The sequence below is a fragment of the Heterodontus francisci genome, unplaced genomic scaffold (genome assembly GCF_036365525.1).
Source record: "Heterodontus francisci isolate sHetFra1 unplaced genomic scaffold, sHetFra1.hap1 HAP1_SCAFFOLD_894, whole genome shotgun sequence".
Lineage (NCBI taxonomy): Eukaryota > Metazoa > Chordata > Chondrichthyes > Heterodontiformes > Heterodontidae > Heterodontus > Heterodontus francisci.
In genome coordinates this window covers 27,971-88,918 of record NW_027140446.1, presented here as the reverse complement: position 1 = coordinate 88,918, position 60,948 = coordinate 27,971, and the positions used below count along the sequence as shown (strand labels likewise).

The following is a 60,948-nucleotide window of genomic DNA, read 5'->3' as shown; positions in this document are numbered from 1 at the left end:
TGTATAGAGATCATATCCACTGTAGATCTGCTGGCATGGAAACTGTACTGCACCTCCGGGTACACTCGGTCTGCAAGTAACTGGAGTCTTTTAAGTATGATCCTAGCAAAGGCCCTCCCCGTAACACTAAGGTGATGTCCAACTCACAGGAGTACAGCTCAGAGCAGTGTTAAACTCAGAGGGACAACTGTTTCCTTCCATCAGTGAGTAATTCACCATCGGCTGAATTCAGGACAGTATCCTTGTTGATGGCGGGTCCAAGTGCTCTCTTAAACCCGTGGTACATCGCTTGTAGATTTCCTGTGTCACACGCAAATTTGATTTCTTGACATAAATTATCCAGCGTTTGCGCAGTACCTGCCTCTCCTTTCCCCGCCTCTCCTGGCTACTTACAGGTCGTGCAGAGTCTTAGCTGTCGGCTTTCTGACGTGCAGCGTGTAGGCTTTGTTTTTTTGGTATCAATGACAGATTCATCTCAGCTGGGCAGGTCTGAAACCAGCCCATGTTTCGGGTTCTGCCTGTCACAAATGCAGCTTCTGCTGCGTGATAGATGATGGAGCTCAGTGAGCTGCAAACTTCATCAATGTTGGTATCGGGACTTCCCCTGATAGATGATGGAGCTCAGTGACCTGCAAGCTTCATCAATGTTGGTATCAGGACTTCCCCTGATAGATGATGGAGCTCAGTGACCTGCAAACTTCATCAATGTTGGTATCGGGACTTCCCCTGATACATGATCGAGCTCAGTGACCTGCAAGCTTCATCAATGTTGGTATCGGGACTTCCCCTGATAGATGATGGAGCTCAGTGACCTGCAAACTTCATCAATGTTGGTATCGGGACTTCCCCTGATAGATGATGGAGCTCAGTGACCTGCAAGCTTCATCAATGTTGGTATTGGGACTTCCCCTGATAGATGATGGAGCTCAGTGACCTGCAAGCTTCATCAATGTTGGTATCGGGACTTCCCCTGATAGAGGATCGAGCTCAGTGACCTGCAAACTTCATCAATGTTGGTATCGGGACTTCCCCTGATAGATGATGGAGCTCAGTGACCTGCAAACTTCATCAATGTTGGTATCGGGACTTCCCCTGATAGATGATCGAGCTCAGTGACCTGCAAACTTCATCAATGTTAGTATCGGGATTTCCCCTGATAGATGATGGAGCTCAGTGACCTGCAAAATTCATCAATGTTGGTATCGGGACTTCCCCTGATAGATGATCGAGCTCAGTGACCTGCAAACTTCATCAATGTTGGTATCGGGACTTCCCCTGATAGATGATGGAGCTCAGTGACCTGCAAACTTCATCAATGTTGGTATCGGGACTTCCCCTGATAGATGATCGAGCTCAGTGACCTGCAAACTTCATCAATGTTGGTATCGGGACTTCCCCTGATAGATGATCGAGCTCAGTGAGCTGCAAACTTCATCAATGTTGGTATCGGGACTTCCCCTGATACATGATGGAGCTCAGTGACCTGCAAGCTTCATCAATGTTGGTATCGGGACTTCCCCTGATAGATGATGGAGCTCAGTGACCTGCAAGCTTCATCAATGTTGGTATCAGGACTTCCCCTGATAGATGATGGAGCTCAGTGACCTGCAAACTTCATCAATGTTGGTATCGGGACTTCCCCTGATAGATGATGGAGCTCAGTGAGCTGCAAACTTCATCAATGTTGGTATCGGGACTTCCCCTGATACATGATGGAGCTCAGTGACCTGCAAGCTTCATCAATGTTGGTATCGGGACTTCCCCTGATAGATGATGGAGCTCAGTGACCTGCAAGCTTCATCAATGTTGGTATCAGGACTTCCCCTGATAGATGATGGAGCTCAGTGACCTGCAAACTTCATCAATGTTGGTATCGGGACTTCCCCTGATACATGATCGAGCTCAGTGACCTGCAAGCTTCATCAATGTTGGTATCGGGACTTCCCCTGATAGATGATGGAGCTCAGTGACCTGCAAACTTCATCAATGTTGGTATCGGGACTTCCCCTGATAGATGATGGAGCTCAGTGACCTGCAAGCTTCATCAATGTTGGTATCGGGACTTCCCCTGATACATGATGGAGCTCAGTGACCTGCAAACTTCATCAATGTTGGTATCGGGACTTCCCCTGATACATGATGGAGCTCAGTGACCTGCAAGCTTCATCAATGTTGGTATCGGGACTTCCCCTGATAGAGGATCGAGCTCAGTGACCTGCAAACTTCATCAATGTTGGTATCGGGACTTCCCCTGATAGATGATGGAGCTCAGTGACCTGCAAAATTCATCAATGTTGGTATCGGGACTTCCCCTGATAGATGATCGAGCTCAGTGACCTGCAAACTTCATCAATGTTGGTATCGGGACTTCCCCTGATAGATGATGGAGCTCAGTGACCTGCAAACTTCATCAATGTTGGTATCGGGACTTCCCCTGATAGATGATGGAGCTCAGTGACCTGCAAACTTCATCAATGTTGGTATCGGGACTTCCCCTGATAGATGATCGAGCTCAGTGACCTGCAAACTTCATCAATGTTGGTATCGGGACTTCCCCTGATAGATGATGGAGCTCAGTGAGCTGCAAACTTCATCAATGTTGGTATCGGGACTTCCCCTGATACATGATGGAGCTCAGTGACCTGCAAGCTTCATCAATGTTGGTATCGGGACTTCCCCTGATAGATGATGGAGCTCAGTGACCTGCAAGCTTCATCAATGTTGGTATCGGGACTTCCCCTGATAGATGATGGAGCTCAGTGAGCTGCAAACTTCATCAATGTTGGTATCGGGACTTCCCCTGATACATGATGGAGCTCAGTGACCTGCAAGCTTCATCAGTGTTGGTATCGGGACTTCCCCTGATAGATGATCGAGCTCAGTGACCTGCAAACTTCATCAATGTTGGTATCGGGACTTCCCCTGATAGATGATCGAGCTCAGTGAGCTGCAAAATTCATCAATGTTGGTATCGGGACTTCCCCTGATAGATGATGGAGCTCAGTGACCTGCAAGCTTCATCAATGTTGGTATCGGGACTTCCCCTGATAGATGATGGAGCTCAGTGACCTGCAAACTTCATCAATGTTGGTATCGGGACTTCCCCTGATACATGATGGAGCTCAGTGACCTGCAAGCTTCATCAATGTTGGTATCGGGACTTCCCCTGATAGATGATCGAGCTCAGTGACCTGCAAACTTCATCAATGTTGGTATCGGGACTTCCCCTGATAGATGATCGAGCTCAGTGAGCTGCAAAATTCATCAATGTTGGTATCGGGACTTCCCCTGATAGATGATCGAGCTCAGTGACCTGCAAAATTCATCAATGTTGGTATTGGGACTTCCCCTGATACATGATCGAGCTCAGTGACCTGCAAGCTTCATCAATGTTGGTATTGGGACTTCCCCTGATATATGATGGAGCTCAGTGACCTGCAAGCTTCATCAATGTTGGTATTGGGACTTCCCCTGATACATGATGGAGCTCAGTGACCTGCAAACTTCATCAATGTTGGTATCGGGACTTCCCCTGATACATGATCGAGCTCAGTGATCTGCAAGCTTCATCAATGTTGGTATCGGGACTTCCCCTGATAGATGATCGAGCTCAGTGACCTGCAAACTTCATCAATGTTGGTCTCGGGACTTCCCCTGAAGACGTTAATGGGTAGCAGGTGATCCAGTGACTGTGTGAGAGCTGTTATTCAGCAGCATTGCTTCTACAAGGGATGGAGATGAGTCAGTGAAATAATTGAAAGTCTTGCTTTTCTATAGCACCTTCTTCACCCTCACCCAATGAAGTATTTTTGAAGTGCGGTCACGGTTGTAATGTTGGAAATGCAGCTCCCAATTTGTGTGCAGCAAGATCCCATAAAAAGCTGTGAGATAATGACCTCATGACCTCCTTTTGTGATGTTGACTGAGGGATAAATATTGACGGAGACACAGCGGAGAAATCACAGTCTCATCGTTCAGAGAACACCTTGGGATCATCCAGATAGACCAAGGCAGGATGGAGCTTCAGTTAATATCTGAGTAGAGTGACTGGACTTCAGACAGTGCAGCACTCCCCCAGTACTGACGCTCTGACAGTGCAGCACTCCCCCAGTACTGACGCTCTGACAGTGCAGCACTCCCCCAGTACTGACCCTCTGACAGTGCAGCACTCCCTCAGTACTGACCCTCTGACAGTGCAGCACTCCCTCAGTACTGACCCACTGTCAGAGCAGCACTCCCTCAGTACTGACCCTCTGACAGTGCAGCACTCCCTCAGTACTGACCCTCCGACAGTGCAGCACTCCCTCAATACTGACCCTCTGACAGTGCAGCACTCCCTCAGTACTGACCCTCTGACAGTGCAGCACTCCCTCAGTATTGACCCTCTGACAGTGCAGCACTCCCTCAGTACTGACCCTCTGACAGTGCAGAACTCCCTCAGTACTGACCCACTGTCAGAGCAGCACTCCCTCAGTACTGACCCTCTGACAGTGCAGCACTCCCTCAGTACTGACCCTCCGACAGTGCAGCACTCCCTCAATACTGACCCTCTGACAGTGCAGCACTCCCTCAGTACTGACCCTCTCACAGTGCAGCACTCCCTCAGTATTGACCCTCTGACAGTGCAGCACTCCCTCAGTACTGACCCTCTGACAGTGCAGCACTCCCTCAGTACTGACCCACTGTCAGTGCAGCACTCCTTCAGTACTGACCCTCTGACAGTGCGGCACTCCCTCAGTACTGACCCACTGTCAGAGCAGCACTCCCTCAGTACTGACCCTCTGACAGTGCAGCACTCCCTCAGTACTGACCCTCTGACAGTGCAGCTCTCCCTCAGTACTGACCCTCTGACAGTGCAGCACTCCCTCAGTACTGACCCTCTGACAGTGCAGCACTCCCTCAGTACTGACCCTCTGACAGTGCAGCACTCCCTCAGTATTGACCCTCTGACAGTGCAGCACTCCCTCAGTACTGACCCTCTGACAGTGCGGCACTCCCTCAGTACTGACCCACTGTCAGAGCAGCACTCCGTCAGTACTGACCCTCCGACAGTGCAGCACTCCCTCAGTACTGACCCTCTGACAGTGCAGCACTCCCTCAGTACTGACCCACTGTCAGAGCAGCACTCCCTCAGTACTGACCCTCCGACAGTGCAGCACTCCTTCAGTACTGACCCTCCGACAGTGCAGCACTCCCTCAGTACTGACCCTCCGACAGTGCAGCACTCCCTCAGTACTGACCCTCCGACAGTGCAGCACTCCTTCAGTACTGACCCTCCGACAGTGCAGCACTCCCTCAGTACTGACCCTCCGACAGTGCAGCACTCCCTCAGTACTGACCCACTGTCAGAGCAGCACTCCCTCAGTACTGACCCTCCGACAGTGCAGCACTCCCTCAATACTGACCCGCTGACAGTGCAGCACTCCCTCAGTATTGACCCTCTGACAGTGCAGCACTCCCTCAGTACTGACCCTCTGACAGTGCAGCACTCCCTCAGTACTGACCCTCTGACAGTGCAGCACTCCCTCAGTATTGACCCTCTGACAGTGCAGCACTCCCTCAGTACTGACCCTCTGACAGTGCGGCACTCCCTCAGTACTGACCCACTGTCAGAGCAGCACTCCCTCAGTACTGACCCTCTGACAGTGCAGCACTCCCTCAGTACTGACCCTCTGACAGTGCAGCTCTCCCTCAGTACTGACCCTCTGACAGTGCAGCACTCCCTCAGTACTGACCCTCTGACAGTGCAGCACTCCCTCAGTACTGACCCTCTGACAGTGCAGCACTCCCTCAGTATTGACCCTCTGACAGTGCAGCACTCCCTCAGTACTGACCCTCTGACAGTGCGGCACTCCCTCAGTACTGACCCACTGTCAGAGCAGCACTCCCTCAGTACTGACCCTCCGACAGTGCAGCACTCCCTCAGTACTGACCCTCTGACAGTGCAGCACTCCCTCAGTACTGACCCACTGTCAGAGCAGCACTCCCTCAGTACTGACCCTCCGACAGTGCAGCACTCACTCAGTACTGACCCTCCGACAGTGCAGCACTCCCTCAGTACTGACCCTCCGACAGTGCAGCACTCCTTCAGTACTGACCCTCCGACAGTGCAGCACTCCCTCAGTACTGACCCTCCGACAGTGCAGCACTCCCTCAGTACTGACCCTCCGACAGTGCAGCACTCCTTCAGTACTGACGCTCCAACAGTGCAGCACTCCCTCAGTACTGACCCTCCGACAGTGCAGCACTCCCTCAGTACTGACCCACTGTCAGAGCAGCACTCCCTCAGTACTGACCCTCCGACAGTGCAGCACTCCCTCAATACTGACCCGCTGACAGTGCAGCACTCCCTCAGTATTGACCCTCTGACAGTGCAGCACTCCCTCAGTACTGACCCTCTGACAGTGCAGCACTCCCTCAGTACTGACCCTCTGACAGTGCAGCACTCCCTCAGTATTGACCCTCCGACAGTGCAGCACTCCCTCATTACTGACCCTCTGACAGTGCGGCACTCCCTCAGTACTGACCCACTGTCAGAGCAGCACTCCCTCAGTACTGACCCTCCGACAGTGCAGCACTCCCTCAGTACTGACCCTCTGACAGTGCAGCACTCCCTCAGTACTGACCCACTGTCAGAGCAGCACTCCCTCAGTACTGACCCTCCGACAGTGCAGCACTCCCTCAGTACTGACCCTCCGACAGTGCAGCACTCCCTCAGTACTGACCCTCCGACAGTGCAGCACTCCTTCAGTACTGACCCTCCGACAGTGCAGCACTCCCTCAGTACTGACCCTCCGACAGTGCAGCACTCCCTCAGTACTCACCCTCCGACAGTGCAGCACTCCTTCAGTACTGACCCTCCGACAGTGCAGCACTCCCTCAGTACTGACCCTCCGACAGTGCAGCACTCCCACAGTACTGACCCACTGTCAGAGCAGCACTCCCTCAGTACTGACCCTCCGACAGTGCAGCACTCCCTCAATACTGACCCGCTGACAGTGCAGCACTCCCTCAGTACTGACCCACTGTCAGTGCAGCACTCCTTCAGTACTGACCCTCTGACAGTGCGGCACGCCCTCAGTACTGACCCACTGTCAGAGCAGCACTCCCTCAGTACTGACCCTCTGACAGTGCAGCACTCCCTCAGTACTGACCCTCTGACAGTGCAGCACTCCCTCAGTACTGACCCTCTGACAGTGCGGGACTTCCTCAGTACTGACCCTCTGACAGTGCAGCACTCCCTCAGTACTGACCCACTGTCAGAGCAGCACTCCCTCAGTACTGACCCTCCGACAGTGCAGCTCTCCCTCAGTACTGACCCTCTGACAGTGCAGCACTCCCTCAGTACTGACCCACTGTCAGAGCAGCACTCCCTCAGTACTGACCCTCCGACAGTGCAGCACTCCCTCAGTACTGACCCTCCGAAAGTGCAGCACTCCCTCAGTACTGACCCTCCGACAGTGCAGCACTCCTTCAGTACTGACCCTCCGACAGTGCAGCACTCCCTCAGTACTGACCCTCCGACAGTGCAGCACTCCCTCAGTACTGACCCTCTGACAGTGCAGCACTCCCTCAGTACTGACCCTCTGACAGTGCAGCACTCCCTCAGTACTGACCCACTGTCAGAGCAGCACTCCCTCAGTACTGACCCTCCGACAGTGCAGCTCTCCCTCAGTACTGACCCTCTGACAGTGCAGCACTCCCTCAGTACTGACCCACTGTCAGAGCAGCACTCCCTCAGTACTGACCCTCCGACAGTGCAGCACTCCCTCAGTACTGACCCACTGTCAGAGCAGCACTCCCTCAGTACTGACCCTCCGACAGTGCAGCACTCCCTCAATACTGACCCGCTGACAGTGCAGCACTCCCTCAGTATTGACCCTCTGACAGTGCAGCACTCCCTCAGTACTGACCCTCTGACAGTGCAGCACTCCCTCAGTACTGACCCTCTGACAGTGCAGCACTCCCTCAGTATTGACCCTCCGACAGTGCAGCACTCCCTCATTACTGACCCTCTGACAGTGCGGCACTCCCTCAGTACTGACCCACTGTCAGAGCAGCACTCCCTCAGTACTGACCCTCCGACAGTGCAGCACTCCCTCAGTACTGACCCTCTGACAGTGCAGCACTCCCTCAGTACTGACCCACTGTCAGAGCAGCACTCCCTCAGTACTGACCCTCCGACAGTGCAGCACTCCCTCAGTACTGACCCTCCGACAGTGCAGCACTCCCTCAGTACTGACCCTCCGACAGTGCAGCACTCCTTCAGTACTGACCCTCCGACAGTGCAGCACTCCCTCAGTACTGACCCTTTCCGACAGTGCAGCACTCCCTCAGTACTCACCCTCCGACAGTGCAGCACTCCTTCAGTACTGACCCTCCGACAGTGCAGCACTCCCTCAGTACTGACCCTCCGACAGTGCAGCACTCCCTCAGTACTGACCCACTGTCAGAGCAGCACTCCCTCAGTACTGACCCTCCGACAGTGCAGCACTCCCTCAATACTGACCCGCTGACAGTGCAGCACTCCCTCAGTACTGACCCTCTGACAGTGCAGCACTCCCTCAGTATTGACCCTCTGACAGTGCAGCACTCCCTCAGTACTGACCCTCTGACAGTGCAGCACTCCCTCAGTACTGACCCACTGTCAGTGCAGCACCTCTTCAGTACTGACCCTCTGACAGTGCGGCACGCCCTCAGTACTGACCCACTGTCAGAGCAGCACTCCCTCAGTACTGACCCTCTGACAGTGCAGCACTCCCTCAGTACTGACCCTCTGACAGTGCAGCACTCCCTCAGTACTGACCCTCTGACAGTGCGGGACTTCCTCAGTACTGACCCTCTGACAGTGCAGCACTCCCTCAGTACTGACCCACTGTCAGAGCAGCACTCCCTCAGTACTGACCCTCCGACAGTGCAGCTCTCCCTCAGTACTGACCCTCTGACAGTGCAGCACTCCCTCAGTACTGACCCACTGTCAGAGCAGCACTCCCTCAGTACTGACCCTCCGACAGTGCAGCACTCCCTCAGTACTGACCCTCCGAAAGTGCAGCACTCCCTCAGTACTGACCCTCCGACAGTGCAGCACTCCTTCAGTACTGACCCTCCGACAGTGCAGCACTCCCTCAGTACTGACCCTCCGACAGTGCAGCACTCCCTCAGTACTGACCCTCCGACAGTGCAGCACTCCCTCAGTACTGACCCTCTGACAGTGCAGCACTCCCTCAGTACTGACCCACTGTCAGAGCAGCACTGCCTCAGTACTGACCCTCCGACAGTGCAGCTCTCCCTCAGTACTGACCCTCTGACAGTGCAGCACTCCCTCAGTACTGACCCACTGTCAGAGCAGCACTCCCTCAGTACTGACCCTCCGACAGTGCAGCACTCCCTCAGTACTGACCCTCCGACAGTGCAGCACTCCTTCAGTACTGACCCTCCGACAGTGCAGCGCTCCCTCAGTACTGACCCTCTGACTGTGTGGCACTCCCTCAGTACTGACCCTCCGACAGTGCAGCACTCCCTCAGTACTGACCCTCCGACAGTGCAGCACTCCTTCAGTACTGACCCTCCGACAGTGCAGCACTCCCTCAGTACTGACCCTCTGACAGTGCAGCACTCCTTCAGTACTGACCCTCTGACAGTGCCGCACTCCCTCAGTACTGACCCTCTGACAGTGCAGCACTCCTTCAGTACTGACCCTCTGACAGTGCCGCACTCCCTCAGTACTGACCCTCTGACAGTGCCGCACTCCCTCAGTACTGACCCTCCGACAGTGCAGCACTCCCTCAGTACTGACCCTCCGACAGTGCAGCACTCCCTCAGTACTGACCCTCTGACAGTGCAGCACTCCTTCAGTACTGACCCTCTGACAGTGCCGCACTCCCTCAGTACTGACCCTCTGACAGTGCAGCACTCCTTCAGTACTGACCCTCCGACAGTGCAGCACTCCCTCAGTACTGACCCTCCGACAGTGCAGCACTCCCTCAGTACTGACCCTCCGACAGTGCAGCACTCCTTCAGTACTGACCCTCCGACAGTGCAGCACTCCCTCAGTACTGACCCTCCGACAGTGCAGCACTCCCTCAGTACTGACCCTCCGACAGTGCAGCACTCCTTCAGTACTGACCCTCCGACAGTGCAGCACTCCCTCAGTACTGACCCTCCGACAGTGCAGCACTCCCTCAGTACTGACCCACTGTCAGAGCAGCACTCCCTCAGTACTGACCCTCCGACAGTGCAGCACTCCCTCAATACTGACCCGCTGACAGTGCAGCACTCCCTCAGTACTGACCCTCTCACAGTGCAGCACTCCCTCAGTATTGACCCTCTGACAGTGCAGCACTCCCTTAGTACTGACCCTCTGACAGTGCAGCACTCCCTCAGTACTGACCCACTGTCAGTGCAGCACTCCTTCAGTACTGACCCTCTGACAGTGCGGCACTCCCTCAGTACTGACCCACTGTCAGAGCAGCACTCCCTCAGTACTGACCCTCTGACAGTGCAGCACTCCCTCAGTACTGACCCTCTGACAGTGCGGCACTCCCTCAGTACTGACCCTCTGACAGTGCGGCACTTCCTCAGTACTGACCCTCTGACAGTGCAGCACTCCCTCAGTACTGACCCTCTGACAGTGCAGCACTCCCTCAGTACTGACCCACTGTCAGAGCAGCACTCCCTCAGTACTGACCCTCCGACAGTGCAGCTCTCCCTCAGTACTGACCCTCTGACAGTGCAGCACTCCCTCAGTACTGACCCACTGTCAGAGCAGCACTCCCTCAGTACTGACCCTCCGACAGTGCAGCACTCCCTCAGTACTGACCCTCCGACAGTGCAGCACTCCTTCAGTACTGACCCTCCGACAGTGCAGCGCTCCCTCAGTACTGACCCTCTGACAGTGTGGCACTCCCTCAGTACTGACCCTCCGACAGTGCAGCACTCCCTCAGTACTGACCCTCCGACAGTGCAGCACTCCTTCAGTACTGACCCTCCGACAGTGCAGCACTCCCTCAGTACTGACCCTCTGACAGTGCAGCACTCCTTCAGTACTGACCCTCTGACAGTGCCGCACTCCCTCAGTACTGACCCTCTGACAGTGCAGCACTCCTTCAGTACTGACCCTCTGACAGTGCCGCACTCCCTCAGTACTGACCCTCTGACAGTGCCGCACTCCCTCAGTACTGACCCTCCGACAGTGCAGCACTCCCTCAGTACTGACCCTCCGACAGTGCAGCACTCCCTCAGTACTGACCCTCTGACAGTGCAGCACTCCTTCAGTACTGACCCTCTGACAGTGCCGCACTCCCTCAGTACTGACCCTCTGACAGTGCAGCACTCCTTCAGTACTGACCCTCCGACAGTGCAGCACTCCCTCAGTACTGACCCTCCGACAGTGCAGCACTCCCTCAGTACTGACCCTCCGACAGTGCAGCACTCCTTCAGTACTGACCCTCCGACAGTGCAGCACTCCCTCAGTACTGACCCTCCGACAGTGCAGCACTCCCTCAGTACTGACCCTCCGACAGTGCAGCACTCCTTCAGTACTGACCCTCCGACAGTGCAGCACTCCCTCAGTACTGACCCTCCGACAGTGCAGCACTCCCTCAGTACTGACCCACTGTCAGAGCAGCACTCCCTCAGTACTGACCCTCCGACAGTGCAGCACTCCCTCAATACTGACCCGCTGAGAGTGCAGCACTCCCTCAGTACTGACCCTCTCACAGTGCAGCACTCCCTCAGTATTGACCCTCTGACAGTGCAGCACTCCCTTAGTACTGACCCTCTGACAGTGCAGCACTCCCTCAGTACTGACCCACTGTCAGTGCAGCACTCCTTCAGTACTGACCCTCTGACAGTGCAGCACTCCCTCAGTACTGACCCACTGTCAGTGCAGCACTCCTTCAGTACTGACCCTCTGACAGTGCCGCACTCCCTCAGTGCTGACCCTCTGACAGTGCAGCACTCCTTCAGTACTGACCCTCTGACAGTGCCGCACTCCCTCAGTACTGACCCTCTGACAGTGCAGCACTCCTTCAGTACTGACCCTCTGACAGTGCAGCACTCCTTCAGTACTGACCCTCTGACAGTGCCGCACTCCCTCAGTACTGACCCTCTGACAGTGCAGCACTCCCTCAGTACTGACCCTGCATCTTACGGATTGGCATTCGTAGCCGACAAAGGTGAACCAAGAGAAGACACCCCACCTAAATGGGTTGTTTACTGCATGTCCATCATCTATCATAGATGGAAAGATGCTAACCAATCCTACATCTCGCTCCCAAACACAGAAAAACATGCCGTGTCCACAAAGGAGCAACAAATATTTATTTATTTATTTTTATTCATTCATGGGATGTGGGTGTCACTGGCCAGGCCAGCATTTATTGCCCATCCCTAATTGCCCTTGAGAAGGTGGTGGTGAGCTGCCTTCTTGAACCGCTGCAGTCCATGTGGGGTAGGTATACCCACAGTGCTGTTAGGAAGGGAGTTCCAGGATTTTGACCCAGTGACAGTGAAGGAACGGCGATATAGATCCAAGTCAGGATGGTGTGTGACTTGGAGGGGAACTTGCAGGTGGTGGTGTTGCCATGTATTTGCTGCCCTTGTTCTTCTAGTTGGTAGAGGTCGCGGGTTTGGAAGGTGCTGTCGAAGGAGCCTTGGTGAGTTACAATCTGCAGTTGATTAAGGAGCAGGCTGACTTGTGTTTAAATTACCACAGCAAACCCATAAATATCCCCAATTACCACCAAGAAATGGTTTTGTCACCCTGCCAGGTGATTTGCGTTGACATGTAGGCGGTGCGGAGACTGAGAGAGAAACTGTTCAGCATTTATTTACTGCTCCTTCACAGACGGTGCCCTCTGCTGGGAAGATTCACCCTCTCATCATTCCCTGAGACATTGGTGCCTCGCACATCGTCGTTGACAAATACTGGGAAAATCCAGGAGGTCGGGAAAATTCCAACAGTGAGCTTGAGGCAGAATACCGGACACCATCCTGTGTGAGACCCTCCCCGTTACTGATACTCACTGACCCGGGGTCTCCAATACCGTACACCGCTCTGTGTGAGACCCTCCCCGTTACTGATACTCACTGACCCGGGGTCTCCAATACCGTACACCATCCTGTGTGAGACCCTCCCCGTTACTGATACTCACTGACCCGGGGTCTCCAATACCGTACACCGCTCTGTGTGAGACCCTCCCCGTTACCGACACTCACTGACCCGGGGTCTCCAATACCGTACACCGCTCTGTGTGAGACCCTCCCCGTTACTGATACTCGCTGACCCGGGGTCTCCAATACCGTACACCGCTCTGTGTGAGACCCTCCCCGTTACTGATACTCACTGACCCGGGGTCTCCAATACCGTACACCGCTCTGTGTGAGACCCTCCCCGTTACCGATACTCACTGACCCGGGGTCTCCAAAACCGCACACCGCTCTGTGTGAGACCCTCCCCGTTACTGATACTCACTGACCCGGGGTCTCCAATACCGTACACCGCTCTGTGTGAGACCCTCCCCGTTACTGACACTCACTGACCCGGGGTCTCCAATACCGTACACCGCTCTGTGTGAGACCCTCCCCGTTACTGATACTCACTGACCCGGGGTCTCCAATACCGTACACCGCTCTGTGTGAGACCCTCCCCGTTACTGATACTCGCTGACCCGGGGTCTCCAATACCGTACACCACTCTGTGTGAGACCCTCCCCGTTACTGACTCACTCACCCGGGGTCTCCAATACCGTACACCACTCTGTGTGAGACCCTCCCCGTTACTGACTCACTCACCCGGGGTCTCCAATACCGTACACCGCTCTGTGTGAGACCCTCCCCGTTACTGACACTCACTGACCCAGGGTCTCCAATACCGTACACCGCTCTGTGTGAGACCCTCCCCGTTACTGATACTCACTGACCCGGGGTCTCCAATACCGTACACCACTCTGTGTGAGACCCTCCCCGTTACCGACACTCACTGACCCGGGGTCTCCAATACCGTACACCACTCTGTGTGAGACCCTCCCCGTTACTGATACTCGCTGACCCGGGGTCTCCAATACCGTACACCGCTCTGTGTGAGACCCTCCCCGTTACTGATACTCACTGACCCGGGGTCTCCAAAACCGTACACCGCTCTGTGTGAGACCCTCCCCGTTACTGATACTCACTGACCCGGGGTCTCCAATACCGTACACCGCTCTGTGTGAGACCCTCCCCGTTACTGATACTCACTGACCCGGGGTCTCCAAAACCGCACACCGCTCTGTGTGAGACCCTCCCCGTTACTGATACTCACTGACCCGGGGTCTCCAATACCGTACACCACTCTGTGTGAGACCCTCCCCGTTACTGATACTCACTGACCCGGGGTCTCCAATACCGTACACCGCTCTGTGTGAGACCCTCCCCGTTACTGATACTCACTGACCCGGGGTCTCCAATACCGTACACCGCTCTGTGTGAGACCCTCCCCGTTACTGATACTCACTGACCCGGGGTCTCCAATACCGTACACCGCTCTGTGTGAGACCCTCCCCGTTACTGACTCACTCACCCGGGGTCTCCAATACCGTACACCGCTCTGTGTGAGACCCTCCCCGTTACTGACACTCACTGACCCGGGGTCTCCAATACCGTACACCGCTCTGTGTGAGACCCTCCCCGTTACCGACACTCACTGACCCGGGGTCTCCAATACCGTACACCGCTCTGTGTGAGACCCTCCCCGTTACTGATACTCACTGACCCGGGGTCTCCAATACCGTACACCACTCTGTGTGAGACCCTCCCCGTTACTGATACTCACTGACCCGGGGTCTCCAATACCGTACACCACTCTGTGTGAGACCCTCCCCGTTACTGATACTCACTCACCCGGGGTCTCCAATACCGTACACCGCTCTGTGTGAGACCCTCCCCGTTACTGACACTCACTGACCCGGGGTCTCCAATACCGTACACCACTCTGTGTGAGACCCTCCCCGTTACCGATACTCACTGACCCGGGGTCTCCAATACCGTACACCGCTCTGTGTGAGACCCTCCCCGTTACTGATACTCACTGACCCGGGGTCTCCAATACCATACACCACTCTGTGTGAGACCCTCCCCGTTACTGATACTCACTGACCCGGGGTCTCCAATACCGTACACCGCTCTGTGTGAGACCCTCCCCGTTACTGACACTCACTGACCCGGGGTCTCCAATACCGTACACCGCTCTGTGTGAGACCCTCCCCGTTACCGACACTCACTGACCCGGGGTCTCCAATACCGTACACCACTCTGTGTGAGACCCTCCCCGTTACTGATACTCACTGACCCGGGGTCTCCAATACCGTACACCACTCTGTGTGAGACCCTCCCCGTTACTGATACTCACTGACCCGGGGTCTCCAATACCGTACACCGCTCTGTGTGAGACCCTCCCCGTTACTGATACTCGCTGACCCGGGGTCTCCAATACCGTACACCGCTCTGTGTGAGACCCTCCCCGTTACTGATACTCACTGACCCGGGGTCTCCAATACCGCACACCGCTCTGTGTGAGACCCTCCCCGTTACTGATACTCGCTGACCCGGGGTCTCCAATACCGCACACCGCTCTGTGTGAGACCCTCCCCGTTACTGATACTCACTGACCCGGGGTCTCCAATACCGTACACCGCTCTGTGTGAGACCCTCCCCGTTACTGACACTCACTGACCCGGGGTCTCCAATACCGTACACCGCTCTGTGTGAGACCCTCCCCGTTACTGATACTCACTGACCCGGGGTCTCCAATACCGTACACCGCTCTGTGTGAGACCCTCCCCGTTACTGATACTCACTGACCCGGGGTCTCCAATACCGTACACCGCTCTGTGTGAGACCCTCCCCGTTACTGATACTCGCTGACCCGGGGTCTCCAATACCGTACACCACTCTGTGTGAGACCCTCCCCGTTACTGATACTCGCTGACCCGGGGTCTCCAATACCGTACACCACTCTGTGTGAGACCCTCCCCGTTACTGATACTCGCTGACCCGGGGTCTCCAATACCGTACACCGCTCTGTGTGAGACCCTCCCCGTTACTGACACTCACTGACCCGGGGTCTCCAATACCGTACACCACTCTGTGTGAGACCCTCCCCGTTACTGATACTCACTGACCCGGGGTCTCCAATACCGTACACCGCTCTGTGTGAGACCCTCCCCGTTACCGACACTCACTGACCCGGGGTCTCCAAAACCGTACACCGCTCTGTGTGAGACCCTCCCCGTTACCGACACTCACTGACCCGGGGTCTCCAATACCGCACACCACTCTGTGTGAGACCCTCCCCGTTACTGACACTCACTGACCCGGGGTCTCCAATACCGTACACCACTCTGTGTGAGACCCTCCCCGTTACTGATACTCGCTGACCCGGGGTCTCCAATACCGTACACCACTCTGTGTGAGACCCTCCCCGTTACTGATACTCACTGACCCGGGGTCTCCAATTCCGTACACCGCTCTGTGTGAGACCCTCCCCGTTACTGACACTCACTGACCCGGGGTCTCCAATACCGTACACCACTCTGTGTGAGACCCTCCCCGTTACTGACACTCACTGACCCGGGGTCTCCAATACCGTACACCACTCTGTGTGAGACCCTCCCCGTTACTGATACTCACTGACCCGGGGTCTCCAATACCGTACACCACTCTGTGTGAGACCCTCCCCGTTACTGATACTCACTGACCCGGGGTCTCCAATACCGTACACCGCTCTGTGTGAGACCCTCCCCGTTACTGATACTCACTGACCCAGGGTCTCCAATACCGTACACCACTCTGTGTGAGACCCTCCCCGTTACCGACACTCACTGACCCGGGGGTTCCAATACTCTACACCGCTCTGTGTGAGACCCTCCCCATTAGCGACACTCACTGACCCGGGGGTTCCAATACCGTACACTGCTCTGTGTGAGACCCTCCCCATTACCGATACTCACCCCCAAACTCAGCTACTCTAAATATACAGATGAACTGGAGTGCTGCACTGTCTGAGAGTCAGTACTGAGGGAGTGCTGCACTGTCGGAGAGTCAGTACTGAGGGAGTGCTGCACTGTCGGAGGGTCAGTACTGAGGGAGTGCTGCACTGTCGGAGGGTCAGTACTGAGGGAGTGCTGCACTGTCGGAGGGTCAGTACTGAGGGAGTGCTGCACTGTCAGAGGGTCAGTACTGAGGGAGTGCTGCACTGTTGGAGGGTCAGTACTGAGGGAGTGCTGCACTGTCAAAGGGTCAATACTGAGGGAGTGCTGCACTGTCGGAGGGTCAGTACTGAGGGAGTGCTGCACTGTCAGAGGGTCAGTACTGAGGGAGTGCTGCACTGTCGGAGGGTCAGTACTGAGGGGGTGCTGCACTGTCAGAGAGTCAGTACTGAGGGAGTGCCGCACTGTCACAGGGTCAGTACTGAGGGAGTGCTGCACTGTCAGAGGGTCAGTACTGAGGGAGTGCTGCACTGTCGGAGGGTCAGTACTGAGGGGGTGCTGCACTGTCAGAGAGTCAGTACTGAGGGAGTGCCGCCCTGTCACAGGGTCAATACTGAGGGAGTGCCGCACTGTCACAGGGTCAATACTGAGGGAGTGCCGCACTGTCACAGGGTCAATACTGAGGGAGTGCCGCACTGTCACAGGGTCAATACTGAGGGAGTGCCGCACTGTCACAGGGTCAATACTGAGTGAGTGCTGCACTGTGTTCAAATTGGCTGCTGTGTTTTTTTACATTACAACAGTGACTACACCTCAAATAGTTCTTCATTGGTTGCAAAAACAAGAAATGCTGGAATCACTCAGCAGGTCTGGCAGCATCTGTGGAAAGAGAAGCAGAGTTAACGTTTCGGGTCAGTGACCCTTCTTCAGAACTGACCAATATTAAAAATGTCACAGATTATAAACAAGTGAGGTGGGGGTTGGGCAAGAGATAACAAAGGAGAAGGTGTAGATTGGACCAGGCCACATAGCTGACCAAAAGGTCACGGAGCAAATGCAAACAATATGTTAATGGTGTGTTGAAAGACAAAGCATTAGTACAGATAGGGTATTAATACACTGAATATTGAACAGCAGCAAGTGCAAACCTGAAGAAAAACAACCTGAAAAAAACAGTGGGTAAGCAAACTGAACAAACTAAGATGAAATGAAATAAATGCAAAAAAAGATTGTAAAAAATGTAAAAAGGAATGTAAAAAAAAGGAAGAAAAAATGAAAGTAAAATGGGGGCCCGTCATGCTCTGAAATGATTGAACTCAATGTTCAGTCCGGCAGGCTGTAGTGTGCCTAATCGGTAAATGAGATGCTGTTCCTCGAGCTTGCGTTGATGTTCACTGGAACACTGCAGCATTGGTTGTATCCACTTACCTTAGGAGTGAAAGGCGCCATATAAATGCAACTGTTCCCCTTCGATGAATCTCTGATGGACTCCAGCAAGCGTCGGCAGTTGATGACAAAAGTAAATCCATTGACGTGCTGGTTAAACAGGAGATTTTTAAAAACATGGTGTAATCTTTGGTGCTGATGTCCCGAAGCAAGCTGGAATGTGCAGGAGGAGACTGCACTAGTGCATTGTATAATAGGGCTGGGGATTGCTGCTGCTTTTGCTGTTGTTGTAAGGAAGAGGGAGTTTGACTGCCTCAACAAGGTAACAAAAGGATTGGGTTTGGTCCGTGGCAGGACTACGGGGAAAGGGCTGTTTAGAAAAGCCATCACTGATTAGGATGGGCTGAAGATTCTTGGAAGATTATGTGGGAACCCAGGATATCCAGAGGGGTAACCAAGTTCTCCACCCTCTGGAGAAGGTGAAGTAACACATGGAGATACACTGCTGGTCGGAGATGGTTATCCTGTGCTGTGGGCAGTGTACGGAGAGGGCAGAGGCCGTAACCTTATCTCCATCGCTGGTTCAAACAACATCGAAGCCCCTGACTGCGAAACCCAAGCTGAAAGTGAGAGACAGAGGCGGAACGAGTTTGACGTTTACTGTGTATTACAGCCCGGGGGGCACTAAGCAGCTCAGCTGGACATCCCACAGCTCCCAGGATCTGCCCCTTACCACCAACTACCACTCCCCCCACCGCCCCCCCCCAGTCCGCAGGCACAGCACGATCCAAAACCACAGCCATCCATTTTTGGGAAAAAGGGCAGCACTCCTGCCTGCTTTCCTGGCAGGTCACACAAATGGACAGATAGCCTGCTCACCCACCTTCACTCTCAGTTCCTCGCCCCCGTCAGCAGGGAATGCAGAGAGGGGCAGTTTACTTCAGGGCATTAGAGAAAGGAGTAGGAGTAGGCCATTCGGCCCTTGAGCCTGCTCCGCTGTTCAATGCAATCACAGCTAATTGTCCACCTCAACTGCAGGTCCCCACCAACTCCCCAAATCACTTAATTCCCTCATTATCCGAAAATCTATCAATCTCAGTCTGAATGTATTCAACGAGGGAGAATCCACAGCCCTCTGGGGTAGAGAATTCCAAAGATTCACAACCCTCCGAGTGAAGTAATTACTGTAGACCAGGTGTGGTCTCACCAAAGCCCTGTAAAATCACAGCAAGACATCTTTACTCCTGTACTCCAATCCCCTTGCAATAAAGGCCAACATATCACTTGCCTTCCTAATTTCTTGCTGTACCAGCGTGTTAACTTCCTCTGATTCATGCACGAGGAGGCCCGGCTCAACATGAGACAAAGAGGAGACCAATGCCACGATGTGATTGGCTGTGATTTCAGTGTGAACCGTTATGTACACTGTGACCCAGCAGACCGACTCCCGCTTCTTCCTTCCAAAATCAGCAAGCTTTCGGGAATCTGGGTGCAGAAAAAACACGGAGACGCTGCAACACTTAGTGCAAATGTAGACATCCATCAATACAGCTCCTCCTCTTTACTGGCACAAGTCCTGGAGTTTACACACACATGTTCTCCAAATCCAGTGTTGTGATGATTGATTTCCACTCTATGCACACTCCCCCCGCTCAGCATACTATTACAGAGCAGACTCAGCTATCATTCTAACTCGCCTGTCTTTCTAATCATATATCTGCTGACGTTACTCATACTGCACAAGAATTACTTCTTCAGCAGGGTAACAGCCTCAGAGAGAAACTATCTGCAAATGTTAGAGATTTTAAACAGTCACAGGAACCCCTCGTCCCACTCAATTAGTTCTTGTTTCAAACATAGCACAATCATTTCAGATTGTAACCTCCAGCACCATTTTCTTTCAGCTGGCAGTTTGTGCAGGGAACAGGAGGACTGTCCCGGCAGACCCATTGTGTCAGCCTGCTCCTGCCCAACTGAACTTATTTCTTCCTATCTTGACTCTATCATTTCTCCGCTGGTCCAGTCTCTTCCCACCTACATCCGTGACTCTTCTGGCGCCCTACATCATTTTGACAATTTCCAGTTTCCTGGTCCCAACCGCCTCCTCTTCACTATGGACGTCCAATCTCTCTACAGCTCCATCCCCCACCAGGATGGTTTGAGGGCTCTCCACTTCTTCCTTGAGCAGAGGCCCAACCAGTCCCCATCCACCAACACCCTCCTCTGCCTGGCTGAACTTGATCTCACATTGAACAACTTCTCCTTCAACTCCACTCACTTCCTTCCAGTAAAAGGTGTCGTTATGGTTACCCGTATGGGTCCTGGTTATGCCTGCCTTTTTGTGGGATATGTCGAACATTCCTTGTTCCCCCTCCCCCAACTCTTTTTCCGGTACATTGATGACTGTATCGGTGCCGTTTCCTGCTCCCGTCCCGAACTGGAAAACTTTATCAACTTTGCTTCAATAACCAGGGGCATAGATTTAAGATAAGGAGCAGGAGCTTTAGAGGGGATTTGAGGAAACGTTTTTTCACCCAGAGGGTGGTTGGAATCTGGAACACACTGCCTGAAGGGTTGGTAGAAGCAGGAACCCTCACAACATTTAAGAAGTATTTAGATGACCACTTGAAACGCCATAGCATTCAAGGCCAGGGGCCAAGTGCTGGAAAATGGGATGAGAATACTTAGGTGCTTGATGGCCAGCACAGACACGATGGGCTGAAGGGCCTGTTTCTGTGCTGTATGACTCTAGGACTCTATCTCACACCTTCCCCTTTTGTTCTCTTTCCCACCAAACCACCTCCTCCTCTTCACTTGCTTAAAATGTAATTCTTTTCTAACCTTTGCCAGTTCTGATGAAGGGTCACAGACCTGAAATGTTAACTCTACTTCTCTCTCCACAGATGCTGCCAGACCTGCTGAGGATTTCCAGCACTTTATGTTTTTATTTCAGATTGCCAGCATCTGCAATACTTTGCTTTAATTGTATTGTTTAAATGTAAGTTTGTTGTTGTTTAAATATAAGTTGTTGTTGTTTAAATATAAGCTGTTGTTGTGTAAATATAAGTTGTTGTTTAAATCTAAGTTTTTGTGCAAAAATAAGCTGTTTAAATATAAGTTGATGATGTTTAAATATAAGCTGCTGTGTAAACATAAATGTGTAAATTTAATTTTTTTAAATATAAGTTGTTGTTGTGTAAAAATAAGTTGTTGTTAAAATATAAGTTTTTGTGTAAAAATAAGCTGTTTAAATATAAGTTGTTGTTGTTTAAATATAAGTTGTTGTGTAAATATAAGTTGTTGTTTAAATATAAGTTTTTGTGCAAAATTAAGCTGTTTAAATATATGTTGTTTAAATATAAGTTGTGTAAAAATAAGCTGTTTAAATATAAGTTGTTGTTTAAATATAAGTTGTGCAAAAATAAGCTGTTTAAATATAAGTTGTTGTTGTTTAAATATAAGTTGTTGTTGTGTAAATATAAGTTGTTGCTTAAATCTAAGTTTTTGTGCAAAAATAAGCTGTTTAAATATAAGTCGATGATGTTTAAATATAAGCTGCTGTGTCAACATAAATGTGTAAATTTAAGTTTTTTAAATATAACTTGTTGTTGTGTAAAAATAAGTTGTTGTTGTGTAAATATAAGTTGTTGTTGTGCAAATATAAGTTGTTGTTTAAATATGTTTTTGTGTAAAAATAAGCTGTTTAAATATAAGTTGTTGTTGTGTAAATATAAGCTGCTGTGTAAACATAAATGTGTAAATGTAAGTTTTTAAAATATAAGTTGTTGTTGTGTAAATATAAGCTGTTGTTAACAGTCTGCACTATGACCCGCCCCTCCCCTTGTCCAATCAGCCACCAGCGATGCAGGCCACTCACCTGAGAGATAGTCAGCAGCTGCTTCGGATTGACATGCGCTTGATCCAATCGACGGTTGGTAGCCGCCCCCACGGCGGGGGGGGCGGGCCCTTGTCCAATCAGCCCGCTCCCCCAACGCATTCCGATATCGCTGATTGACGGTGTCAATTGATTGACACGCACCGGGTCCAATAGATGGTTTTGTACCCGCCCATTTTGACTGACAGAGTCGTCCAGTCGAATCAAGCATTTCTTGCATCACAGCCTCATCACCTGACGGTTCGTCAGTCTCAGAGCGTGATTGACAGGGACGTGCTCCATTCGCCACCGGGTATCCGACACACCCCCCGAGCAGGCTGTTCCAATCAAGTCCAGCAGTCGTTATGATTGACAGGTCACATGGACGAATCACCTGAGAGTAAATGAGGAGGCGGGCTGACAGGCGGATGTACCAATCGGCAGTTGGACCCGCCCCACCGCAGCCTGATGGACGGATTGGGCAGCCAATCAGAGCGCGGGCTGTGGGTGATGCTGGCAGGCGGAGGGCGGGGCTCCCACTTATTGTTCAGTCATGGCGGCCACAGCTGGCGGCGGGGAGAAGGCGACGGGTGGGGAGGAGCGGCCGGGACAGCCCCAGGCTCAGTCTCAGGGCCCGGGCCCGGGCCCGGGCCAGGGTGACAGGGGCACCGGCAGCTTCGAGTGCAACATCTGCCTGGACACGGCCAAGGACGCAGTCATCAGCCTGTGCGGACACCTCTTCTGGTGAGGCCGGGGCCCGGGCTGCAGGCAGGCCCAGTGAGTGAGGGGGGTCTGAGTCAGGAGGAGAGGAGGAGGGGGAGCGTCTGGGTCAGGAGAGGAGGAGGGGAGGGGCGTCTGGGTCAGGAGAGGAGGAGGGGGAGGGGCGTCTGGGTCAGGAGGGGAGGGGGAGGGGCGTCTGGGTCAGGAGAGGAGGAGGGGGAGGGGCGTCTGGGTCAGGAGGGGAGGGGGAGGGGCGTCTGGGTCAGGGGGGGAGGGGGGGAGGGGGAGGGGCGTCTGGGTCAGGAGGGGGGGAGGGGGAGGGGCGTCTGGGTCAGGAGGGGGGGAGGGGGAGGGGCGTCTGGGTCAGGAGGGGGGGAGGGGGAGGGGCGTCTGGGTCAGGAGGGGAGGGGGAGGGGCGTCTGGGTCAGGAGGGGAGGGGGAGGGGGAGGGGCGTCTGGGTCAGGAGGGGAGGGGGAGGGGGAGGGGCGTCTGGGTCAGGAGGGGAGGGGGAGGGGGAGGGGCGTCTGGGTCAGGAGGGGGAGGGGCGTCTGGGTCAGGAGGGGGAGGGGGAGGGGGAGGGGCGTCTGGGTCAGGAGGGGGAGGGGGAGGGGGAGGGGTGTCTGGGTCAGGAGGGGAGGAGGGGGAGGGGCGTCTGGGTCAGGAGGGGAGGAGGGGGAGGGGGAGGGGCGTCTGGGTCAGGAGGGGAGGAGGGGGAGGGGCGTCTGGGTCAGGAGGGGAGGAGGGGGAGGGGCGTCTGGGTCAGGAGGGGAGGAGGGGGAGGGGCGTCTGGGTCAGGAGAGGAGGAGGGGGAGGGGCGTCTGGGTCAGGAGAGGAGGAGGGGGAGGGGCGTCTGGGTCAGGAGAGGAGGAGGGGGAGGGGCGTCTGGGTCAGGAGAGGAGGAGGGGGAGGGGCGTCTGGGTCAGGAGAGGAGGAGGGGGAGGGGCGTCTGGGTCAGGAGAGGAGAAGGGGGAGGGGCGTCTGGGTCAGGAGGGGAGGAGGGGGAGGGGCGTCTGGGTCAGGAGGGGAGGAGGGGGAGGGGCGTCTGGGTCAGGAGAGGAGGAGGGGGAGGGGCGTCTGGGTCAGGGGAGGGGGAGGGGCGTCTGGGTCAGGAGAGGAGGAGGGGAGGGGCGTCTGGGTCAGGAGAGGAGGAGGGGGAGGGGCGTCTGGGTCAGGAGAGGAGGAGGGGGAGGGGCGTCTGGGTCAGGAGAGGAGGAGGAGGGGGAGGAGGGGGAGGGGCGTCTGGGTCAGGAGAGGAGGAGGAGGGGGAGGGGCGTCTGGGTCAGGAGAGGAGGAGGGGGAGGGGCGTCTGGGTCAGGAGAGGAGGAGGGGGAGGGGCGTCTGGGTCAGGAGAGGAGGAGGGGGAGGGGCGTCTGGGTCAGGAGAGGAGGAGGGGGAGGGGCGTCTGGGTCAGGAGAGGAGGAGGGGAGGGGCGTCTGGGTCAGGAGAGGAGGAGGGGAGGGGCGTCTGGGTCAGGAGAGGAGGAGGGGAGGGGCGTCTGGGTCAGGAGAGGAGGAGGGGAGGGGCGTCTGGGTCAGGAGAGGAGGAGGGGGAGGGGCGTCTGGGTCAGGAGAGGAGGAGGGGGAGGGGCGTCTGGGTCAGGAGAGGAGGAGGGGGAGGGGCGTCTGGGTCAGGAGAGGAGGAGGGGGAGGGGCGTCTGGGTCAGGAGAGGAGGAGGGGGAGGGGCGTCTGGGTCAGGAGAGGAGGAGGGGAGGGGCGTCTGGGTCAGGAGAGGGGGAGGGGCGTCTGGGTCAGGAGAGGGGGAGGGGCGTCTGGGTCAGGAGAGGAGGAGGGGGAGGGGCGTCTGGGTCAGGAGAGGAGGAGGGGGAGGGGCGTCTGGGTCAGGAGAGGAGGAGGGGGAGGGGCGTCTGGGTCAGGAGAGGAGGAGGGGGAGGGGCGTCTGGGTCAGGAGAGGAGGAGGGGGAGGGGCGTCTGGGTCAGGAGAGGAGGAGGGGGAGGGGCGTCTGGGTCTGGAGGAGGGGGAGGGGCGTCTGGGGGGGTGTTGTTTGGCCGGGGGTGGGGGGCGAGGTTGAGGGTCGGTTCTGCGCCTGTGCCTCCACGGCGGGATTGTGGAAGGCCTCACTATGGCATTGTCAGTTCTCTGGGGTGTAGTGCTGGTGTCCGTGGGCAGCAAGTGTACCTCCTATTCCACAAGCATTAGAGGAGGAGTGTGTTTCCATTCGGAGACTTGGGCTCATTAATGTATTTCTGCATCATGAGATCCTGGCCTGACAAAAATCCTTCTCCGGGAGTAACCGACCGTGAAGCAATTGTTTTTCAAAGGGCCAGTGCATCCTGCATTGAATCAAATCCCTGTTACTGCCTCATGTTATTGTGCAATCAGTTACCCAGTCATGCACTTTGGCAAAGCAAATCTGATTTGATATCAGGATGAGCATGGCGGCAGCGAAACAGGATAGATTCGAACGAGGGAAGGGGTTGGGGGAGGTTGGGGGAGGGAGGGGCCCCATCAATCACATGTGAAATTCGAATTCAGTCGATCTGATTGATCAGGTGGTGGCACTGCTACTGTTGAGGGCATGTGAATCTTTAATTACACACTTGTGTTGCACATCACTGCATGTGTTCGCAAAATTCAACAACACCTTGCATTTATATAGCACCTTTCACTTAATAAAACGTCCCCAAGGCGCTTGACGGAGGCATCATAAAGCAAAGTTAAGACACTAAGCCGTGTGTGATATTGAGACAGGTGACCAAAATGTGGATTTTCCGGAGGGTCCTACAGGGAGGGAGAGAGAGAGACGGGGAGGTGTTGGGAGGGAATTCCAGAGGTCAGGGTCCAGGCAGCTGAAGGCATGGCCGCCAGTGGTGGAGCGATTAAAATCAGGGATGTACGAGATGCCAGAATTCCATACGGCACAGAAACAGGTCGTTCGGCCCTTATAGTCCGTGCTGGTGTTTATGCTGCACTCAACACTCCTCCCATTCTTCCTCATCATAACCCTCTATTCCCTCTCCCTCATCTGCTTGTCTAGCTTCACCTTCAGTGCATCTGTAGCATTCCCTTAAACCACTCCCTGTGCCATCGAGTTCCACACACTCTGCACTCTCTTGGTAAAGAAATTTCCCCTGAATTCCCTATTGGATTTCTTGGTGACGATCTTATATTGATGACTCTATGTTAACAGCCTCTATCTGTGCTCTTCACAAGAGTAGAAACATTCTGTCTCCGCTCTATCACAACCTTTCAGAATTCGAAAGCCCTTTATTGGGACGCTCCCTCCACCTTCTCTCTTTATTTTCTCCTGATAGGTGTACCCCCACATTTCTGGTTCTATCTATGTCAATCATTTTTGCACCTTCTCCAGCACATCTGTATCTTTTTATAATTTGGCGACCGGAATTGGTCTAAGCAAAGTTTGGCAAAACGCCACTTTTCAGTTCCCGCTCTGGTGCGGTAAACCCGAGTACTTGGTTTGTTTTGTTGTGGCCATGTTAAGCAGCATCATGATTTTTGTGATGTGTGTTTGTTCTCTCTTCGCTTCTCTGCCCTGTTTAGATTGTTACTTTCCAAATAATATACAACCTCCTTACTTTTCTTGCCAAAATGTAATACTTACCTTTGTTGCGATTAATTTGCCCAGTATATGCTCATTCTTCAAGTTTGTTAAATATCTTGTAACAGTCCTCCTCAGTATTGACTATCCCTCCGCTCTCCCCTCCAGCTGACTTGCTGTTTATCTGTATATTTAGAAGTATTGTTTTTGATTAGATTAATCGAGGGATTGCTGGACTGGGAGTCGATGTGGGTGATGGATGAACGGGGGGAGTTGGTACGAGTGAGAACGCGAGCAGCTGGGTTTGGATGTTTGACAACAGTGTGGCAGGGAAGAGTTTACGATGGTCTGAAGCAGCTGCCTCACTCTGAGCAGTGCTGCGTCTGTGATGGACGTACCTGCTTGGGTTTATTGCACTGTAGCACTGAGCCCCTTCATGTTGTTTCCCCTGCTTCAGTGACACCTGACAGTACGTGGCAGTGATGAACGTGGGCTTGTCAGCATAAGCTGCAAGTAACAGCATTCCTGTCACAGCGCCGGCCTCGACACGCAGCCCCTCTGAACCACCCTCCCTTTACTGGAAGACATGAGCTCATAGTCATACAGCACAGAAAGAGGCTATTCAGCCCATCGTGTCTGTGCTGGCTCTTTGAAAGAGCTGTCCAATTAGTCCCACTCTCCCCAGTAAATTTTTCATTTTCAGGTACTAACCAATTCCCTTTGGAGAGTTATTATTGAATCTGCTTCCACTACCCTTTCAGGCAGCATGTTCCAGATCACAACAACTCGCTGTGTCAAACTCACCCTATCTCCCCTTCTGGTTCTTTTGCCAATCACCTTAAATCCTCCGTTTACCGACCCTTCTGTTCCTGGGAGGCCTTTGTGATTTTGTGTGCCTCTATCAAATCCCTGCTTAACCTCCTCTGTTCTAAAGAGAACAATCCCAGCATCTCCAGTCTTCCCACGTAATGGAGGTCCCTGGTACTATTCCAGTCGATCTCCCCTGGATCCTCTCCAAGGCCTTGAGGTGCTTCCTAAAACGTGATGCCCAGAATGAATGCATAACTGGATAAAGCCAAGATGAGGCACGCTCAGCGTGGCCTATCTCTTACTCACACTCGCTTACTTGCTCGCCCTCATGCACGCCACCTGTAAAGACTGGATCCCACTGAGTGTCCCACATGTAGACCATGCTATAAACTGCCCTGGTGGGAAGTGTGGTATAGGTTCGAGGAGTGAGAATATGTTCGACAGGCGGATAGTTAGGGTACCTGTCGTGTCACCGATATCATTATCTCTAATATATTTTCTCTCTCTTCTTTCTCCTGGTTGTCTTCCTTGTATTACGGTGCAGTTGGCCATGTCTCCATCAGGTAAGAGAATTCAGCACCCTTTGCCACCTTATTCTGCCTGCTTTGACTTTAGCTGCATTGCCCCCAGTTCCTGCCCACTCCTGCCTGTGCTCTGACACTGTGGGAGGGCAGTCCTTGAGTTGCTGCTGGGGAAAGCCGACATTTCCCCACTGTACAGTCCCGTGTTACAACCGAGGTGGGGAGGAGTGCACTGTCTTTTCTAGTTCCACTTCTGCACAGGTCACAGCATGTATTTAAATGTTTACCCAGTTACCGATATGGTCAATCGTATACTCTATTCTTTAACTCAGAATAAAATACACCAACCAGGTTTCTTTAATAAACAACAAAATTATCAATTTATTATCAAACAAGACTTATCCAGTAAAGAAGCAAAGTGTTAACACACAGATTGAAATATGAAAGTTCCCTTTTTAAACTCCCCTCACACGCACTGGAAAAAAAATACAGAAATTCTTTCTGCAGAGGTCTGTTACCAAAAAAAAGGAATGCTTTGGCCAAATACTTGCTAATTCTTGAAGAAAGAAGAGACAATATGGAAGTCAGTTGTCCCTTTTGGTCTGGCGTCCGGGTATACAGAGACGGGTCACTGGGATCTTTAGTCGAGCAGTTCTTTTCAGGCGGTGTTGAGAGTTAATCTGGCAGGTTTTTCCAGCTTCTCAGGAGAGATGCAGCACCAGGGATTTTAGCTCTCCCACACTGGATCTTTGCTGGGTTTCTTCGAAGAGGTAGAGAAAGAAGTGAGCTGGGTGGTTTTTCCTTGGCAAGTTGGTCTTCAAAACAGTTCACACCCCAACTGAACTGTAAACAATATCCAAACCCCAAACAGAAAGTCAAATCCTGACCTCCATAAACCTCGACATGTGGCTTCTCTGTAAACATCCCAGGTCACTGTTGTTTATTGAGCTTCAAGCACGTCATTTCTAGCAAAGGTTCTTTTTAAACAACATCTCCGTGTTCTTTCAGTGAACTGTCAACAACAACAACAAAGTCCAGCGTTTATAAAATCTTCAGCCTTCCAATGAATCCATCTCCACAATTTAAATGAGTCCTCAAAAAAAAAAGCTTAACAAAAAATGGGGAAGCACCTTCATAACACCTGGTTAAGGTGGCAGTGCTGTGGGGTTTAAGATTACCAGACCAGTGGTTAAAGTCTGTTGCATTGCACTGTGCTAAGGCCGAGAGTTCCTTCAGCTGACCTGTAGCCAGTACCATTGAGAGGCAGTGGAGACGATCCCAAGGCCCAGAGTCTGACACAGCATCAAACCACCAGGTCCTGAGCACTTGCCGTGTTCTATTTGTTTCTTCATTGTGCAGACATCAGGTGAAAGTACTGAGCCTTTTGCGAGCTCCATAAGGCCTTTGTTACTGAATGGCACTACACTAGTGTCTTAAAGTTAAATTTGCGTCACACTAGTGCCAGGCAATGACCACCTCCTCTTCACATTCAGTGGCATTACCATTGCTGAATCCCCCACCATCAACATCCTAGGGATTACCATTGAACAGAAACTGAACTGGACCAACCACATAAATGCTGTGGATAGAACAGCATGTCAGAGGCTGGGAATTCTGCAGCACGTAACTCACTTCCTGACTCCCCAATACCTGTCCACGAGTCAGGAATGTGATGGAATACTCTCCACTTGCCTGGATGGCTGCAGCTCCAACAACACTCAAGAAGCTGGACACCATCCAGGACAAAGCAGCCCACTTGATTGGCATCCCATCTACAAACATTCACTCCCTCCACCACCGACGCACAGTGGCAGCAGTGTGTCCCATCTACAAGATGCACTGCAGCAATGCACCAAGGCTCCTTAGACAGCACCTTCCAAACACCTACCAACTAGAAGGACAAGGGCAGCAGATGCATGGGAACACCACCACCTGCAAGTTCCCCTCCAAGACACACACCATCCTGACTTGGAACTATATCACCGTTCCTTCACTGTCACTGGAACTCCCTTCCTAACAGCACTGTGGGTGTACCTACCTCACATGGACTGTAGCAGTTCAAGAAGGCAGCTCACCACCACCTTCTCAAGGGCAATTAGGATTGGGCAATAGATGCTGGCCTAGTCAGCGACACCCACATCCCAAGAAAGAATCTTTATATTTAAAAAAATTAATTCAGGGCTGTCTCTTGGTGAAGCAGGGTGCATTCTGCAGTATAGAGGGCATCTCTGAGGCGAATAGCATTCAAAGCAGGAAGAGTATGTGTGTGTATGTATGTGTGAGTCTCCCTGTATACTGTCACCCTCAACATGGCAGTGTTGTTAATGATGGGGCTGGTGGTTCCTCTCCAGTCTCTGTTGAGGTTGACGTGCACTGTCCATTGGGATCCAGAGCTGTAAATGTCAGGCCTGCTGGTGTGTGGGGAAATACACTGACAGCAGGTGCATCTCTACAAAAACCCTGTGGCTGTCTCCTGACAGGTTCTGTTTTAGGAAAGTCTTTAGGACTGTGTGATCTCTGCACTGCTTTTGATTACCTGAGGCATCCGAGAGGAATTTTCCAGAGGTATTTTTTCCCTCTTTATTGTCTTTTTAAAAAAAAATTCCCTCCCAAGAACTTAGACGTGTGTGCGCCATTCCTGGCGACATCCTCATAAATCTCCTCTGTACCCTTTCTCGTACCTTCACATCCTTCTTGTAATGTGGTGACCAGAGATGCATGCAGTACTCTAGCTGTGGCCTAACCAGTGTTTTATACACTTCCAGCATAACCTTCCACCCCTTATATTCTTTGCCTTGGCTAATAAAGGCAAGTATCTGGTAAACCCACCCGTCTAGCCACCTTCATGGATCTGTGGACATGCACTTCAAGGTCCCTCTTGCTCTACACTTCACAGTATCCTGCCATTTACTTTGTATTCCCTTGCCTTGCTATCCTTCCCCAATGGCATTACCTCACATGTCTCTGGTTTGAACTCTATTTGCCACTGTTCTGCCCACCTGACCAGTCCATTGATATCTTCCTGCCATCTACAGCTTTCTCCCGCGTTGCTAACCACACAGCTAATTTTCATATCATCTGCACACTTCTTAATCATACACCCTACATTTAAGTCTAAATCATTGATATATAAAAAGCAAGGGCCCTAGTACTGTAAATGTTTTCTGCACGCTCTCCAAACCCTTCACATCCTTCCTAAAGTTCCTAAAGGATGTGGGTGGCGCAGTGATTAGCACCACAGCCTCACAGCTCCAGCGACCCGGGTTCAATTCTGGGTACTGCCTGTGTGGAGTTTGCAAGTTCTCCCTGTGTCTGCGTGGGTTTCCTCCGGGTGTTCCGGTTTCCTCCCACGTGCCAAAGACTTGCAGGTTGATAGGTAAATTGGCCATTATAAATTGCCCCTAGTATAGGTAGGTGGTAGGAAAATATAGGGACAGGTGGGGATGTGGTAGGAATATGGAATTAATGTGGGATTAGTATAAATGGGTGGTTGATGGTCGGCACAGACTCGGTGGGCCGAAGGGCCTGTTTCAGTGCTGTATCTCTAAACTAAAACTAAACTAAAGTGTGGTGCCCAGGATTAGATATAATACTGCAGTTGAGGCCAAGCAGTTTTATCATAACTTCCTTGCTCTTTGTACTGTATGTCCCTATTTATAAATCCCAGGATCCCATGTCATGCTAGGCCCCCACCTGCCAAGAATGAGGCACATTAATTTTGTAGTGAACGTTCATTTTAAACTGTTACTGGAGTGATAAAGAACTTGTTACACAGATTAGCGGTGGCTGGAAAAGATATTTGCATGTTAACAGCCAGTGATCGAAAGGACTAAGCAGCCATTCCTGACACATTCAACCCACAATGGACTTTTGATCACCAGACGTTGAAGGTGAGGAAGCTCACATTCCAGGGTGACAGCTAAGATGGCCGAATCCACAAACAGACATGGTCAAACCAGCTAGTCACATGACTAACCTGCTGGGCAACCTGAGTTTTTTGGATTTGTACAAACAGTTTGGACAGAAGGCTGTTTGCTCCTGGACTGAGAAGATCTCTGTCCTGTCTGCTCCCATCTCTTTCTCACAAGCCTCTGAATCCACTGAAGACACATGAACCCCAAGAGAGAAAAGTCACCGACAGCGAACAAGGTTTAAGAAGAATACTGGGCCCCAACGAAAAGCAAGACCAGGTGAAGGCTGAAAGGGAACTCTAGACCCCTTTCTCACCTGGTCATAACAACCACTTTCTCAACCTGCCCTGCCACCTTCAATATGTGTTCACACATACCCCCAGGTCTCTCTCTTCCTGCACTCCCTTTAGGATTGTGCCTTTTAGTTTATATTGTCTTTCCTCGTTCTTCCTACCAAAATATACCATTTCACACTTCTGTGCATTACATTTCAGCTACTACTTGTCTGCCCATTCCACCAGGCCTGTATGCCCAAGTCTGTCAATATATATCAAGAAAAGCAATGGTCCTAATACCGACCTTGGGGAACTATATACCCTCCCGTACAAAAAGCAACCATTCACAACTACTCTCTGTTTCCTGTCATTCAGCCAATTTCATATCCCTGTTGCCACTGACCCTTCTATGCCAGGGATTCCATCTTTGCACACAAGTCTGTTATGTGGCACTTTATCAAATACCTTTTGGAAGTCCACACCACATCAACAGCATTACCTTCATCAATCCTCTCTGTTACCACCTCAAAAAACTCAAGCAAGTTAGTTAAACACAATTTTCCCTCAACAAACCCATTCTAGCTTTCCTTAATTAATCCACATTTGTTCAAGTGACTGTTAATTTTGTCCCGGCTTATCATTTCTAAAACTTTTCTCACTACCGAGGTTAAACTGACTGGCCGATAGTCGCTGGGTTTATCCTCACACCCTTTTTTGAACAGGGTGTACATTTGCAATTCTCCAGTTCTCTGGCACCACCCCTGTATCTAAGGAGGATTGGAAGATTATGGCCAATGCCTCCGCAGTTCCCACTCTGACTTGCATTTGTAACCTTGGCTATCCCATCATCCGCTCCTGATGATTCATTAACTTTAAATACAGGCTGCCTTTCCAATATCTCCTCTATCAGTTTCCAGTCCATCCAGTGTCTCAACTAACTTCTCTTTCACTATGACTTTGGCAGTGCCTTCCTTGGTAAAGACAGTTGCAAGTATTCATTTAATACCTCAGCCATGCCCCCTGCCTCCAAGTGTAAATCCACTTTTTGGTCCTTAATTGCCCCACTCCTCCTTTTGCTACCCTTTAACTATTTATATGCCTGTTCAAAGACTTTTGGATTTTCTTTGATGCTGGCTGCCAGTCTCTTCTCACGCTCTCTCTTTGCTTCTCATTTCTTTTTTTCACTTCCCTTCTGAAGTTTTCCTTTCCCTTTCCGTATTTAGCCTGGTTCTCACTTGTATTATCAACCTGACATCTGTCATATGCACCCTTTTTGTGCTTCATCTCACTTTGTCTCTTCCGTCATCAAGGGAGCTCTGGCTTTGTTTGACCCTCCTTTTCCCTTGTAGGAATGTGCCTTGACAGTAACCGGACTATCGCCTCGTTAAAGGTAGCCCATTGTTTCGTTACAATTTTGCCTGCCAATCTTTGATTCCAGTTTACTTGGAGCAGATCCTTTCTCACTTCACTGAAATTAGCCCTCTTCCAATTCATTATTTTCACTCTGGATTGCTCCTTGTCCTTTCCCATAGCTAACTTAAACCTTATGATATTGTGATCACTGTTTCCTAAATGTTCCTCTGTCACCTGATTTGTGCATCACACCTCATTTCCCAGAATCAGATCCAGCAATGCCTCCTTTCCTGTTGGACTGGAAACATATTGATGTAGAAAATTCTCCTGAACACACTTCAGAAACTCATCTGCGCTCTGCCCTTTACACAATTACTATCCCAGTTTCTATTCAGATAATTAAAGTTCCCCGATAATCACTACTCTATCATTCTTGCACCTCTCTGTAATTTCCCCGTGAATTTGCTCCTCTATATCTTTCCAACTAGTTGGTGGCCTATAGAATACAGCCAGTAGTATAATGATACCTCTACTGTTTCATATCTCTAACCAAATAGATTCTGCCCTTGACTCCTGGAGGATAAAGGCCTGCTTGGGTCTGCGAATGAGACCCGACCCAGCCCGGCCCGAGTCCTTCCATTTTTTTCCCGCGCCTGACCTGACCTGCCCATCAGTTAACCTACCTTCCGTTTCTTACTTTGTTCCTTACCTGCAAGCTTGACATAACTAACAAAATCACCTTTTAAAGTCCAAAAAGTAAATTAACATTAAAGTCACTTACTTGAGGTAGCGATAGAGCGTGTCTGATCCGATCCGGCCCGACCCGAGTCCGAATGCCGGACCCAGAAGTGCGACCCAAACCCGACACATGTCGCCAGGTCCCGTCGGGTTCAGGTCAGGTAGCAGGCCTTTACTCTAGGACATCCTCTATCTCCTTAATCAATACTGCCACCCATCCTCCTTTCTTTCCTTTCCTGTCTTTCCTGAATACCTTGTATCCAGGAATATTTAGTACCCAGTCTTGCCCTTTATTTCAGCCAGGTTTTCCTTATCACCACCACATCATACTTCCGTATGACTATCTGCCTGCAGCTCACCAACCTTATTTACCGCACAGTGCATTCACATACATACACAGTGACGCAAATGTAGGCCTTATTGTATTCCCTCTTAGTCTGACCCCACCTAATACTGTACTGTCTCTCACTCTAGTGTTACCTGTCTCTTCCCATTCCTTTGTATACCTTGTTTCTCCTTTCTGATAAATCCCGGTTGTCAAGGTTAGGTTAAAGTGAGGTAAGAGGGTAACTCCCAGGTCGGTGTGTGTGCACTCGGAGTCTGTCAGACACCATGTATTCGTCCACTCTCCCCGAGACTGGCAGATCCCTTCCCAGGTAGGACTTGGATAATCAAGTCTGTGTCTGGTGGAGTGTGTCGGAAGGCAGGTGGTTAGTTAGTGGAAAATGCACGAGCACTGTACCCGAGGCCTCGTCTGTGACTTTAATTCTCCCACCGTGTCTCTTCAGTGGCTGGAAGTGAGACCCAATCGACAAGAATGTCCCGTCTGCAAAGCCGGCATTAGTCAGGAGAAGGTCATCCCTCTGTACGGACGGGGCAGTAGCAGCCAGCAAGACCCCAGGTAAGTGCTCATTCCCTGCCTGCCTGCCTGTGCGAGTGAAGGAATGTGGTACACTTAGAAAGCAGGGCAGGGGCCAGACTGCGAAGCACAGGAGAGAGTCGGGAGAAAAGCCAGGCGTGGTCATTGGATTACAGGACTTTTGAGTTCTGTTTTAGGTTCTGTGAACGTGTGATTTTGTGCCGATTGCTGGCCAGGACTCCACAGAGCACTGTCGGAGGGAGGGAGGGAGGAGGAAGCTCATGGAGCATTAGAGAGGCTCCTTAGAGCAGCGAAAGTTGGAGGGGGTGGATTTGATAATGTTCAAAATCATTAAGAGTCTGATGGAGTAAATGAGAAACTGTTTCCAGTGGCAGGAGTGTTGGTAACCAGAGGGACACGGGTTTCAGGCGATTGGCAAAGAACCAGAGGGGGAAGGTGAGAATTTATTTTCACACAGTGAGTTGTTGTGATCTGGAGCGCGCTGCCTGAAAGGGAAGTAGATTCAATAGTAACTTTCTCCGGGGCAGTTGGGGATGGGCAACAAATGCTGGCCTAGCCAGCGATGCTCACATCTCCTGAAATAATTTTTTAAATGGTTAAACACTTGGAGGGGCTGTGGGGGAGAGCAGGGTGAGTGGGAAGAATGGGATAGCTCTACCAGTGAGGTAGGACAGGCACAATGGGCTGAATGTCCACCACCTGTGCTATATCGTTCTGAGTTGGTGAGGCAGTGAGAAAGGTGTTGGTTGGGTGTGCGAGGAAAACCAGTGCTTTGAGAGGCGTTTTCAGCAATGGGGATTCTGTTGGAGATCAGAGGGGATGAGGAGGAACTGGCAGTGGAATTTTCTCGGATGGAAACACGGAAGAAACTGTTTAGCGGGTGAACGCTGACGCGCTGTTGTATTAGACCAAGCACAGAGCATGTGAAAACCGAGCAATCGCTTGTTCCCCAAGTTTCTCCGACCAATGTACTTTTCTGTTTTTCATTGGGGTTAGTATTGGAGATCCGTGTCTCTGTGCTCCATTTGTACCCTTCCGCTGCAACACCATTTGAAATCTAGAATAGATCCCACTTTAAAAATACCTTCTCTTCACTTCACAGACTGAAGACTCCACCCAGACCACAGGGTCAAAGAACAGAGCCAGAGAGCAGAGGGGTAACTCAATGACTCCTTTTACACTATTTTCATTGTTAAGTGACTTAGATAAACTATACATTCGCATCACATCATTTACTAAAAATCATAAAGCTTTAGAAATGGCTCAATTGTTTTTTATTTTAACATTGTGGATTGTGTACGTTCTCCTGCCCATCTCCTAACTTGCATCAAGTCCCATTTCCCTATCACCCCATGTTTGCTGACCTACATTGGCTCCCAGTTCAGCAACGCCTCAATTTATCAAAAAAAATTCTCATCCTTGTTTTCAAATCCCTTTATGGCCTCGCCCCCTCCCTATCTCTGTAATCTCCTCGCCCCCTCCCTACCTCTGTAATCTCCTCGCCCCCTCCCTACCTCTGTAATCTCCTCGCCCCCTCCCTACCTCTGTAATCTCCTCGCCCCCTCCCTACCTCTGTAATCTCCTCGCCCCCTCCCTACCTCTGTAATCTCCTCGCCCCCTCCCTACCTCTGTAATCTCCTCGCCCCCTCCCTACCTCTGTAATCTCCTCGCCCCCTCCCTACCTCTGTAATCTCCTCGCCCCCTCCCTACCTCTGTAATCTCCTCGCCCCCTCCCTACCTCTGTAATCTCCTCGCCCCCTCCCTACCTCTGTAATCTCCTCGCCCCCTCCCTACCTCTGTAATCTCCTCGCCCCCTCCCTACCTCTGTAATCTCCTCGCCCCCTCCCTACCTCTGTAATCTCCTCGCCCCCTCCCTACCTCTGTAATCTCCTCGCCCCCTCCCTACCTCTGTAATCTCCTCGCCCCCTCCCTACCTCTGTAATCTCCTCGCCCCCTCCCTATCTCTGTAATCTCCTCCCCGTCCTCACCCCCTCCCTATCTCTGTAATCTCCTCGCCCCCTCCCTATCTCTGTAATCTCCTCGCCCCCTCCCTATCTCTGTAATCTCCTCGCCCCCTCCCTATCTCTGTAATCTCCTCGCCCCCTCCCTATCTCTGTAATCTCCTCGCCCCCTCCCTGTCTCTGTAATCTCCTCGCCCCCTCCCTATCTCTGTAATCTCCTCGCCCCCTCCCTGTCTCTGTAATCTCCTCGCCCCCTCCCTGCCTCTGTAATCTCCTCGCCCCCTCCCTATCTCTGTAATCTCCTCGCCCCCTCCCTACCTCTGTAATCTCCTCGCCCCCTCCCTACCTCTGTAATCTCCTCGCCCCCTCCCTACCTCTGTAATCTCCTCGCCCCCTCCCTACCTCTGTAATCTCCTCGCCCCCTCCCTACCTCTGTAATCTCCTCGCCCCCTCCCTACCTCTGTAATCTCCTCGCCCCCTCCCTACCTCTGTAATCTCCTCGCCCCCTCCCTACCTCTGTAATCTCCTCGCCCCCTCCCTACCTCTGTAATCTCCTCGCCCCCTCCCTACCTCTGTAATCTCCTCGCCCCCTCCCTACCTCTGTAATCTCCTCGCCCCCTCCCTACCTCTGTAATCTCCTCGCCCCCTCCCTACCTCTGTAATCTCCTCGCCCCCTCCCTATCTCTGTAATCTCCTCCCCGTCCTCACCCCCTCCCTATCTCTGTAATCTCCTCGCCCCCTCCCTATCTCTGTAATCTCCTCGCCCCCTCCCTGTCTCGGTAATGTCCTCGCCCCCTCCCTGTCTCTGTAATCTCCTCGCCCCCTCCCTGTCTCTGTAATCTCCTCGCCCCCTCCCTGTCTCTGTAATCTCCTCGCCCCCTCCCTGCCTCTGTAATCTCCTCGCCCCCTCCCTGCCTCTGTAATCTCCTCGCCCCCTCCCTGCCTCTGTAATCTCCTCGCCCCCTCCCTGCCTCTGTAATCTCCTCGCCCCCTCCCTGCCTCTGTAATCTCCTCGCCCCCTCCCTGCCTCTGTAATCTCCTCGCCCCCTCCCTGCCTCTGTAATCTCCTCGCCCCCTCCCTGCCTCTGTAATCTCCTCGCCCCCTCCCTGCCTCTGTAATCTCCTCGCCCCCTCCCTGCCTCTGTAATCTCCTCGCCCCCTCCCTGCCTCTGTAATCTCCTCGCCCCCTCCCTGCCTCTGTAATCTCCTCGCCCCCTCCCTGCCTCTGTAATCTCCTCGCCCCCTCCCTGCCTCTGTAATCTCCTCGCCCCCTCCCTGCCTCTGTAATCTCCTCGCCCCCTCCCTGCCTCTGTAATCTCCTCGCCCCCTCCCTGCCTCTGTAATCTCCTCGCCCCCTCCCTGCCTCTGTAATCTCCTCGCCCCCTCCCTGCCTCTGTAATCTCCTCGCCCCCTCCCTGCCTCTGTAATCTCCTCGCCCCCTCCCTGCCTCTGTAATCTCCTCGCCCCCTCCCTGCCTCTGTAATCTCCTCGCCCCCTCCCTGCCTCTGTAATCTCCTCGCCCCCTCCCTGCCTCTGTAATCTCCTCGCCCCCTCCCTGCCTCTGTAATCTCCTCGCCCCCTCCCTGCCTCTGTAATCTCCTCGCCCCCTCCCTGCCTCTGTAATCTCCTCGCCCCCTCCCTGCCTCTGTAATCTCCTCGCCCCCTCCCTGCCTCTGTAATCTCCTCGCCCCCTCCCTGCCTCTGTAATCTCCTCGCCCCCTCCCTGCCTCTGTAATCTCCTCGCCCCCTCCCTGCCTCTGTAATCTCCTCGCCCCCTCCCTGCCTCTGTAATCTCCTCGCCCCCTCCCTGCCTCTGTAATCTCCTCGCCCCCTCCCTGCCTCTGTAATCTCCTCGCCCCCTCCCTGCCTCTGTAATCTCCTCGCCCCCTCCCTGCCTCTGTAATCTCCTCCCCCCCCTCCCTGCCTCTGTAATCTCCTCCCCCCCTCCCTGCCTCTGTAATCTCCTCCCCCCCCTCCCTGCCTCTGTAATCTCCTCCCCCCCTCCCTGCCTCTGCAATCTCCTTCCCCCCCCTCCCTGCCTCTGCAATCTCCTCCCCCCCCTCCCTGCCTCTGCAATCTCCTCCCCCCCCTCCCTGCCTCTGCAATCTCCTCCCCCCCCTCCCTGCCTCTGCAATCTCCTCCCCCCCCTCCCTGCCTCTGCAATCTCCTCCCCCCCCCTCCCTGCCTCTGTAATCTCCTCCCCCCCTCCCTGCCTCTGTAATCTCCTGCCCCCTCCCTACCTCTGTAATCTCCTCCCCGTCCTCGCCCCCTCCCTACCTCTGCAATCTCCTCCCCCCCTCCCTACCTCTGCAATCTCCTCCCCCCCTCCCTACCTCTGCAATCTCCTCCCCCCCTCCCTACCTCTGCAATCTCCTCCCCCCCTCCCTATCTCTGTAATCTCCTCCCCGTCCTCGCCCCCTCTCTACCTCTGTAATCTCCTCGCCCCCTCCCTATCTCTGTAATCTCCTCCCCGTCCTCGCCCCCTCTCTATATCTGTAATCTCCTCCCCGTCCTCACCCCTCCCTATCTCTGTAATCTCCTCCCCATCTTCGCCCCCTCCCTATCTCTGTAATCTCCTCCCCGTCCTCGCCCCCTCCCTATCTCTGTAATCTCCTCCCCGTCCTCGCCCCCTCCCTATCTGTAATCTCCTCGCCCCCTCCCTACCTCTGCAATCTCCTCCCCCCCTCCCTACCTCTGCAATCTCCTCCCCGTCCTCCCCCCCTCCCTACCTCTGCAATCTCCTCCCCGTCCTCGCCCCCTCCCTACCTCTGTAATCTCCTCGCCCCCTCCCTATCTCTGTAATCTCCTCCCCGTCCTCGCCCCCTCCCTATCTCTGTAATCTCCTCCCCGTCCTCGCCCCCTCTCTACCTCTGTAATCTCCTCGCCCCCTCCCTATCTCTGTAATCTCCTCCCCGTCCTTGCCCCCTCTCTATATCTGTAATCTCCTCCCCGTCCTCGCCCCCTCCCTATCTCTGTAATCCCCTCCCCGTCCTCACCCCTCTCTATCTCTGTAATCTCCTCCCCATCTTCGCCCCCTCCCTATCTCTGTAATCTCCTCCCCGTCCTCGCCCCCTCCCTATCTCTGTAATCTCCTCCCCGTCCTCACCCCTCTCTATCTCTGTAATCTCCTCCCCGTCCTCACCCCTCTCTATCTCTGTAATCTCCTCGCCCCCTCCCCACCTCTGTAATCTCCTCGCCCCCTCCCCACCTCTGTAATCTCCTCGCCCCCTCCCTACCTCTGTAATCTCCTCGCCCCCTCCCTACCTCTGTAATCTCCTCGCCCCCTCCCTACCTCTGTAATAGTTTAGAGATACAGCACTGAAACAGGCCCTTCAGCCCACCGAGTCTGTGCCGACCATCAACCACCCCTTTATACTAATCCTACACTAATGCCATATTCCTACCACATCCCCACCTGTCCCTATATTTCCCTACCACCTACCTATACTAGGGGCAATTTATAATGGCCAATTAACCTATCAACCTGCAAGTCTTTGGCATGTGGGAGGAAACCGGAGCACCCGGAGGAAACCCACGCAGACACAGGGAGAACTTGCAAACTCCACACAGGCAGTACCCAGAATTGAACCCGGGTCGTTGGAGCTGTGAGGCTGCGGTGCTAACGAATTCTTAAAGATAAAAAAAGGAAAGATGTCGGATATCTTTTTTTTTTGTCTGGCGTCCGGGTATACGGTGACGGGTCACTGGGATCCTTTTCTGGAGCAATTCATACACAAGAACACAAGAAATAGGAGCAGGAGTAGACCATATGGCCCAACGAGCCTGCTCCACTATTCAATACAATCATGGCTGATCTTGGGCTTCAATTCCACTTTCCTGCCCGCTCCCCATATCCTTTTATTCCCTGCGAGACCAAAAATCTGTCTATCCCAGCCTTAAATGTATTCAGTGATGGAGCATCCACAACCCTCTATCTCCTCGCCCCCTCCCTACCTCTGTAATCTCCTCGCCCCCTCCCTACCTCTGTAATCTCCTCGCCCCCTCCCTACCTCTGTAATCTCCTCGCCCCCTCCCTACCTCTGTAATCTCCTCGCCCCCTCCCTACCTCTGTAATCTCCTCGCCCCCTCCCTACCTCTGTAATCTCCTCGCCCCCTCCCTACCTCTGTAATCTCCTCGCCCCCTCCCTACCTCTGTAATCTCCTCTCCCCCTCCCTACCTCTGTAATCTCCTCGCCCCCTCCCTACCTCTGTAATCTCCTCGCCCCCTCCCTACCTCTGTAATCTCCTCGCTCCCTCCCTACCTCTGTAATCTCCTCGCCCCCTCCCTACCTCTGTAATCTCCTCGCCCCCTCCCTACCTCTGTAATCTCCTCGCCCCCTCCCTACCTCTGTAATCTCCTCGCCCCCTCCCTACCTCTGTAATCTCCTCGCCCCCTCCCTACCTCTGTAATCTCCTCGCCCCCTCCCTACCTCTGTAATCTCCTCGCCCCCTCCCTACCTCTGTAATCTCCTCGCCCCCTCCCTACCTCTGTAATCTCCTCGCCCCCTCCCTACCTCTGTAATCTCCTCGCCCCCTCCCTACCTCTGTAATCTCCTCGCCCCCTCCCTACCTCTGTAATCTCCTCGCCCCCTCCCTACCTCTGTAATCTCCTCGCCCCCTCCCTACCTCTGTAATCTCCTCGCCCCCTCCCTACCTCTGTAATCTCCTCGCCCCCTCCCTACCTCTGTAATCTCCTCGCCCCCTCCCTACCTCTGTAATCTCCTCGCCCCCTCCCTACCTCTGTAATCTCCTCGCCCCCTCCCTACCTCTGTAATCTCCTCGCCCCCTCCCTACCTCTGTAATCTCCTCGCCCCCTCCCTACCTCTGTAATCTCCTCGCCCCCTCCCTACCTCTGTAATCTCCTCGCCCCCTCCCTACCTCTGTAATCTCCTCGCCCCCTCCCTACCTCTGTAATCTCCTCGCCCCCTCCCTACCTCTGTAATCTCCTCGCCCCCTCCCTACCTCTGTAATCTCCTCGCCCCCTCCCTACCTCTGTAATCTCCTCGCCCCCTCCCTACCTCTGTAATCTCCTCGCCCCCTCCCTACCTCTGTAATCTCCTCGCCCCCTCCCTACCTCTGTAATCTCCTCGCCCCCTCCCTACCTCTGTAATCTCCTCGCCCCCTCCCTACCTCTGTAATCTCCTCGCCCCCTCCCTACCTCTGTAATCTCCTCGCCCCCTCCCTACCTCTGTAATCTCCTCGCCCCCTCCCTACCTCTGTAATCTCCTCGCCCCCTCCCTACCTCTGTAATCTCCTCGCCCCCTCCCTACCTCTGTAATCTCCTCGCCCCCTCCCTACCTCTGTAATCTCCTCGCCCCCTCCCTACCTCTGTAATCTCCTCGCCCCCTCCCTACCTCTGTAATCTCCTCGCCCCCTCCCTACCTCTGTAATCTCCTCGCCCCCTCCCTACCTCTGTAATCTCCTCGCCCCCTCCCTACCTCTGTAATCTCCTCGCCCCCTCCCTACCTCTGTAATCTCCTCGCCCCCTCCCTACCTCTGTAATCTCCTCGCCCCCTCCCTACCTCTGTAATCTCCTCGCCCCCTCCCTACCTCTGTAATCTCCCCGTCCTCGCCCCCTCCTTATCTCTGTAATCTCCTCCCCGTCCTCGCCCCCTCCCTATCTCTGTAATCTCCTCCCCGTCCTCGCCCCCGATCTCTGTAATCTCCCCGTCCTCGCCCCCTCCTTATCTCTGTAATCTCCTCCCCGTCCTCGCCCCCTCCCTACCTCTGTAATCTCCTCCCCGTCCTCGCCCCCTCCCTACCTCTGTAATCTCCTCCCCGTCCTCGCCCCCTCCCTACCTCTGTAATCTCCCCGTCCTCGCCCCCGATCTCTGTAATCTCCCCGTCCTCGCCCCCTCCCTATCTCTGTAATCTCCTCCCCGTCCTCGCCCCCTCCCTACCTCTGTAATCTCCTCCCCGTCCTCGCCCCCTCCCTACCTCTGTAATCTCCTCCCCGTCCTCGCCCCCTCCCTACCTCCGTAATCTCCTCCCCGTCCTCGCCCCCTCCCTATCTCCGTAATCTCCTCCCCGTCCTCGCCCCCTCCCTATCTCCGTAATCTCCTCCCCGTCCTCGCCCCCTCCCTATCTCCGTAATCTCCTCCCCGTCCTCGCCCCCTCCCTATCTCTGTAATCTCCTCGCCCCCTCCCTATCTCTGTAATCTCCTCCCCGTCCTCGCCCCCTCCCTACCTCTGTAATCTCCTCCCCGTCCTCGCCCCCTCCCTATCTCTGTAATCTCCTCCCCGTCCTCGCCCCCTCCCTATCTCTGTAATCTCCTCCCCGTCCTCGCCCCCTCCCTACCTCTGTAATCTCCTCCCCGTCCTCGCCCCCTCCCTACCTCTGTAATCTCCTCCCCGTCCTCGCCCCCTCCCTACCTCTGTAATCTCCTCTCCGTCCTCGCCCCCTCCCTACCTCTGTAATCTCCTCCCCGTCCTCGCCCCCTCCCTATCTCTGTAATCTCCTCCCCGTCCTCGCCCCCTCCCTATCTCTGTAATCTCCTCCCTGTCCTCGCCCCCTCCCAGATATCTATGCTCCTCTAATTCTGGCCTCTTGAGCATCCACGATTTTAATTGTTCTGCCCTTGGCAGCCTTGTTTTCGGCTGCCTGGTCCCGAAACTCTGGAATTCCCTCCCTGAACCCCTCTACCTTGCTTTCTTCCTTTTAAGACATTCCTTAAAACCTTTGACCAAGTTTTTGGTCATCTGCCTTAATATCTCCTTATGTGGCTCGGTGTCAAATTTTGTGCAAAGTGTTTTGGGGCATTTTTCCATCTTGTGGATGACAGTTGTGTCTGCACTGCAGACCCGTTACTCCGTTGCTGACTTGCTCCAGGCAGTTGATTTCCCCCTTAGATCCTGTTAGTTTTCTTCCTCTGTTTCCCCCCAGATTACTGTCTGTGGGGTAGCCCCAAGCATCCCCACTCAATCCCCACATCTCCTGTCAGTCCTTTTTGCCAGATTTCTGGTTGCAATAACTTCAACATATCTCCCTTATTTAATGTACTAGGAGCTTTATTGGAATACTTAATGAGTACTTTGTATCAGTGTTTAAAAAGGAAGAGAAGTTGACAAATTATCAGTAGAAGCAGAGATGGTAGAAGTAATGGATGGGGTGAAAATTGATGGGCAGGATGTACTGCAAAGGCTGGCTATGCTTAGAGTGGATAAGTCACCTGGTCTGGATGGCTTATATCCCAGGTTGCCAAGGGAAATGGGGGTGGAGACAGTGGAAGGACTTCCCTAAATATGGGGGAGGTGCCAGAGAATTGAAGAATGGCAAATATTCAAGAAAGGGTGTAAGGACAGTCCTGGCAACTACAGGCCAGTTAATTGTTTGAGAAACAATAATCAGGGAAAATATCAACTTTATCAATATTAGAGAGGCTGGAGTTAATTAAGAATAGCCAAAATGGATTTGTAAAAGGCAGATCATGCAAGGACAGAAAACAGCGAGTCGTAGTAAATGGTTGTTTTTCAGACTGGAGGATGGTAGAACATAGAACAGTACAGCACTGTACAGGCCCTTCGGCCCACAATGTTGTGCCAACCCTTTAACCTACTCTAAGATCAAACTACCTACATACCCTTCATTCTACTCTCATCCATGTACCTATCCAAGAGTCGCTTAAATGCCCCTAATGTATCTGCTTCTACTACCACTGCTGGCAGTGCATTCCACGCACCCACCACTCTCTGTGTAAAGAACCTACCTCTGACATCTCCCCTAAACCTTCCTCCAATCACCTTAAAATTATGCCCCCTGGTGATAGCCCTTTCTGCCCTGGGAAAAAGTCTCTGGCTATCCACTCTATCTATGCCTCTCATCATCTTGTACCCCTCTATCAAGTCACCTCTCATCCTTCTTCGCTCCAATGAGAAAAGCCCTAGCTCCCTCAACCTTTCTTCATAAGACATGCCCTCCAGTCCAGGCAGCATCCTGGAAAATCTCCTCTGCACCCTCTCTAAAGCTTCCACATCCTTCCTATAATGAGGCGACCAGAATTGAACACAATATTCCAAGTGTGGTCTAACCAGGGCTTTTTAGAGCTGCAGCATAACCTCGCGGCTCTTAAACTCAATCCCCCTGTTAATGAAAGCCAACACACCATACGCCTTCTTAACAACCCTATCAACTTGGGTGGCAATTTTGAGCGATCTATGGACATGGACCCCAAGATCCCTCTGTTCCTCCACACTACCAAGAATCCTGTCTTTAAGCCTGTATTCTGCATTCAAATTCGACCTTCCAAAATGAATCACTTCACACTTTTCCAGGTTAAACTCCATCTGCCACTTCTCAGCCCAGCTCTGCATCCTGTCAATGTCCCGTTGCAACCTACAACAGCCTTCCACACTATCCACAACTCCAGCAACCTTTGTGTCATCGGCAGACTTACTAACCCAGCCTTCCACTTCCTCATCCAAGTCATTTATAAAAATCACAAAGAGCAGAGGTCCCAGGTCCCTGCGGAACACCACTGGTCACCGAGCTCCAGGCTGAATACTTTCCATCTACTACCACCCTCTGTCTTCTATGGGCCAGCTAATTCTGTATCCAGACAGCCAGATTTCCCTGTATCCCATGCTTCCTTACTTTCTGAATGAGCCTACCATGGGGAACTTTATCAAACGTCTTGCTAAAATCCATATACTCCACATCCACTGCTCTTCCTTCATCAATGTGTTTTGTCACATCCTCAAAGAATTCAATAAGGCTTGTGAGGCATGACCTGCCCCTCAAAGCCATGATGCTGACAACCTCTAATCAAACTATGCTTTTCCAAATAATCATAAATCCTGTCTCTCAGAATCCTCTCCAATAATTTGCCCACCACCGACGTAAGACTGACTGGCCTGTAATTCCCAGGGTTGTCCCTATTCCCTTTCTTGAACAAGGGAATAACATTTGCCACCCTCCAATCATCTGGTACTACTCCAGTGGACAGTGAGGACGCAAAGATCTTTGCCAAAGGCGCGGCAATCTCTTCCCTCGCGTCCCGTAATATCCTTGGGTATATCCCGTCTGGCCCCGGGGACTTATCTATCCTCATGTCTTTCAAAATAGTGGTGTTCCCCAAGGATCAGTCCTGGGACCACTGCTTTTTTTAATTATATATAAATCATTTGGATCTTGGATTACAGAGTAACATTTCAAAATTTGCTGATACCAAACTTGGAGGTGAGGCAAACAGAGAGGATGATATGAACTGCCTGCAACAGGACTGTGATAGGCTAACAGAATGGGCAGAGAGGTGGCAGATGGAATTTGTGTGAGGTGATGCAGAAGGGATAGGGAGAGGCAATATATACTAAGTGGTACAGTTCTAAAGAGTGTACAGGAACAGAGGGACCTGGGGGTGAATGTGTATCGATCTTCGAGGGTGACGGGACATATTGAGAGAGTGGTTAGTAAAGCAGATGGGATCTTGGCTTTTATAAATAGAGACATTGAGTCCAAAAGCAGGGAAGTTATGCTGAACCTTTATAAAGCTCTGGTTAGGCCCCCAACTTGAGTATTGGGTCCAGTTCTGGTCACCACACTTTAGGAAGGATGTGAGGGTCCTTGAGAAGGGTGCAGAGGTGATTTACCAGAATGGTTCCAGGGATGGGGGATTTTAGTTACAAGGTTAGGTTGGAAAAGCTGGGGTTGTTCTCCCTGGAGCAAAGGAGATTGAGGGGAGACTTGATACAAGTGTACAAGATTATGACAGGTTTAGATAAGTTAGACAAGGAAATACTTTTCCCATTAACTAATGGTACAAGGACTAGGAGACACAGATTGAAGGTTTTGGGTAGGAGATGCAGGGGGGAATGTGAGAACAAAGAAAGAACAAAGAAAATTACAGCACAGGAACAGGCCCTTCGGCCCTCCAAGCCTGCGCCGATCCAGATCCTCTATCTAAACCTGTCGCCTATTTTCTATGGGTCTGTATCTCTTTACTTCCTGCCCATTCATGTATCTGTCTAGATACATCTTAAAAGACGCTATCGTGCCCGCGTCTACCACCTCCGCTGGCAACACGTTCCAGACACCCACCACCCTCTGCGTAAAGAACTTTCCACGCATATCCCCCCTAAACTTTTCCCCTCTCTCTTTGAACTTGTGACCCCTAGTAATTGAATTCCCCACTCTGGGGAAAAAGCTTCTTGCTATCCACCCTGTCTATACCTCATGATTTTGTACACCTCAATCAGGTCCCCCCTCAACCTCCGTCTTTCTAATGAAAATAATCCTAATCTACCTTTTTACACAGTGGGTGGTATTGACCTGGAACTCACTGCCCACCAGGGTGGTGGAAGTGAAGAGAATTAATGATTTCAAAAGGAAATTGGATGGGCACTTGAAGGAAATAGACTGGCAGGGATTTGGGGGATCGAGTGGAGAAGTGGGACTGACTGAGTAGCTCCGTGGAGAGCCAGCATGGAAATGATGGGCTGAATGGCCTCCTTCTGTGCAGCAAATGACTCTGACTTTATCATTGTGCACTGTCTCCGGCTCCCCCCTTCCCTGGGGGCCATGCTGTGTCCCGGGTTTCCCCCCCCTCCCCTGGGGGCCTGTGCTGTGTCCCGGGTTCCCTCCCTCCCGGGGGTCTGTGCGATGTCCCGGGTTTCCCCCCCCCCCCCCCCCCCTCCCCCCTCCCGGGGGTCTGTGCGATGTCCCTGGTTTCTCTCTTTTTCCCCCCCCCTCCCCCGGGGGTCCGTGAGATGTCCTGGGTTTCTACTCCCCCCCGCCCCCCCCCAGGTGTCTGTGCGATGTCCCGGGTTTCCCCCACTCCCGGTAACTGTAATGAGCTCAGAGTGCGATTTCCTCCCCTTGGTTCCCACAGGGTTTCCAGGCGTTTGGCGACACTGCATTCCACATGTCCTTTGGGATCGGAGCCTTTCCGTTTGGTTTCTTTACTACAGTCTTCAACTCAAGTGACAACAGGCCACGAGCGGGTGAGTGGTGAGCGAGGAGTGTTTAATCTCTGGTCTGGGCTCGGGTGAGTGAGAAAGCAGGAGTTTACATACCGACAGCTCCATAGGTCAGATTAATGATTGGATGGGATTTCACCCTCTCAGTTCGTCTGCACGATGTACCCGATCAAATCAGTGCTGGCTATGTATGAAGTTTTATTCATTGTTTATCATGTAACAATGCTGAGTATTGCGAATGTCAGTGCGAGAGCTGGCAGTAACAGATCTAAAGCATGCACATATTTGACATGGGCTGGGTAAATGCAGCATAAAGCTCCCCATCTATTTTCCAATCTTAGCTGAGGTTTGACATTTTCAGAACATCTAGAATGAAACATAGGCTCTTCTCCATTATTCAGGCAGCAGCTGATAGGCGGTTATTCCTGTCCCCGGGGAACGGGAGCGGGGAGGCAGTTATTCCCGTCCCCGAGGGTGGAGGCGGCTGCTGTGTGGTTGAGGTGTGGTACTGTTGGTGGATTGGGAGCTCTGAGTGAGTGTGTGTGATCCATGACCCTCTCTAAAGTGTGGCCTTTTTTGTGAATTCTTTTCAGATAATGAGCGGAGCCATGGTAGCATGGACTGGAGCGAGTCCTACTTCGGGGCAAACCGGGGCAACAACAACAACAGCAACAACTGGGACTCACTCTTCCTCTTTGTCGCCATCTTCTTCTTCTTTTGGCTCCTCAGTGTGTGATTGGCTGAGACACTATGGGTACAATGTGGGCACAGATTTCAAACTGCATTCTATTGGGGTTCACAGTGATTAATAAACACCAAAAGCCAACCAGCAAAACCCCCTCCCACCACATCCCCACTTCATCTTCCTGCTGTGGTCTTGATGAAGAGCTTCACTTGTACATACTTTAATAAATGCCACTGTGCACTCGGGTTTATAAAGGGGTATAATCACGCAGGCTGGCGGCCAGGAGACCAGATCCACTGCTTCCAGGAGCTGTATCCTTGTTTTACTGTGTGTTCCTGGTGTCAGTGGGTGAACTAGGCTCTGCTCTGGGAATGTGTGTTTTATTGGTCTATCCACAGTCTGCTGTCCCCCGCAACCACCACCCCACCTTCACCTGGGGAATCCCCTTGTAACATGGCCCTGGAAAATTTCCTGGCCGAATATTTCTCGCATATATTGCAATCATTTTTTTTTTCCCTCTGGCTGCCGTGTTTCCTTGGACTGGTTCCTGTACTATGTGGGAGAAGATCAGGGAAGTGTCTACACGAGTTGGCAGGACATTCCTCAATCCATTGTCTAAAAACTCCTGATAAAGCATGTCTGTCTGTCTCTCTGTAGGCACTGTTCTCTAACGCTGACAATAATTTCACGAAAAAGCCAATTGGTAGGATGAGAATCGCAACCCAGGGAATTTGGGATTGAAGAGGGGGGGAAGCAGCGTAACACAGCATTCCCAATGCCTGGAGTGGCATTCCCTACCTACTGTGCGAGTGGAACTATGGTGAAAAGAAACGCTTAATCGCTTTTATTTAATTTGTAATCAGTCAGTGAGTCTCACTCTGTAATCAACATGTTTCTAAGCTGTTAATGACTGGAAGTTGATTGACTTAGACAAGCAGCTCTGCCTCGGACACCTCCCTGTGGAAGGAGACAGTGATGTGGGCTGAGGTCCCTCTGGCCTGTTAACCATGTGCTTTCATCTTCCTGAATAGTCAGATTTGCTGAGGCCAAGGGTCGAATAAATTGCTTCTGAATTAAGGCTGAACTTTTGAGAGGCATTAAAATTAGAGAAATGTACAGTTTCACGCTGAGTTGGTATCAGCTGGCTTCTCCAGGGCTCTGTGGGCAGTGGTATCTTCCCACTTAATTTAAAATAGGTGGGGAGGGGAGGGGGTGACGGAGAAGCAGCTGAAATGTGACTATTTACATGAGGGAAACTATCTATCTCTATCTGGGGTTCACACTGTACTGTGAAGAAAGCCACTGAGTTCCCTGCTGCTGCCTCTGGCATTGGCCACTGTTTGCTTTGCGTCTGTCTCTCCGTTGCTTCCCCCTCGTCTTAGTTTGCAATGGCATAGCGTGCAGTCACTACCAGATCACCTCTGTCGCTCCCTCTCGCCTACTGCCACAGTTCCTGATCCAGCGGCTTTGCGGGGTAGACCAGAACAAAGTAATGATATTTCACCCTGTTGTAGGAGAGGGTCCTTCTGCATCTACTTGACGTGAGGCTGGACTAAAATATCCGGTGGAGAGAAATGTTTGTGGGCTCAGCGCATTGTCCCTTCATCTCTGGGACTGCGGTTGAAGACAAGCAAGATGAAGGCTTTCTCTCTCCCTCTTCCCCCGGATGCATGGGTTAGACACAAATGAGCCCGTGCTAACATTAACCCATTCCTCCAGTGCACAGGGACCTGCAGCTCAACACTAGTTCTCCATTAGTGCCTGCCAACTTTGTGAATTGAGCCTCCCCGGGACGTTTTGATGCTACAGGGCTTGCAGCAGCTATGTTCGTCTGCTGGAGGATCCTTCTGCAGGGTGAGGAAGAGGCAATGTTCTTGGTGCAGGGTAATATTTATCGCTGCAGCACCTGAACTGGGGAAAAGAAAAATGCACAAACATCTCACACCTGGAAAAATAAAGTGGCAATTTTTAAAGTTTTGTATTTTAATTTAAACCACAGAAAATGGAATGGTGTTATGATTGGATTGATACTGCTGAGTGCAGTGACATCAACACAGCTCCCCAAACTCCACACGGTTATTTTTGAAAGAGGTTGACATCCTTGATTTGAGCCTCCCCCCCCCCCCCCCCCAGGATTAATGTGCACACTGTGACCATGTCACATTACCCTACTGAGGTACATAGCTGTCATACATGTGACTTTAATGAAGAGAAAGGCAGTAATTGGAGTTTTACGGAATGACTTGCTGGGCATTTTTTTTTTGTGCGCTGATGATTGTTGACATTGAACCCATTTTCCTGTGCTTTGGAAGCTGTGATGCTATTTTGTCAGGTGGCAGTCCTCCGATGAGTTCTTTGTGTTTGAAATAGAGATAACAGAGGTTGCGACTGGTGCTTGCTGGCTGTTCAATCATTAATTGGTGTTCTCTGCAGAAGGTCCTCGTATCGAGTTAAGCATTAGTCTGACCTTGAGTTGAGGGGCTGTATTTATTGCAAATAGAAAAATCACTTTTGAAGAAGGAATGGTATCAAGACAGGAAAAGAAAGTCATCTCCTGTTGCAGTATCTTCCTGGTGGTTTGACAGTCTCAGGAGAGGATGTAGTCTGCACCTTCCCCATTTTGTAACTGAGGATGAGCACCAGCGTGCGAGACCCTATCATTTGGAACAGTTTAGAAAGCAGCACAGAAAAAGGCCATTCAGCCCCACCAGTCTATGCTGGGGTTTTTAGCTCCACACGAGCCTCTATATCCCTCTGTCATGTATGGGTCAAGCCTTCCCTTAAATGCATCGGTATGCTCTGGCAGAGAGTCCCATTACTCTGGAAATAAATCCTTTCTGTAATTTGTTAGGGGCTATTTATATTTATGTTCCCTTATTCTGGAGTCTTCCCAGATCCACCCCATCAAACCTCTTCATTTTACCAGATCACTGTCTTTCTAAAGAAAAGGACACCAGCCTCTTCTGACAAAGACCTGGTATCAACCTTGTAAATTCCTTTTGTCACTTTCCATTGTATCTCCTTTTTGTAATGTAGACACACAAACTGCACAAGTGTGGTCTCACCAAGGTTCGATATAAAATTTAACAGGTATTTTGTTCCTCCAGAATGAAGCCCAGTACTTATCTGCACCTTGTTAACCCGTGTAGCTACCATTAGTGATTTATTTGGGTCATCCCAGACCGCTATGGCCCTTAGACTGAAGGCCACGAGCTGTCCTTTCCACCATGCACCCACCTCGTAATTTCACATCCCTCCCCATCCCCAAGTAAGGTGAATTGGTGATCTCAGCCAGGCTGAGCGAAGGACTTTGTCCAGAGGATTCTGCACATCTCCACATTCCCCCTCCTCGCCTTGCTCAGTGTGTCAGAGACAGAGAACAGAACCATGACACTCCCTCTGAAGGTGGATGGTTTGGGAGGAGACACGTACCCGCTGTGCTTTGTGTACGGATTTGAATTACATTTTTGGGGCACATTTATCAGTTAGTAAGAAAACTGCCTGAACCGCGAGAAAAGATTCTGTACATTATTGTAATTTGAATTAACACTGTAGGTGATGCTGATCTATTTAGTATTTCTATGTAGTATATTTCTGCCATCCTGAATAAATGGATCTTGATTACAGTACTGAGATATGATAGGCCACTTAATCATCGGTTTTGGCAGTGGCAGGATTTCATCTGCAGAGTCTGCTTTTTCACACAACAAACGCCTTTTCGCTGTAACCCTGCAAAATCTTTTCAGATAATTATCCAATTCCCTTTTGAAAGCTACGGTTGAACCTGCCTCCACCACACTGTCAGGCAGCGCATTCCAGATCCTAACCACAATTAAACCTGCCTCCACCACACTCTCAGTGCATTCCAGATCCTAATCACAATTAAACCTGCCTCCACCACACTCAGTGCATTCCAGATCCTAATCACAATTAAACCTGTCTCCACCGCACTCAGTGCATTCCAGATCCTAACCACAATTAAACCTGCCTCCACCACACACAGTGCATTCCAGATCCTAACCACAATTAAACCTGCCTCCATCACACTCTCAGGCAGTGCATTCCAGATCCGAACCACAATTAAACCTGCCTCCACCACACTCTGCATTCCAGATCCTAACCACAATTAAACCTGCCTCCATCACACTCAGTGCATTCCAGATCCGAACCACAATTAAACCTGCCTCCACCACACTCTCAGGCAGTCTCAGTGCATTCCAGATCCCAACCACAATTAAACCTGCCTCCACCACACTCAGTGCATTCCAGATCCGAACCACAATTAAACCTGCCTCCACCACACACAGTGCATTCCAGATCCTAACCACAATTAAACCTGCCTCCATCACACTCTCAGGCAGTGCATTCCAGATCCGAACCACAATTAAACCTGCCTCCATCACATTCTCAGTGCATTCCAGATCCAAACCACAATTAAACCTGCCTCCACCACACTCAGTGCACTCCAGATCCGAACCACAATTAAACCTGCCTCCACCACACTCAGTGCATTCCAGATCTGAACCACAATTAAACATGCCTCCACCACACTCAGTGCATTCCAGATCCGAACCACAATTAAACCTGTCTCCACCGCACTCAGTGCATTCCAGATCCTAACCACAATTAAACCTGCCTCCACCACACTCAGTGCATTCCAGATCCGAACCACAATTAAACCTGCCTCCACCACACTCAGTGCATTCCAGATCCGAACCACAATTAAACCTGCCTCCACCACACACAGTGCATTCCAGATCCTAACCACAATTAAACCTGCCTCCATCACACTCTCAGGCAGTGCATTCCAGATCCGAACCACAATTAAACCTGCCTCCATCACATTCTCAGTGCATTCCAGATCCAAACCACAATTAAACCTGCCTCCACCACACTCAGTGCACTCCAGATCCGAACCACAATTAAACCTGCCTCCACCACACTCCGTGCATTCCAGATCTGAACCACAATTAAACATGCCTCCACCACACTCAGTGCATTCCAGATCCGAACCACAATTAAACCTGTCTCCACCGCACTCAGTGCATTCCAGATCCTAACCACAATTAAACCTGCCTCCACCACACTCTCAGTGCATTCCAGATCCTAACCACAATTAAACCTGCCTCCACCACACTCTGCATTCCAGATCCGAACCACAATTAAACCTGCCTCCATCACACTCTCAGGCAGTCTCAGTGCATTCCAGATCCCAACCACAATTAAACCTGCCTCCACCACACTCAGTGCATTCCAGATCCGAACCACAATTAAACCTGCCTCCACCACACACAGTGCATTCCAGATCCTAACCACAATTAAACCTGCCTCCATCACACTCTCAGGCAGTGCATTCCAGATCCGAACCACAATTAAACCTGCCTCCATCACACTCTCAGTGCATTCCAGATCCAAACCACAATTAAACCTGCCTCCACCACACTCAGTGCACTCCAGATCTGAACCACAATTAAACCTGCCTCCACCACACTCTGCACTCCAGATCCGAACCACAATTAAACCTGCCTCCACCACACTCAGTGCATTCCAGATCTGAACCACAATTAAACCTGCCTCCACCACACTCAGTGCATTCCAGATCCGAACCACAATTAAACCTGCCTCCACCACACTCTCAGGCAGTGCATTCCAGATCCGAACCACTCCCTGCATTTAAAAATGCCATTGCTTCTTTTGCCAGTCACCTTGAATGAACAGCCTCTTGTTCTCAATTCTTCCATCAATGGAAGAGTTTCTCCTGCTCTACTCTGTTCCGATCACCTCGATCAAACATTCTATGTTCTAAATCTCCTCTCAACCTTCTCCAAGGAGAATAGCCCCAGCTTCTCCAATCTATCCATGTAACTGAACTCCCTCCCCCCCGTTCTCATCAACCATTTCTGCACCCTTCAGCGCCATTCCAGAGAAGTTCACCCTTGAACAGAAGCCCCAAGATGTGATGCAGAGCAGAATACAGCCTCAACAGCGACTATAACCAAAATCAATACAAAGTCTGACCCCATCAACAAGTGCCACTCCACTTCTTAAAAACACCGCGCCTGTGGTGCTTGTATTGTGGGGAGACAACCTGACTACGAAAGCACGCTGGTTAATGCCCTTCATTCCGAGCTGCGTAAACTCACCTCTGGCTCTGCAAGGTGCATTTGAGTTTATGTTGAGCAATGATTTATCACAGTGGTTCTCAAACTTTACTGGTTGAAGAGTTCCTCTTTAAAAATGGATTAGAAATCACAGACCCCTCCCCATCTAAATTATAATCACTCATTTGAAAGTGCTGCATGTAAGGAGTGTTTGAAGAATGCTTTTAAGAAAACTTGCACTTAGATATCAGTGAGATGGGTGTGCCAGACACACTCCAAACCTGCCTCTACTCCATTATTTTGTAGACCGACCCCCCTCCCTCACCCAGTTTAAGTGCCGCTGATTTACCAAATGTGACTGCCTGTTTTCACAGTGCCAGTTATCCTTACACACTGATCTTTAGTGAAAATCCATTTTAATTTTATTCATCATTCAAGGTACAGTAAATATCAGTGCATTGTATTCCAAATGTTTACAATATAAGGAAATTACACTAAAGCATTGATCAAAACCATTCAATTGCTTGTTTGCTAAATCCCTAACATTGAATGATTTGATCCTTTCGCATCGATCAAACATTAGAAACAAGGCGGAGGGTAGAAATTCTGCCATCAAGGTGTCACAGCTGCAGGACATTGAACAGTTGGACTCGGTGTTAGGCTGAGAATTCCCACAGATGCCGCAGAATGGGTGGAGTCTGATTTACTTTAAGCTGCTGGGAGTATATTTGAAGATATTAATTGATGAACTGCTGAGAGATTGAATACTAGGGGCTGGCGGTCGGGCTGCCTCTGACATCAGCCAGCTCACGTATTCACAGAAGCAGCACACAACCAAGGCCAGCGGCTTTCCTGGCAATACATGCCTTGCACATCTTAACTCAGGAAGCAGCATGCTGTCCTCCCATTCGAACAACTCAAACAGACTAACACAATCCTTACTCTGACCTCTCATCAGAAACAAAACAAGCAGGCAGCAATAGGCAACAATAATCCAGCACACTGATCACTCAGACCATAGCAGGGGCACTGGCAGCATGTCTGGCTTTTTCAGGCACATGGGCAAGGCAAAAGTGGGGGAGGGGTAAGAGAAGAGACACAATGGCAGAGTGGGAAAACCAGAGATTGTAGGCCAACGTCCCACGTTACAAGGGAGGAGGAGAGGAGAGGAAATGGGAGGGAGGAGGAGAGGAGAGGAAATGGGAGGGAGGAGGAGGAGGAGAGGAAATGGGAGGGAGGAGGAGGAGGAGAGGAAATGGGAGGGAGGAGGAGGAGGAGAGGAAATGGGAGGGAGGAGGAGGAGGAGAGGAAATGGGAGGGAGGAGGAGGAGGAGAGGAAATGGGAGGGAGGAGGAGGAGGAGAGGAAATGGGAGGGAGGAGGAGGAGGAGAGGAAATGGGAGGGAGGAGGAGGAGGAAAGGAAATGGGAGGGAGGAGGAGAGGAAATGGGAGGGAGGAGGAGAGGAAATGGGAGGGAGGAGGAGAGGAGAGGAAATGGGAGGGAGGAGGAGAGGAGAGGAAATGGGAGGGAGGAGGAGAGGAGAGGAAATGGGAGGGAGGAGGAGAGGAGAGGAAATGGGAGGGAGGAGGAGAGGAGAGGAAATGGGAGGGAGGAGGAGAGGAGAGGAAATGGGAGGGAGGAGGAGAGGAGAGGAAATGGGAGGGAGGAGGAGAGGAGAGGAAATGGGAGGGAGGAGGAGAGGAGAGGAAATGGGAGGGAGGAGGAGAGGAGAGGAAATGGGAGGGAGGAGGAGAGGAGAGGAAATGGGAGGGAGGAGGAGAGGAGAGGAAATGGGAGGGAGGAGGAGAGGAGAGGAAATGGGAGGGAGGAGGAGAGGAGAGGAAATGGGAGGGAGGAGGAGAGGAATGGGAGGGAGGAGGAGGAGAGGAAATGGGAGGGGGAGGGGGAGGAGGAGGAGAGGAATGGGAGGGGGAGGAGGAGGAGAGGAAATGGGAGGGGGAGGAGGAGGAGAGGAAATGGGAGGGGGAGGAGGAGGAGAGGAAATGGGAGGGGGAGGAGGAGGAGAGGAAATGGGAGGGGGAGGAGGAGGAGAGGAAATGGGAGGGAGGAGGAGGAGCATAGAGAGAGGGAGAGCAATTTTAAAAAGATAGAGATGGGAGAGAAAGATTTAAACATACGTATTTTCAAGGGACTTCGATTTAGCTTTTGAATGTTAACAGGTTCTCCAGATTTAAAACTTCAGCTTTCAGTCTGTTTAAAGTCCTGATATGCTCATCATACACAGAATATATTCACCCTCTATACAGTAACATCATAGCTCAACAAAATATTCAGAAAACCACATATAGGAATTAGCTCTCTTACTGTTCTGGTTCTGCAAAGGAAGCGAGCAGGTTAAGTGGCCAAGGGTCTGGTGGAATAGAGGAGGTGGCCTGCAGTCTGTCTCTTGAATTCTCCACCCTCAGCTCTGGTCTAGCTGCCGATACAGTTTAATGGTCATTAGCTGTATTTCGGGATCTCCACTCTTTAGATCCAAAGCTTGGAGCAGACAGTTTAGGGCTGCTTTCAAGTTTCCTTGCTCCATCTGCTCTTTGCCATGTTTCACCAGCCTGTCATATTGGTCCAGGGTAGGCTCCGTCTGTTTGCTTGTTGCACAAGTATCGAGCACAGCTGGCTGTTCTGCCGCCTTGGTAAACGTCTCCAGTTGTTCACCAGAGCCAAGCTCTGGGTCAAATGTTCCAGACTGCTCTCTCTCGCTCTCTGCCTCATCATTGCTCCCCGTCAAACTACAGGACTCAGAGACTCCTTCGTCACTGCTGCCTGATCCCAGCTCCAATCTTTGCCTTTCAGAAGGTGGTTCTTCTGCACATCTGTCTTCCAGTTGATTTCCCCTGGGCTCGTTGGTGTGCTCACCTGCACTTTCCTCTCCATCGCTCTGGCTGCTGACATTAATAATACCATCACCTGGATAATCATCATCATCAGTGTCACTGCCAGCGGTGTCCTCATCCATGTCCTCCACATCATCAATAACCACATTGATCATCGAACGCCTGGAAGCGACTGAGCGGTTCACACTTCTGTTCAGGACAGCTGAAAGGGGTGAATTTAACCCTTTAGGGGTGGAAGCATTGGTTATGCGGAAAGCTTGCAGCGCTGGACTGGCCAAAGGCTGGCCAGGGTATTCCTCCGGGCTGCTTGGAGGGTCGAGGTCGCCCTCCATTTCCTCCTCACTGTCACTGTCGATAACTCTACCCCTGAATTTCTTCCAGGGTTGTAGAATATGGGAGGATCCCTCTTCCAGACTACTGGGAGATTCATCACCCGCCGAGAGAGACAGCTCACCTGCCTGGTCAACAGGCCGAGCTGTCTCCACATTGCTCAGCTGCACCTCAATTAAAGAATTGGGAGAGTCTTCGGTCAGGTGTCTGGCTTCAGCCTGCTCCTGGGAGTCCAGATCCTTCCCCTCCTCCATTGTCTCATCTAACACCAGATTAAAATCAGATTCAAACACCAGCTTGGAGGCAGGAGAATTAACCTCAGAGGTGAGTAGTTGTCCTGTCTCAGACTTGTCACCTTGGTCTTCAGAGGAAAACTGATGGAAGCTGTTTTTAAGAACTGGGGACAGTTCACCACTCAGGTCGGGCAACTGGCACACAGCGGGTCCAGGGCTTGGAGAGAGGGAGTCACCTCCACCAACACCAGCACTGCTAGAATTGGAGTCACCAGGTGACTGAGAACTGTCCAGCATCACCACACTGTCGCCCTGCTCCCCTGACCCAATTGGCAACTCAGCTAATTTGCAGCTCAGGTCAAGAACCTCATCCGCCAACTCTTTGTCAATGGGCTGCGTCAATTCCATAGTGACTGGAGAGGGGGGAACAGCACTTTCACTCGATACTGGCGATATGGCGTTGGGAGAACCTGCCTTTGGTCTCGTGATTCCTTCTCCTCTGCCTGTAAAAGCAAAAATAACCATTTTAAGCAAACTGCTCACAGGCTTCTCCTGGGTAACAGGCTAACCAGTTATTACTGGGGTAGGCAGTGGCGTAGTGGTATTGTCACTGGACTAGTAACCCAGAGTAATGCTCTGGAGACATGGGTTCAAATCCCGCCACAGCAGAAAGTGGAATTTGAATTCAATTAATAAGTCTGGAATTAAAAAGCCATGAAACCATTGTCGATTGTTGTAAAAACCCATCTGGTTCACTAATGTCCTTTAGGGAAGGAAATCTGCTGGACTGCAGCGGCTCAAGAAGGTAGCTCACCACCACCTTCTCAAGGGCAATTAAGGATGGGCAATAAATGCTGGCCTGGCCAGTGATGCCCACATCCCATGAATGAATTAAAAAACAAATTACTGAGAGGGAGAGAGAATTCCAAAGCTTGCATTTCGATAGCACCTTTCCTGACCTCAAGATGTCCTGAAACACTTTACAGCTAATGAAGTACTTCTGAAGGGTTGTCACAGTTGGAATGCGATGATGGCAGGATAACGTGCTTTAGGTGATTGATGGCAGTTGAGGGATAAATATTGGCCAGGACACCAGGGAGAGCTCCTCTTCTCTTTGGAATAATTCAGTGGGATTTTTTATGCCCATCTGAGAGGGCAGATGGAGCCGTCGCTCCCGAAAGACCACACCTCGGACTCCCGAAAGACCACACCTCGGACTCCCTCAGTAACTGACCTTGTGGCAGTGCACCACACCGCACCCTCAGCACATCATTCACTCAGGGCTGCACTGGGAGTGTCTGCCTGGACGCGATGCTGAAGTGTCTGGAGTGGGGCTCAGAGGAGAGAGGGCTACCCAGTGAGTCACAGCTGACACCAGCGTGACTCAGCCTTCAGCTGCTGGGTTGGCCAGAGAGCCAGCCGAGAGCGCAAGCCAGTGTGCCACAGCTTCCTCCACCAGAAACATCAACTTAATAATAATCGGCTGCAAGAAGCAGGGAACTCTCTCCTACAAAAGGTAGTAGATCCCAGCTCAATGAATTATCTTTTCAAATCTCAGATGGAGAGATTTTGGCTAGCCAAGGGTGTTGAGGGATATGGAGCCAAGGCAGTTGGATGGAGTTGGGATACAGGTCAGCCATGATCTCAATTGGATGATGGAATGCGCTCGAGGGGCCGAATGGCCTATCTCCTATGTGATGACTAATCTCATGGTCAGAAGGCCAGTTTGGTTTTGGGCTGGGGATGGGGGGAGAAAGAGAGAATAGAGCCCAGGTTTCCTCTTCCAATCTATACCCAGTGATGTTTGCTGTCAGGCAAGGACAGACTGGTCCAGGTGTAATGCCCTCGGCAGGCAAATAGCCAGCTATGAAAGAAACCTACACGATAGGTGTGGTAGTGTTTACGTCCCCGGACTAGTAATCTACAGAATGAGCTTAAACTACCAGCAGCCACACCTACACCCAAGAGCAAATATTTAAAAGGGCCAAGTGTCGGGAAGGGCAACAAGTACAAAAGCCGACCATACCCCTAATGGTTGGAGGCTCTGGGGGCCTGTTGAGCCAAGCTGGTTCAGTGTTAGCCTTGATGTTCTGTGCCAGCTGCTGCTGTAAATGTGACTCCGCCGTCACCAGCTCCTGGGCTTTTTGTACGCGCTGCTGGATGTAATGCTGTGACTCGGGATCATTCTCCTCGTCGGGGGCACCATCCTGGGAGAAGATGAGGTCGTGGTCTGTCACCCCGAACATCTCCAGGGTGTGTAGGAAGGTGATATGCTGGTCCAGCGCGCTGTCTGTCCGTCTCTGGCTGGCATGTATGGACTGCAGCTGCCTCTGTGTGCTCGAGGTCCTGGGGTCCTCCAGTATGAACAGTTCCCTCAGCTCCTGGCTGCTGAAATAGCGGAAGGGATTCTTCCTCTCGCCGACTGACTGGCGAACCAGCGAATCTTCCAAACAAAGACAGAGAGAGAGAGTGCAGGCATTAATCATACCCATTTCAAAGATAGTGCTCTGTCAGAATACAATTCATTACCAATCACACCCTGATAGGAGCCGAAGGAGAACTAGATAAATACCTGGAGGGGAAAATTGCAGTGACAGTGGGGAAAGAGTGGGGGATTAACTGGGTCACTTTTAAAAAGAGCCAGCACAAACTTGATGGGCTGAATGGCCCCTTTCTACAAACACACGAATTAGGAGCAGGAGTCAGCCACTCAACCCCTAGAGCCTGCTCCACCACTCAATAAGATCATGGCCGATCTGATTGTAACCTCAACTCCACATTCCCGCCTACCCCAGGATAACCTTGCACTCCCTTATGAAGAATCTATCTGCCTCTGCCTTAAAAATATTCAAAGACACTGCTTCCACCGCCTTTTCAGGAATAGAGTTCCAAAGACTCAGGACTCTCAGAGAAAATAATTC

The 60,948-nt window shown here is 51.9% G+C and overlaps 2 protein-coding genes across 3 annotated transcripts in view; one reads left to right on the top strand and one right to left on the bottom strand.

The window, feature by feature from the left end:
• The first annotated feature begins 22,750 nt into the window (after positions 1–22,750).
• Positions 22,751–52,137, top strand: rnf5 (ring finger protein 5). Of its 2 annotated transcripts, XM_068025518.1 has the most exons (6): positions 22,751–22,971; positions 27,820–27,838; positions 34,862–34,974; positions 36,056–36,110; positions 47,738–47,849; positions 48,419–52,137. In XM_068025518.1, exons 1-6 carry the CDS (start codon positions 22,781–22,783, stop codon positions 48,559–48,561), a joined length of 633 nt encoding a protein of 210 aa, XP_067881619.1. In that variant the 5' UTR covers positions 22,751–22,780; the 3' UTR covers positions 48,562–52,137. The 2 variants fall into 2 exon arrangements, with proteins under 2 accessions (XP_067881619.1, XP_067881620.1); XM_068025519.1 differs by lacking the exon at positions 47,738–47,849.
• A 3,521-nt stretch (positions 52,138–55,658) lies between these two features.
• Positions 55,659–60,948, bottom strand: part of ercc6l (excision repair cross-complementation group 6-like) — a 20,138-nt gene continuing 14,848 nt past the window's right edge. Inside the window, exons 3-4 of the mRNA XM_068025520.1 lie at positions 60,054–60,470; positions 55,659–58,530 (exon numbers count right to left, since the gene is read on the bottom strand). Coding sequence (XP_067881621.1) covers positions 57,035–58,530; positions 60,054–60,470 — 1,913 coding nt within the window. The 3' untranslated portion in view covers positions 55,659–57,034. The remainder of the gene's footprint in view (positions 58,531–60,053; positions 60,471–60,948) is intronic.

What these genes read in the sequence shown, in the direction of transcription:
- rnf5 (XM_068025518.1), top strand. Translation starts at nt 22,781, where the DNA reads ATGGCGGCCACAGCTGGCGGCGGGGAGAAGGCGACGGGTGGGGAGGAG. An exon ending in CAGAGCCAGAGAGCAGAGGG is followed by an intron (nt 36,111 to 47,737) that starts GTAACTCAATGA and finishes TGGTTCCCACAG; the next exon opens with GGTTTCCAGGCGTTTGGCGA. An exon ending in TGACAACAGGCCACGAGCGG is followed by an intron (nt 47,850 to 48,418) that starts GTGAGTGGTGAG and finishes AATTCTTTTCAG; the next exon opens with ATAATGAGCGGAGCCATGGT.